The sequence below is a fragment of the Oxyura jamaicensis genome, chromosome 2 (genome assembly GCF_011077185.1).
Source record: "Oxyura jamaicensis isolate SHBP4307 breed ruddy duck chromosome 2, BPBGC_Ojam_1.0, whole genome shotgun sequence".
NCBI classification, from domain to species: domain Eukaryota; kingdom Metazoa; phylum Chordata; class Aves; order Anseriformes; family Anatidae; genus Oxyura; species Oxyura jamaicensis.
This window is the reverse complement of record NC_048894.1, coordinates 22,314,298-22,385,026: the sequence shown is the minus strand read 5'-3', so window position 1 is coordinate 22,385,026 and position 70,729 is coordinate 22,314,298. Positions and strand designations below refer to the sequence as shown.

General features: G+C 41.3%; 5 protein-coding genes across 7 annotated transcripts in view; 2 read left to right on the top strand and 3 right to left on the bottom strand.

The window, feature by feature from the left end:
• Positions 1 to 1,874, bottom strand: part of CROT (carnitine O-octanoyltransferase) — a 21,353-nt gene extending 19,479 nt beyond the window's left edge. Inside the window, exons 1-2 of one of the 3 annotated variants that reach the window (XM_035318930.1) lie at positions 1,761 to 1,874; positions 1,336 to 1,490 (exon numbers count right to left, since the gene is read on the bottom strand). In XM_035318930.1, coding sequence (XP_035174821.1) covers positions 1,336 to 1,450 — 115 coding nt within the window. In that variant the 5' untranslated portion in view covers positions 1,451 to 1,490; positions 1,761 to 1,874. The remainder of the gene's footprint in view (positions 1 to 1,335; positions 1,491 to 1,760) is intronic. The other 2 variants (XM_035318932.1, XM_035318931.1) reach the window with 2 other exon arrangements.
• An 8,799-nt stretch (positions 1,875 to 10,673) lies between these two features.
• Positions 10,674 to 17,846, top strand: OLAH (oleoyl-ACP hydrolase). Its single transcript, XM_035318937.1, has 7 exons — positions 10,674 to 10,853; positions 12,918 to 13,049; positions 14,390 to 14,528; positions 15,120 to 15,219; positions 16,236 to 16,405; positions 17,307 to 17,389; positions 17,624 to 17,846. The coding sequence occupies exons 2-7, from the start codon at positions 12,920 to 12,922 to the stop codon at positions 17,755 to 17,757; spliced, it is 756 nt and encodes a 251-aa protein (XP_035174828.1). The 5' UTR covers positions 10,674 to 10,853; positions 12,918 to 12,919; the 3' UTR covers positions 17,758 to 17,846.
• Positions 17,847 to 18,118: 272 nt separating this feature from the next.
• Positions 18,119 to 26,866, bottom strand: ACBD7 (acyl-CoA binding domain containing 7). Its single transcript, XM_035318936.1, has 4 exons — positions 26,690 to 26,866; positions 18,663 to 18,780; positions 18,490 to 18,552; positions 18,119 to 18,402 (listed from the first exon to the last, which is right to left on the bottom strand). The coding sequence occupies exons 1-4, from the start codon at positions 26,849 to 26,851 to the stop codon at positions 18,329 to 18,331; spliced, it is 417 nt and encodes a 138-aa protein (XP_035174827.1). The 5' UTR covers positions 26,852 to 26,866; the 3' UTR covers positions 18,119 to 18,328.
• A 1,216-nt stretch (positions 26,867 to 28,082) lies between these two features.
• On the top strand, positions 28,083 to 30,658 carry RPP38 (ribonuclease P/MRP subunit p38). The gene is made up of 3 exons (XM_035317733.1): positions 28,083 to 28,099; positions 28,261 to 28,326; positions 29,669 to 30,658. Exon 3 carries the CDS (start codon positions 29,699 to 29,701, stop codon positions 30,551 to 30,553), a length of 855 nt encoding a protein of 284 aa, XP_035173624.1. The 5' UTR covers positions 28,083 to 28,099; positions 28,261 to 28,326; positions 29,669 to 29,698; the 3' UTR covers positions 30,554 to 30,658.
• Positions 30,659 to 34,097: 3,439 nt separating this feature from the next.
• On the bottom strand, positions 34,098 to 64,446 carry NMT2 (N-myristoyltransferase 2). The gene is made up of 12 exons (XM_035317732.1): positions 64,289 to 64,446; positions 56,334 to 56,469; positions 50,661 to 50,805; positions 47,123 to 47,241; positions 46,927 to 47,018; positions 46,704 to 46,820; positions 45,829 to 45,999; positions 43,909 to 44,017; positions 40,110 to 40,280; positions 37,833 to 38,000; positions 35,281 to 35,418; positions 34,098 to 35,069 (listed from the first exon to the last, which is right to left on the bottom strand). Exons 1-12 carry the CDS (start codon positions 64,396 to 64,398, stop codon positions 35,049 to 35,051), a joined length of 1,497 nt encoding a protein of 498 aa, XP_035173623.1. The 5' UTR covers positions 64,399 to 64,446; the 3' UTR covers positions 34,098 to 35,048.
• Between the last annotated feature and the right edge of the window lie 6,283 nt (positions 64,447 to 70,729).

Here is a 70,729-nt window from a genome sequence, read left to right as displayed (position 1 = left end):
GGGTGGTCAGGCACTTGGACAGGCTCCCCAGGGCAGTGGTCATGGCACTGAGCCTGCTGGAGTTCAAGAAGCATAGCCCCCCTGTCATTTGGACAACACTCTCAGATATACGGTCTGATTTTTCAGTGGCCCTTTGGGGACCCAGGAGTTGGATTCGATGATCCTGGTGGGGCCCTTCCAACTCAGGATATTCTACGATTCTGTGCATTACAATAAAGCAAAAGAATTTCATTGAGACACACATGCACCCCTCTGAAAACACTTCCTTCCCCTCCCTGCTCCAAAACCACCATTTCAACATTCTCCATCAAAAAGTGATATGACAAACAACAAACAAAACCTATCACTATTGCAACGTGATACGGGACCATTTCCAAAACACACAGGATAACAGGGAACTCAGTGAATTTCAGGATTTGATTTTGGGAAAGGGAAATCACAGTGTAACATATTTCTGCTAAGGACAGAACTCAGGTTTTATTCTGTTACCATTCCCGTATTACAGGTAGGACGGTAAGACACAAAGCAGACATTCGAGAGAAAATCTCAATGTCTCTGAGCTCTGAAACTGGTTAAAGAAGCACAGAAAGAAACCTCAAGATACTGGGTAATGTATCTTTGTCCTCCCTGATGTATCAAAGTCTGGTATGATAACAAAGAACTCACCAGTCAGCCCTGCGTAGGGGCCTTTTGCCTAGCCTTCAACAGGGCTAGGCACATTTGCACTTTTGTTTTCGAAGCTTCCCTTATAGGATTGTCTTTAGACAGCTCACATTTCAAGGTGGAAACCTCCCCAAGGTAAACTACCAAAAAGATGCCCACCGCTGGCTTTTCCTACTGCTGTATAATTAATAATGTTAATGAGAAAAGAAAAAAAATAAGTAAGTTTGAAATCACTTTTTTTCACAAAGGTCCTGGGTAAACACAGTCATGGACAAGCAAAGTAGTAATTATGCAAAACACACTTGTAGAGGGAGGAACATCTTCTATTAGACCAACTGATACAGCTAAAAAAAAAAAAAAAAAAAGGGAAAGAAAGCCCTCAAGGGAAAAAAACAAACCTAAGAAATTAACCTTCCCATATATCTGATTTCCTTTCATGCTCAAAAAAGACAAGTGGTGTAAGGCACCAAGTTTTACTCACGTTGCTCTGGGCATTTAGTTTCCTGTTCTGGAACTGAAAAAAAGAGCTTTTGTGCCCTAGCCTTGGCTGGATTCCTCAGCTCTCCAGACTGATTCAGGCTGTCTGTACGAGCACTGCTTCCAAGGGTTCTCAGATCAGCCTGGCCACAAGAGCACACACCACGCTGCTGTTAAATTAGCGAAAGCCCTTACCTGACTCGAGGTATTTACTCAAAGATTCGTCCAGAGGAGGCACCGGCAGCGAAGGCAGCGAATTTTGGTACTGAAACGTCCGCTCCTCGGTGGATTCCTGCACTTGTTTCTCCATGCCGCAGGCCTGCAGCACAACGCCAGGGCTCTCGATGAAGTTGAAAGCGGATGATTTATTTACCTACCCCGCTCCTTCCCCCCACCCATCCCTTCCGCAGGGAAATATCACGGAAGCACAACGCCAGAGAGGAGGATGTGGGGGCCTGTCACCCCAGAGCCATGCTCACAACGGGCCAGCACCCACCGAGGGGCTACCGACCGCTTCTCCCCGGGTTAAGCGCCCAAACCAGGCCGCGCCCGGCAGGGCCCGGAGCCAGCGGCGGCCCGAGCCGAGCCGCCCGGAGCCAGCCGGGCCGGGCAGCGCTCACCTCGCCCCGCGCGTCCCTGTCGTTGTTGTTGTCGTTGTCGCTGTCGCCGACCGGCCTCTTAGCGCCGAGGCAGCGTCACCTCTGCCCCACTTCCCAGCGGGCCCGGGAGGCGGAGCGGGGCAGCGGGCGGGGTCGGGGCGGAGGCGGAGGGGAGGGAGAAGGGAAGGGCAAGGACGGGAGAAGGGGGGCTGGGGGCCCGCAGAGGGGGTGGGCTGGAGTTAAAGGACAAAGGGAGAAAGTTCTGCTGCTGGCGTGGGGGCGGGTCCGGGCGCCTTGTCTGCGTGCGTGCAGGGCACTCGCTGAGGGGCCCTTCCCACCTGGTGTCCCCCCGCATGTCCCTTGCTTTGGGGTTTCCACTGGGGAAGGGTCGGGGACCAGATGAGGGTGCTTCTGCAACACTGGGTGTAGCAGGGCCACGGGTTTGAGGGGGTGTGGTGAGAGGCTCGTAGGGTAGAGTGTTGGTGAGCAGCCCCACCACGGGAGGGTAAGAGCGGGGTTTCGAGCAGTCCTCGCTTCTGGAGCAAGTGCTCTGCCACACCTGTGCAAGCACCACAAGGCCTACCCTGTCTGACTTGCCATGGTTAACCAGGTTTCTGCATTCAGAGACACCTGGCACACTGGAAGGGTTGCTGCCACCCACACACATTGGGTGCTTTGCAGCCGGGAGCTATGGCCCAACCCAGAGACATCCTCCTCTCCCCGTCCTTTGGGGGACCTGGTTGCTTGGAAGAGCTTCCAAGACCCTCAGTCCGTAAGGATGAGCTTTCAGCCAGTGATACAAAGCTGTCGGACATGACTTAGTCATCGTGGGCAGGATAGGGTGGTGCATGTCAGGCTGTCTGCATTGTGCAAGAGGTAGGAGGTATAATCTGATTTGAAATAAATAAATACTGTTTAACAAGGGATTTGTAGTGTGCAATAGTTATTTTTAAGTAGACTTAAGGTTTAATTCAGGTTTCAGCTCACAGCTATAAATCTAGTTTTGGACAAGCGTAACAAAGGCAGAAAACTGCAAATTATTTTTGCAGTCCTTGGTAATTATACCATTTCTTGATCATTCTTCCCACCGAAGCTTTAGTAATTGTGAATTGGAGAAGACCGCTGTTAAGTAAACGGAATCACAAATAGCAAACTTTTGAAATACTACCTTGTAGTCTTTAGTTTTAGAAATGGGAATTACTATGATGCTATGTGAATTGGGACCTAGCCAACAATTTTCCATCCACACGTTTTAAATAACACCAAGACATGCTAATGCCCTACTCAGACTGTAAAGGTGAAAGCAGAAGAATTTTTTTTTCTTTTTTTTTCTTTTTTTTTTTGCATTGTTCTTCAATATTGTACTTGCATAGGAGCACATCTAGCATAGATGCAGTGAAAGCAAAGTAGGGAAAATAATTGTTCATCTGCTGAATTGCTCCTTAATCCTGCTCTTCTGTTGTTGCTCAAAAGAAGGATTATTGTCTAAATCTTTACGTTTCTAGAGCTGGAAGATTAAGGACAGAAAACGACATAATGGGGATCACATCTTCTTTCTCTGCCCCCCCCAACCCCCCTTTTTTTTTTTCCTATGGCCTTAGCATCAGTTTTAAAACCTGCCACACTCAGAGTGAAATTTCAGCACTGCTGTATGTTATCACTCACAGCTTATCTGAACAGACCTTTGTTCCTGGACTTCTTTCCTTCTATGCATCATACTTCCAGTTACAGCAGTGGCACTTTCTGGCCACTTCCCTGTTGCTATATGCCCTTGCTGCCAGCATGGCTTCCATGTTGCCAGTCTTGCTATCCCTCCTTTGAGTCACCTTGTTCAATCACCTCTTGCTTTGTGCAGTTACCTGTAAAGCAGCTACTTGTTACTTAACACACAGAAAAATAGCTAAGATTAGTGACGTACTAAAGTAGCGTTGGTACACTGAACATCCCCGGAAAGTCATCTGTAGCATCTTTGTAAGTCAGATGGAAGAGTCAGCTTTTATTGCCCCTTGTGACAAGTGCTTGCTGTTGCAATCTTCCACTTCCTTTTTTCATTTTAGATTTTATCCTTCTGTCTTAATGTCTTGAATCCTTGAGCCACTGCCTGTCCCATTTTAGCAGCCTTGCCTTTATCTACAATTTCACTTTTCATGTACGTAATGGCTCTACTCTGTGGAATTCCTCACCTCTCTCAAGTTAACAATTTCCTCAAAAAGTTGAACAAAGGTTACGTAGCTCTACCACATCAGAACTGACAGCTGGAACTGTAGGGAAGGTTGTATTACTCCTTTTTGTGTTTATCTTTGAAGCACGCACATGGGTGCAAGTCTTCCACAAGAAAAATTATATTTTCCTACGTTTTTTTTTCAAGTCTTAGTAAAGGGATGAGTAGATAGCTTTCCGGAGAACAGAGGTATATATGTATTTTTTGTCATCTGCCTTTGGATGTTAGCAACTGCATTAACCTTCTATTTGGAATATGATCTGCTAAAAGTGTAGCTCAGAATGATAATTTGCTGGGAAGAATGACCAATGTAGCAAAAAAGTTGAGTATACTGCACAGTTTTCTCCATTAGTTCATAGTGTCTAGATATAATGATGAAAGATTACCATAGTCTTAATTTTTCAGGAAGACCAGCAGTTTCCTGTGCTCAGGAGCTACTGAGAAGTAGTTTCCTACAGAATTCTGTCTCATAGTTTATTCATTTTGCTACCCCCTAAATGCAAGATCACACCATTGTTTTTACCTGAATAGGAAAAATTATATGGATATGAGTCCATAGTCCTACAAACCCTGTAATGGATAACTGTGCCTGTTACAGATGTGCTTTCTCTCTAGTTGGACATCTTTTTTTATGACTCTTATTTTCTAAAAAGCTGAAGTACCCTGGAAAATACATAATTTTTACTTTATTAAAGATGATGTGTTTGTGCACAAGCTTGCATGTGATGTAGTAATGTGTAAAGTAGTGATACAGCCTCAGAAATAAGAAATTAACTGGATGACAGTATTTAGGATATCGAAGCATGCTGGATGACAGTATTTAGGATATCAAAGCATGCTGGTATCCATAGGCTGCACAGACTACATTTCTGTTGTGAAGATGAAGTCGGTAGAGAACCACATTGCCTACCTGTCCTAGAGCTCGCCTGCTCATTTACTACGGATTTGCGGATCTCATGCTGATGTCTTTACTTGTTAGGGCCATCGTGTTCCCAGCCAGGTGTCTCAGATGCCTGCCTGGCTTTAAGCAGCCCCTTGGCTTTGATAGTGGACTCCATACCTGCCAGCTAAGTGGATCATTTGACTCACAGGCACTGAAGTCCAATTCTGTTCTTAACAGTGCACTGGTGATTAGACTACGTTAAATCTAAAATCAATGAATAGACAGCCCACTTGGATGTGGGATCACTTTTTGCCTGGCTTCCAGAATCTGCAGGCAACCAGTTAAACCATGGATGCATGTATATGACGTGTCTAGTACCTAAGTTTTACAACACCTAGATATCTGAGAAGCCTCTGCGCTCCTGGACTACCCAACAGACGAGTTCCATGCTCTTGCAGTTCACAAGTACTCATTTCATAGATTGTGTCCCATAAAAATATTTTCATTTGGGAAATACCAAAACAGCCCTGTGCTGCAAGCACTCAGTCACTCAATGCTTCTCTACTAGTGGCTTTATGTTCTCCACAGGGTGGGGTTGTTGGATCTGTCTCTGTTTGTCCTAGTGTTTGGTCAATGCACATGTTTTGTTATTGCGTGTGTATTCCAGGGCATTTTTCAGTTTGTATTTGTCCAGCTGTCACAAGGTGATGCCATAAAAACAAGTAAAGCAGATGTAAAATCTCATAATGCCTTGAAAGCTCCCCCATACAAGAAGGATATGGTCATACCGGAGCGAGTCTTTCCAGCTGGTTTAAGTGGATCAAACCTTGCAAAAAATGTCACAAATCCTTGTCCCTTTCCTTGTATCAACAGGACAATAGTGAAACTGTGTGGAATCAGCTGACTAACTTAGCTGAAAACTAAACTACAAGACAAGTGTTAGTTTTCAGCCTGATAAACTGCTCTTACTACTTGGCTTTGTGGTTGTTAGTGTTGACAGAAAGATTGGGGTAGAAAACTATGCTCTGGGAAGCTATGAAGGGCAGGATTACCTCTGTCATTGTCAGCATTGTCAGCAAGGTCAAGTAAAACTGAGGAAAAGCCTGCATCTCAGTTACCGTCTTTTCCCTGGGTTGCTCCCTGTACCTCAGTTCCACTGTTCCCCATCCTTGCTTTTCCTACAGACTTGCCCACTGTTGCAGCAGGACCTGCCTTACTACTTCTATTAGCTTCAGACTTCATAAGCATCCTAACTATGGTGATAGGCAGCTGGCGGTCCCTCTGGTCTGTGTGCCAGGCCTTGGTACCCTCTCCGGTTGTTTTTTTTTTGTGTGTAGATTATCTGCTAGTCACCAAAACAAAGTGGTAGCTGAGTCCCAGCTCTACAGAAGGAGGAAATACAGACTTCTTTGCCTCCATTCATACAGAGCCGTAAAATGTTTTAATAAATAAGAACTTTGCAGCAAAGACAATTTCAATTTTGAATAGTGTTATAATAGCATTGTCACCAAACTGTAGCTAATCCTGTTTCTAATAAATCTTGCCCCATTACTGACTTTTTGACAGGAATCTCCTCTTTGTTTCCGTACCTTAATAGCGTATTTTTGCTTATGTGAATGAGTTGAGTTGGTCACAGTTTGAGGCCTGCTTTGTTACATGCATGAGCAGGGAGGAGTCTATATGAGCAATTCACAGACATGAGTGAACTTTACAATCCCTGAATTCTTGCCTTTTTAAGGAGGGGGTGTCTACCCATCTTTCCTCGAAAATATAAAATATAGGCCAGAGATGGCATGAGGGATCGGACTCTGCTTTATGGCCTTCTTGTCACATCCATCCATCAGTGAATTCATGCCTACAGTTCTTTTGGATAAATGTTTGGGTAAATATATTTTTTAACCAAATTCTCCTTTTGTCCCATAAGGTTAATCTAGTGACATCAGAGTTGGGAGGTGAGACGACCAGGCCTATTTGTGATGCTGGGAAAGCTGTAGGTGGTGCTACGGAGCAATACCTACTAACAGCAGCTGGTGATAAAGGTAACAGCTGAATGAATAAACAACACTTTTACAAAAAGAAAAGTATCGTGTACCAAAGAAAAATATCCAAAATTCTTAGCAGAAACCCCTCAGCATATTTGCTCTCATGCATCCTACTTGTGGGTGGTTAGTGCAACAGGAGTGCCTGAAGGAAGCCAGATGAGATACTTGTAAGCTGTCACTGTCTAAACTGAGCTGAGCCCAGCAAACAGGAAAGTTGTGCTTAGTTAACTCTACTGGCAGCCAGCTGCAGATGGCAATTGCTATGCTGCCCGGTCAATATTTATTTTTTATTTGTTGTGTGATTGTTCATGCACTATATGCTAACTCTGCCATAACTCTGCTAATTATGTATCTTTTCTCTCCCATCAACAAATTATCATGGGATATAAGTTTTTCATCTATAATTTTTCCTTGATAATCCATATGCTGCATATCTGTCCTTACGCTATGATAAATATAAATTATTATAAATCAATTTAAACCTTTTTTGGTGAACTAAGTCCCAATCTTTTCACTATTTCTTTTGGCCAGAATGGTCTCCCCATGACATTTCCTAATGATTTGTGATCAGATTGCATATTTACTCCATGCACTGGTGGAATTACTACCTTCGGGGGTGTGCAGTCTCTTCATTTTCTGTAAGAGCTCAGCTTTTTATGTCTGGAAGGGCTATCATAGCTGAGACTTTGTATGGTACTACTCCTGGGCATCTGTTGCAAGCCTCTCCCTGTAACTTTAGTTGCTTTATATGCTTACTGCATGTTAGACCTAATGCCTTACTTTTTTATGTGTTCAGATCAGGTCTGCCCTTTTCACACTTTGGTTATCTCCATCAGTCACTTAGTTAATTCATACACTTTGGCCTTGACATTTCTTTAATTGCCCTCAGATTTTCAGGGCCCAATTGTAATCCCTCAGAGCTCAGCAGATGCCTGGCATAGTTGTTGATAGGTTTCTTCTGCTTCAGTTACTTTCTGTCCATCCTAAAATATTGTCTTCAATACTTCTTAGGAGTTTCTGGATTGCTGGATTCGTAGCAGTTGTTTTTCTCATGCCATCTCCTGCTGCTGCTGCTATAAACTTCAACTTAAGGCCTGGAAGTCTTCACTTCTCCCATTGTCATTTTCTTGTGCATTTGCAGAACATAATATATACTCTCTCATAAACTCTCTCTCCCAGCCATGCCCTGCATCTAATCCGGTGGAATAAGCAGCAATCCGAGTGAGAGTATTCGGTACTCTGATGGCATTCATCTGTCCCAGTCTCTCCAGGAGATCCTGCCAATTGATCTCTAAAGTCTTCCATTCTGCAAATTTTACTTTTCACTCCATATTTCATCTGCATGACTCATATTTTATTCTGTATAATTCTCTGAGGCCATTCTTAAGAGTAAAAACAAGTTGAGGTGTGTGATACTTTTTATTTCGTTAAGACTGCCTCTGTCTCAAGACTGTCCTGGAGGGGAGGCTTACTATGGCTCTCCTTCAGATAGAATGAGAACTGCTTAACCGCAGGTCTCTCCAGGCATACTTTTAAAAGGGAAATATTTAAGTTTATCCTTTGAAACAGAGTGACAAGGAAATAATGTATAGTTGCAGTAAAGGTGCTAAAAATGGTAAAGATTTGTTAAAATAATAAATTATATATTTTAAAAATAATAAATTATTGACAATTCAGTGATGGTTGACAGTTGAGAAAGCAAACTAAATAGTTCACAGTGTATATAATCCAATGTATTTCACAATGGGCAATATTAAAAGTCAACATTTAATAAGCAACATACATGAACAGTTCTTTAAATCTTAATGAGTGCCAACTGATAAACAATGCTTCTTTGTTTCTTCAGAGACCTGTATGTGTTCACTTTACTTTTCAAAATGGGTCACATTAGATTACTGTTAGTGAATTGCAACTGCCCCAGCAATGTTTTTATTCTTAGACAAAGATTACATCAATTGGTTTCCAGTATTATAACTACTGCATAAAATATTACTCTTGCTTGCATTGCCATTTCTGGTAGAATCACACTTACTAGTTATCTTGTAAGTTCTTTACCCAGCTACAATCTTCCTGACTTACTGTTGTGTCCATTTGTGTTACTGTTATGGTCCAAAGAGACTGAAAATTGCCATAAAGCAGCAGCTAAGAAATCTTGAAGGAGAAGGAACTTCTGGACTGATACTGAGTTGGCAAATTTGGTTCTGTAAAGCCCTCTTTTATCTTCATCCCTGGAAATGGGAATGATAAGTTTGGTTGTGACTGACCTCTCTTGAATCTAATTAATTTGTAAAAACATCAATTTTCGTTTGAAAAACAAAAATGTCTAGTCCTTTGGTACTGAAAAAGAAATTTAGAAGGCAAGCAAAAACAACCAGTATATACTGGTACATATATAATACATAATTTCATAATTTTTAATACATAATTTAATTATTTTAAGGAAATACCATGCTGTTTGATTAATAGTGTATTTTCAGAACCTTATTCTTAACATATTTTATTTTCAGCCTTAGTAAATACTCATTTCTAATTGTATTTTATTACTTCTAGAAAAATTATTAATTGGCCTGATTTTTTAACAGCTGGCTTTCATCACATTAACATACTGTGTCAGATTTTATAATTGCCACAATTTGAGGTGGGAATAAATAAAGCATATTAGTTCCCTTATTACAAATTGTATGTTACAGACAGATGCATCTATTAGCAGATCCATCATCTGCAGAAGCTGTATTGGGCACAACGGCATAGCTCAGGACTAGTTAGTCAGTGTAAGTGTCCTTAAGTTGTGCACCTTCCAAATGTAGGTGTGCCTCATTTTACCTCACGATAGTTGCAACATAAAAGTGCCATGAAAGAAGTGTTCACATTTTAACTTTGCCATTTGGAAGTTTGCAGAGCCTGTGGCCAGCACTCTCTGCCTTCCCCACGCCTGTTCCTATGGAAACTGCTGCAGCCAGAAGGGGCAGGATGAGGAAGGTTTCCAATAAACATTTAAATTTGGCTTTTTTGTCATGCTGATTTAGGGTTACCCCAGAAAGCAGGAATGGCAGTAAATAGAAAAATGCATTTTTCTACTGGGAAAGGCAGCAGTGCTTACAGACCAGCTAGGTCAACAGACACCTTTCTCTTAACACCAGATTTTTCACTTTCCTAGGGAAACATAGAAACAATGAAGAATTTATTATTATTATTATTATTATTATTTGTAGAGTAACTTTAAAATAAAAATCTTGCTAGTACTACAAATGCAGTTGTTTGTGTTTTTTTTTAGGTTGCTGATAGCATCTGATCCCCAGGGGCACAATGTCCTAGACAATACAAAGTCATCACGTTGTGACCACAGCGTGTTGTTCACGTGCCACTGCCTTCAAGCTTGCAGAAATTGTAACTGGCCTATTGAACAAATGCAGTGCTTTATTGAAATCAGGCACTGGTCTTCTACATTTACATTTTCAGCCCCCTACAAAACTGTCCAGCAGTGGTGTGAGTGCTGTTATTCTGAACATGGCTCTTCTAAATGGCTGGGTTTTCTTCTTTCCTTTATAAAGGCTTTTTCTTCAGGTAGGCTGTGGCCCTCCGGTCTTAAAACTGCTCCAGCTTCTGTGCTGTCACTGACATGCTGACATGTGCTGCTTACAGCCCTGGGGTTGATGCGGAGCACCCTTCTGAAATTGCTTTATGTCACACCTAACACGTGGTGTTCCTGTCTCCTTTGGGGACTCGTGTATTTCAGTCCCTGCCTTTTTTCTGGTGCCTAGACTCCTCCCCTTAAACCTGAAAAAATACTTAAAGCAAGCGCCTGTGCCACCTGGGTGCATATCCCTTCCTCACTTGCAAGACGGGCTTTGCCCTGTATCTGCTAATACGTAAATTTCTGGGTCTTGCTTCTTGTTACGCGGTACTGATAAGTGGATCAACCCGTGGGCTGTTGTTTCCTGGCACTTGTGTCCTTCGTGATTAATCAGGTATTTTGCATCTAAAGTGGTGGTGATGGAATAAACCTGCATGAGTGGCAAGTGTGAAAGGTTCTCAATGACTGGTGATATATCTTTAAATAGTTTAAGGACTTTGACTAAATGTGCTTCTTCATACCTGAAATTCTTGTGTCATCTTTGGAATCAGTTTGAGAAGATATTTTTCTTAATTTTCCATCAAGTTAAAAGGTTTCCAAAATGTTTGTGTGTGTGTGTCTTTTTGTGGAAAAAGTGACTGTGTAACTGGGAGTAATGGTCCTGACACTAAATGAACCTACCTGAGGAATTACATCTCCCACAGCGCTGGTTCCACCATCCCTCACTAATTTCAAAGCTCGCGGGCTTTTGCCTGTTGACTTTTGATCCAAGTTTGTTCATCTTGCTTTTCTTGCAGTTCCTTTGATGTGATTCTTAACAGATGCTGACACACTTCCCAGTTTAAACTTACATGAAATTTAAGAAAACTTCAGCCACAGCAACATCACAGTAGATTTTCTTCTCTGTTGGTTGCATTAAAATGGGTATGAATTGCTACTTATTCTGATCCAGTTGCATTTCTCACACTTCTTGTGCAGGTAAAAAGGACTGCATGTAGATACATAGGTGTATTTATGATTAATCTGCCCTTGCATATACTGAACTATGTTCACAGGGAAAAATAATATCTGCAAGGATTTTCAGCATCTTGGAAATGTGTTTTGTTATTTTTTTTCTGCTTATTTTTATCTAGTAAATACTATTTTTTCAGTCTTTTTCACAGGAACATGTGATTTTATTTTAATGGTTGCAGGTTTTTTATTATTTTGTTTCTCTGTTGCTTCCAAGTAATTTATTTTTTACTAGGTTTTTGTGTTGTTCATGGTGGTTTTTTGACAGAAAACGGCCTAGTACATGGTAAGTAGTAGGATATCACCTCAGTGCTCATGTCAGCAAATCTAATCAGCAATAAAGAAGAGGAAAGGAAAGGAAAATAAATCAGGAAAGAAAAAGAATGGTTGAGAATCACTTTTCTGATCGTGAAGACAGAATCTGGTGCTAATGACAATGTACTTGGCATATTTGATGCTATTTTTCTTCTCAGTATGAAGGAAGAAGTAGTTATAAGCCTTGCTTCAGCTGTCACTTCTGTCTGTCATCAAACAAAAGTACTAAAGCTGCTGTGATAAAACTGAATGTGGTTCTGGTACCTACACCATCTCAAAAAGGATACAACAAAATCAGACACCAGAGAAGCGTAATGATCATGGTCATGAGTATGGAAGCACTGCCGTACAAAGAAAACCAAAGTAAACCAGGCCTTTTCACTCAGGAAAAAGAACTGACAAAAGAACTGGTGGAGGGAACATGACAGAAAATCTCAAAAATACTTAGAAGCAAATGCTGAGAGATGCACCATTCACTTTCTTTACTACTCTGAGGGCACCAAATTCAGTTGTAGGAGTCCTATTCAATACAGAAAAGGAGCTCTTTCTTCATGCAGAGGATAGATCATTGCAAGAGGATGTTGTGGATGTTAACCACACTTAAGGGGAGTGTGGATAAATGCATGAAAGATAAATTCATATGTGTTTCCCATATATGAAGAAACTGAATCCAGTTATTCCCCGGACATCCATTTTTACTGCTGTTGTAGATAGAAAAATGAACCAGGTGGTCTTTATGTTTTCTACATCTTCTGTTTGGGTATGCTCTAAAAGCCCATGTTTTTAAAGGGTCACCTTGAAAACCCACATTGATATGTTTTGCTGCTTGTTCTTTGTCGTCAGTGACTCAAATAGAAGAAAATATTGCAAAAGATATTGCCCAATGCTATTTCATCACCATTTATAAAAGCAGATCCTGGTTTCCACAGTCGCATAAAGATTATCTGTCTGTCTATTGTCATAGCACAAGCAGTTCTAATGACAGAAAATATTAGCCCATTGTTTTAAATCTTACTTCATTCATTTTAATTTTCCTGTACCTGAAGAGTCTTGTTCTAGAGTAATGCGATGTTTTCTTGTTTCATGTGTTGTTGTTGTAGGGATTTTGTTTGCTTGTTTGTTTTCCCCCTAGGAATGGATAAGTTGGTTTTCCGTCCATACAAAAGGCCAAATGCTCTCTATAGGCTGATTTGCTTTCCCTGGGCTGGAGGTAACAGTTCTTTCTTTGTTCGATGGGGCGAAGCCTTCAGCAGCACAATTGAAGGTTGGTCATTTGTGTAGTTAAAGAATTTAAGAAATCTGTGCTCTTTGAAATGCACAGTTGCAGAATATAATGCTCTTGACAGCTGTGCAGTCTTTCTCCAGTGGATATTATATTCAGAAAGGAAGTCTACTAGGATTCCACATTTCCATTAGGATGCTGGGTGTACCAAGCTTCTGTACCACTTTGGATCAAATTATATTTGACAAAGTTAAAAAGTGACATCCTCAGAGATAAATTTCACAGGACTACAGTGTGCTTGACTGCCTTGGAAAATGCTGGTTTGATTCAAGAAAGGGCAGTGCAGTAAAAATATGCAACTACATATTCCAAAGGCCTCAGCAGTGCCTTATATCCTTATATAAGAACAGTGAAGGCATGAGAATTGTTTTTTAATGTTGAGAGGCTGCATAGAATGAAATTCAGTTTATCAAGATAAACTTGATATTTTGTGGACACTTCTAACAAAGTTACAAAGAAGATAGCCTAGGAATGACTGCAGAGCCAGAGGAATAAAGTCAGGGAGCAGCATGCTCTTTCAGATGCTTTAATTGTGCTGAAATAAAGTATAAAAGACATGAATATTTTTGCACTAATGTCTGTGGTATTATGTGGTGGCTTATTCTGTCTCTTGTAAAATACTTCACGTTTCCCCTATTACTTCCATACTAGTTTGGCAGTGTGTTCAATGTCAAGGAAATTTCAGAAAATCAACATTTTTACTGATCTATTGGTTACTTATTTTCTCTAAACAGTGAGAGGAAAAACTCCTAATTTTGAAAGGGGTGTAAAAAGATAAGATATGCCCTTTTGTGTAGCTATTAAATCCCATCAGTTTATACGATTCTGCTTTTACTGTATGCAGCACTGAAGAGCCTTCAAAGAGGAAAATGTGAACTATATGATCCTAATACAGTTTGTTAACATTCTAATGTTGCCTTTGAAATTATATTTTTTTACACAACCCTCAGAGTTGCTTTTATTGAAATCGTTATTTTTAATAATGCTCACAGCAATAAAATTGTTTCGAAACCTCAGCTGAGATCATGACCTTGTTATCATTTTAAGTGGATTTCTGACTCGAGGCATTTATAAATTTGATCAGTGGGAGAGGCAACATTTGTGAGTTAAGGAAGGAATAGAGACCTGATTTTTCTTTAGTCACAGGATTAAAATATAGCAGTAGCAATAGCAAATACACTGTATCAACTGCAAAAAGGATTAATTTAAATAATCTGTGTACTCCACAGAATAGATTAGAAAACTTAGTAAAAATGATTTTACTGTTTTTTTCTTGAAATGACTGTAATTCTTTTTCCTCCCTTCCTCCATCTCTTCTGTAGTGTCCATTATAAGGCTTCCTGGAAGAGAATGTCGTGATAAGGAGCCTTTTGCAAAAGACATGGCAGAAATAGTTAATGAAATTACAAGTGTTTTGTTAAAAGATCTGCAAGAAAAACCGTTTGCATTTTTTGGCCACAGGTAAAGATGTACACGTTTTAGATACCCTGGTGAAGGAACTTTAGGAGTAGATAGTTACTTGTCTTTGCAAAAACCCTAGGCAGATACACTTCTGCAAAGGTCTTTCATCAAGCCATGGTAAAACATGCTGCTAATCTCAAAGACTCTGGTTATTTATTCTTTAATTACTTCAGGCACGATGTCTTCTAAAAATGGCAGTGATTTATTTTTACACTAATAAATTATAATTGTTTACTGGTAATATTTGTGTCAGTGCTTACTCTAAAGGGTGAACAAATGCATAGATTTTGAAGATCACTTAGTCCCAAGTATTCAAAATAACTGTCCTTACTGGAATTCAGGAAACTACTAGAATAAATGGGGGCGAAAAAGGTCTAATTTGTAAAAACTAGTCTGTGTTGGAAGGTACTTTGTGTGAGTTAGCTAATATGTCATATTTACAGAACCATAAAATTCACTATATTTACAGTTTCAATAAACGTTCAAGGTAGCCAGTTAGCACTAAAATTCAAATTATGTTCATGCTTTCTAGTTTTTACTTAATTTTACTTAATTTTTATTATTTTGTTTTAATTTCTCTTTTTGCTGCAGTTTTGGATCTTATGTTAGTTATGCACTTGCAGTACACTTGAAAGAGGAGTATGGACTAGAGCCGGCCCATCTTTTTCTCTCAGGGGCATATGGCCCACATGTAAGTTACAAATTCGTAACAACAACTACAACAACAAACAGTGTATTAGATGGCATGAGTGTCCTTTTTACAGTACCGTATGCCCAGTGGCTTTAACACAAAGCAAACTTCAGACTGCATGCAGAAAAACATTGTTCTCTTGCAGGCCGTTAATTCTGAGGTGGCTGGAGAATTTCACATTGCAGAGGATTTACTGTGGCTATTCTTAGCCTAAGGAGAACAGTATCCTCGAGCTAATGCTATTTTTTCTGAATGCTCTATTATTGACTCTGGTCTTTGGCTGAAAAAAGCAATGAAAACAAAACATAAAGTGATGCTCCCTGCTCTATAACATGTGAAATAACTGTCTAGTTAGTCTAGTGTTTTATAAATCTCCTGCACCACCCCTCGGTACATTTGACTTTTCTTTCATATCTTTCCCTCCTCATTCTTTGTTGCCTTTGTAATCTGTTCTCAGTTCCCTCAGTTCTGAGTTTCCGGTGACTCTGTTAGTCTTTCTCAGTAAAACAAATGACCTGGCTTTTTCCTAGCCCTCTTGTCCTAAGTCATCATTTGCTCTTTCCATTCTTCTGTTCATGGTGTTTCTTATCAATGTTGTTCATTGAGCTAATACTTCATGGAAGACATTATGATTCCTGAAAATTTCCATAATCTGTGGGTCTCTCCAGTCCTACATTAGTTGGCAAGGTTTTTCTTTCTATTATAGGTTTTATTACTTTTCTTTCAATATTGATTCAAACTTTGAACAAAAAACACATTAGATGTTACGTGTCTGGAAGTCTCAAAACATAGTATTTGTCTCAGTTATAATCAGTTAGAAACCAGTCTACTAACCCTATCCTATACCTGTAAATGTTAAGCTAATCAGCCATTGCGTAGTGGCAATAGAGAATCTTCATACTTTTTTTTACTAAAGCAATTATTGGTGAAAATACTATTTAAAGTGGTGTATGTCAGGGTGTATTATTTAATATGGTGTATATTATATATGTCACCCTATCTGTTTTGTCCGACAGACTGAATATTTTCATCTGATGAAAAAAATCGATGAAATAGAAGATAGTCACATTCTTCAATATTTAGAAAAGTTAGGAGGAACTTCTCCTGAGCTTCTGCAAAATGAACAAATCAGCAAACGTTTGCTACTTACTTTAAAAGAAGACCTGAAAATTATTCAGACGTATCCGTAAGTTTTGTAATTTTGTATTACATTTATATTTTAAAGCTTTACTTATGTCTGGTCATTTCAGGTTTGTTTTTTTTTTTTCTTTCTCTGCAATTTGTTCTAGATTTTGTTATGTATATAAAAAAAATAAACAGTAATCATAGTTTCCTCCTTTATGTGCTTTTATATTCTAGTGTTTATACCACAGATGAAAACACTGCTTACAGTAGTGGACACTACTGTTGTTACAGTAGTGAATATGTCACTGTAGAATTGCTGTTCTACTTAGGATCCAAAAATAGTAGCCACTACAAGGAAGAGTCTCACACCTTTTATTGTTTTCTGAGAGTAGTAAGGTCAGCTAATCATGCTTCAAGATCATGCTTCTGATCCTGATCAGCCTCCTGATCCAGGGCCCCTAACCTATCTGGAAGCAAAGAATCCCTTTGTTCGAGGAATCGAGAGGGTGACCAGCTTCTTCTGTCCCGCTTACTGTCTCCACTGGATCTTATACAACAGCTTATGTAGCTGAGTGGTTACGGTTTCTCGTCCTGGCAAAGAGAAGGACCCATTTCGGCCCTTGGAACCTGACATTAATAAGGGCCTGAAACATCAGAACTTGGATATAAGCAGACAACATAATTGTTTATTATCAGTGAGAATTTTTAATGCAGGTTGAACTTCTTTTTTTTCCTAACTGCTGGGTCATGTTTTCTTTAAAACTTGAGACGTAAGTGCAGTAAGGTAAGGAGCTAAGAATCTTACAGATACAGGAAGTCCTTTTCCTGATGTTCTGCACAATTTAATCTGTAATATTTCTGTTATGTTTTTGAGTAGAAAGAAAAAGCTTTTTCATATGTGGAGGCAAAACCCAAACATAGGTATCCTATGGTAAATTTTATAACTTTTTTTGTGTTCACAGTTTGCATGATATAAGAAGGAAATACTTCACTTGCGATGTTAGCTGCTTTAACGGGTCTGATGAAACAAATCATGGTTCAGAAGGTACTTTGCTTAAATGGTTTTACTCTTATACTTAGGCATTTTCCTGATGTAACAAATCATTTAATGAATGAAGTTATTCTGAATCTTCTATCACCTTCTTAAATGAAATAGAAATATATAGAAATGCAGAGAAAAACAGTTGATATGTGATTTAAAATAAATAATAAAATTGAAATACTTATGTAAAATGACCACAATAGTTAACATTTCTTTTATATTTTAAATCTTTTTCAGCCTGGCTTGCTCTAACCAGTGGAGATGCTTCCATTTACAATCTTCCTGGAACTCACTTTTATCTCATGGAGCCTTCTAATGAAAATTTCTTGATAAAACACATAACCAAATGTATAGAAAATACTGGCATATGAGTATTTCCCTCTATTTTAATAATAGAAGGTGTAAGATAACTCCACAGAACTTAATAATTAAGTCATTCTTTCTGTTAAATTGCATTCAGTTATGCCTAAAAGTAACTCTGTTCCTCCAGAACATTTTTATTGTAATCATTTAAAAGAAGTTGTTCTGTTACAAAAATAAACATTGTCTTCATGTCTTAAAAGTAAAAACTTTTCATCTTTTTCTTCTTTTCATCTCACACATGCACAAACCCTTCACTGTATTCAATAACATCATTTGCAAAAACAAACAGCTGTTGTTTTACTTTTAGAGCTTCTCTGTATGCTACTGTAAAAATGCTAAACGTAATTTAACATTCACAAAAATCCACAATTCTTAAATAAATATTTATTTAATAGGTTCAAATTTATTTAGAATAAGATGTAGTCCAAAAATACAGTATGTGTGTAAACACCCTTTACCGTGCAATGGTTCACACTTAAAAGATTTTACTGTCAGACTACACAACAAACAGTTATTTTTCTCAGCAGAGTTAGTTCATTAGCTACTGAAGAGTTAGTAGTGGGAATTACTCTGAATATTCTAAATACCATATTTTTCTACCATTGCTTTTGCTTTAGAAATATAAGCATTCATGGCATCCTCCTTTGATATACCTGCAAAGGAAAGTAGGAGTCATTATTGGCTTGTATTTGCAGTTCTATTTAAGTGATTATGTGAGGTAAATTTAATTGCTTTAACACCTTTTTTCAGGTTCCATGCCTCCCATTTGGCTTTGCCTTTCAAATCTAGCATTCCTGGGCATTCTGCCAAAATAAATGCAAACCTTTATTGATTATCATGCAGGTTTATATAACATTTGCTTGATTTCAAGGTATGGGTGTAAATTTGCTGTTATATATAGTAACAGGAATACCAATATTAATATCTCCAACAGTAGCCTGTTTGTAGAATCCATACAGTTCCTTCAGTTCTTCATCAGTTGGCCTTGTTTTTAATTTTTTTACATCTTCTGCAGCCCCATGAAAGTCAGCCTGATGCAAGAAAAATAAAGTGTTAGTTTGCCTCTCAAGAGGTGTGCTTGAAACATTAATTTTAACGTTTGCTGTAGTTCATTAGATAGGCTCCATTACTCACATGGTTTTAGTGGTAAATCTACGTATTTTCCCCACGAAAGATGCTTAATAAAACTGTGAATTATGAGAAAGGGAACTTGGCCTACTCATTTAATAGGATCAGCATAGCTAAAATAAGTAAATCTCTTTTTTCCAAAATTTCTATCTAAACTCTTGGAACCATTACAGACTGTCTAGTGTCAGAATAGTCACAGATTGTAGTGGGTTTACATGGCAAGGTTTTAGTAGTGGAGGGCTGCAGGGGTGGCTTCCTTCAGTACGTTTGCAGACAACACCAAGTCAGGGGGAAGTGATGATCTGCCGGAGGATAGGAAGGCCCTGCAGAGGGACCTGGACAGGATGGGTCAATGGGCAGAGGCCAATGGGATGAGGTTCAACATGGCTCAGTGCCAGGTCCTGCACTTTGGCCACAACAACCCCATGCAGCGCTACAGGCTGGGGTGAGAGGGGCTGGAAAGCTGTGCAGAGGAAAAGGACCTGGGGGTGCTGGTCAATGCTTGCCTGAACATGAGCCGGCAGTGTGCCCAGGTGGCCAAGAAGGCCAATGGCATCCTGGCTTGTATCAGGCATAGTGCAGCCAGCAGGAGCAGGGAGGTGATCGTCCCCCTGTACTCAGCTCTGGTGAGGCCGCACCTTGAGTGCTGTGTTCAGCTTATGGGCCCCTCACTACAAGAAGGACATTGAGGCCCTGGAGCATGTCCAGAGAAGGGCTGTGGAGCTGGTGAAGGGCCTGGAGCACCTGGAGGTTCAGCTCTGTATCCAGAATCACCTTATTTCAAGGTGAAGTTTTGTTTAAATACCCAAGACCCTGGTGGTATCTCAGCTGACTGTACCATGCTCCTTTAGACTACTTTTTCTTTCCTCTAGTTAGAGGAAAGGGTTTTTTGGTTTTGTTCTAAATAAGAAAACCTATCCTGTATTTGTCTTCTTAATTGATGCTGTTCTGCTTGGCAAATGACTGTGCTGGGTGGAGCAGGTGAAGGACATAAAGTAAGCATGAGACCTGCGCCCATTATAGCATTCTTTATTTTAACAGATTGAAAGTACAAGACAGGTACTTCTGTTTTAAAATAACTAAAGAATGAAAATAATTTAATTAGTGACTGATGCTCAAGCATATTTCCTCAAAGAAAGGCCCCTTCACGGAGTCACAAACTATACGTTCATCGATTTAATGGCACATCAGCTGCTTTAAGGCACCAGCAGCAAGTGAGAGGTTAAGAACAGGTAGCTGGGGACATTGATCACAGTGATCTTACACAGAAACCTGGCCACTATCCTATCATTATTGTTATTATGGAAATTCAGTTTGTCTAGTGAGTAAAGTTCCCAGCCGCAATGTTTGGAGAAATTTCTAATTTTTGTAAAACTATCAATTGCTATTGAAATCAACAAGGAGAAAGCAGAAGTCTTTTAAGAACAACACTCTGTGAATTTAGATCCTGAGGCCTGCTTACATCTACAGTTTGCCAATGTGTTTTCTTCCCTCCTTTGGCACAGAGAGAGTTCTTAGCGAGTCAAGGCCTTAAATTTAAAAGAAAAGCAAGAATTCCTTGGTGAAGAAGGTTTTTATGTTTGGAAGGCAATCCTCTGTTAGAACGCAGCTGCTTTTTTCTCACCTATCCAGCTGGAGACGATAGTGTCACCACTGGTGGCTGTGTCACCAGTTTTAAGAACAGAACTTACATTGCTTCTGGGCAGAAGATTAGAGATGAGGGATTATCTATGTGGTGCTTAGAACAAGACTGTCTAGAGCAATCTGTAAACTATATGAAATATATAAACAAGAAAAGGAGGACTAAGGAGAATCTCTGTCCTTATTAGATGTGGAGGTAAGCACAGTGACAAGAGATGAAGAGGTACTTAAGGTACTTGAGGTACTTAATGCTTTCTTTGCCTCAGTCTTTAGTAGCAAGACTAGTTATCTCTGGATACCCTGCCCTGAGCTGGTAGATAGGGATGGGAAGCAGAATGAAGCCCTCATAAACCACGATGAAATGATTAATGACCTGCTACACCACTTAGAGGTACACAAGTCTGTAGGGCCAGATGGGATCCAGCCAAGGGCTGGAAAGAGCTGATGGAAGTGCTCTCCAAGCCACTTTCTGTCATTTAGCAGCAGTCCAGGCTATGAGGAAGGTCCCAGTCAACTGGTGGCTAGCAAATGTGACACCCATCTACAAGAAGGGTTGGAAGGTGGACCCGGGGAACTACAGGCCTGTCAGTCTGACTTTGGTGCCGGGGAAGCTCATGGAGCAGATTGAGTGCCATCACACAGCACCTACAGGACAACCCGGTGATCAGTCCCAGCCAGCACGGGTTCACAAAAGCCAGGTTCTGCTTGACAATCTGATCTCCTTCTATGACAAGGTGACCCACTCAGTGGATGAGGGAAAGGCTGTGAATGTTGTCTTCCTCAGCTTCAGTGAGGCTTTTGACACAGTTTTCCATCGCATTCTTCTGGAAAGACTGATTGCTCATGGTTTGAATAGCAAACACTTCGCCAGGTAAAAATCTGGCTGGGGGGCCAGGCCCAAAAAATTGTGGTGAATGGAGTGAAATCCAGTCGGAGGCCAGTCACTAGTGATCACCAGGCTGCCCAGGGAAGCACGCGAGTCACTGTCCCTGGAGGTATTCAAAATGGTATGCAAGGTGGTGCTTGGGGACACGGTTCAGAGGTAGATTTGGCAGTGCTGGGTTAATGGTTGGAACATTTTGATCTCAGAGGTCTTTTCCAACATAAATGGTTCTATGACTGTATGAAAAACAAAACAAAAACCAAGCCAACAACTTGCTTGCCATTAGAAATAAGGAATAGCTGGGGACAGAGTTTTGCAAGCTCACTCTCAGAAGTGGTAACATTGACTTCCTTGTCAAATATTGCTTCAGTGATCAATTCCCTAAGAACAGCCAGGAAGATAAATTGTTCTTACACGTCCTTTAACATTGAACATCAAGTTCTGTTCATTAAGTTGGACTAATGGACTAAACTCATAAAGACAAAGCTTCCACAGGTCGTTTCCTCCTTTGAATGACTGCATGCAACAAGGTCAGGTGAAGAACAACTTTTCTACAACTTGTCATTTTAGGAAGAAAGTGAAAAGCCAAAAAAAATTGCTCAAAATCAATGAGGCAAATGCAAGAATCAAGCAGGAAACACTATCAGGCCTGGTGCTTTATAGGTTTCTACAATTAGTCATAATGCAATGGCTAAACGGTGGCTGGACCCCAGAAGGGTAGTGTGCTTTTCACCATTTGCTTCAACAGCATTAACTGCATCTACACTCACTTGATCTTTATATTGTCTCATTCCTGTGGCAGAGAAGTGTATGACAGTGTCATCCTGACCACCATATGGTAGCAAGGAGACTTGATTCTCATCAATAAAAGACAGTAACAATTATCTCAGTCCCAGTTGTACTGGACTCCCATACGTCAGAACAACAGCTACAGATGTGAACAAGGCAAAAAGCTGAGTACAGGCAGATGACAGCAGCTGCATGTGGGAGAAACTAGTCAAGACACAAAAGAAGCTCCATTTGTACACACACAGATTTGTGTGTAGAAACTCTTGAAACTCTTGACTAGGGCTCTGGGGCTTGACTAGTCATACTTTAATGATACAGACCGTTCCCCTTTGAAGCCTGACAAAGTAGAAATCCCATTGGTGGCACCTTACAACTAGGCTACCTGGTATAAGCAAGCATATCTTGGCAAGTCTATGCAGGGTCCTGTTTAAAACTAGTGACGTAATGATTTAAATAGAATAACAAGGAAAACATTTCCCCAAAAGCACGTCAAGCATCATTAAAGCATCTAATTGTTACCAACTAACTAAAACTAAGGATTTCTTCTGTTCTTTCCCTGCTCATCTTTTACTTATTAATGGGAGAGACCCGACCACAGGAAAGAAACTTAGGAGGAGGAGAGGACACTTCATAGCAAACGCTTCTCGGGACTGTATGAGGGTTAACAGGCATACAAGAGCATGCAGGAAGCCCTACACCTTCACAGTATGTAGTGACCTTTTAATAAATTTATCTAACATTGAGAGTTTTCTTCTAACCTGTATATGGTGGCAGTCCGTAGTTTGTCTCCTCAGTGCCAGACAACATTTTGAAATTGCCTTAAAGTAATAAGCTATTGCTTATTATGCTATGGGGCAAGAGTTATCTTCTGACAGGTGGGAACAACAAATATTTCTGTCAATTTAGCTAAACAAATAATTTTAGTTTGACTTTATGTTTAAAATGGCATCAGTGGCATTAATATGGGTGTAGATTCAGTCCTTATCAGTAAGAATTTCAGATATGTAAGCTCATCAATGAACGGATAGTTTTGCTGTCTTCATGGTGGTGAAATATCACAATGTATAGGTCACGAGAAACAGTTTAGTTGGTTGACACAAAGTGCAAGTTAATTTCTGTTCCTCTAAAACTCCTTTAGATTGCTGACATTAAAAGGAAATGGTTAACTATGAACACATTTTATGAATGTAATTGAGTAAGAATGAAAAATCTTTCTATTCTAGGTCAAATCATTAAATGATAAATTTTTAACATCGGTTATCAGCCAGCCAAGTTTTAACTAGGCAAACAATGGAACAATCTGATCCCAAAGGAATTCTTAGTGTACAATCTTTGTCACCATGTCTGTACTGCCACACTTGTAATATATAGATGTGGCTACAGACCAGTATTTTAGATTATTTATTTTCCCTTTTAAATACTGGATCTGGTGAACAGCAGTTAAGTAAAGGGCAGCACAAAGAAACTCCCACTCTGTAAGCTTTTCTGGAATTTCATTGCACTTGAGAAAGCCTACAGCACCAGCTGCAATGGTACTTGCCCTAGGGTAAGTCGTTAGGTCAACAGGAAAATTATCTTCTACATCTACTTGTTCTTGATGCCATAGAAGAAAAATCCATACGATCAAGAAGATACTACTCTCAAATTTCATTAGAGAAATTGATTCTTTCTCCAGAAATGACAGCTTTGATAGTTTCCAGCTTCAGTGCAAACAAAACCATTCTGAGTTATGCATCATTCAAACACTTGCTTATCCTAGAGGTTCAAAAGAAACAAGTCTTCGGTCATAAAAGAAAAGAAGGAAACATTGCTTTAGTTGTTAATCATAGTTCACATGTGCTTTTTGTAAGCAATATAGTGAAGTCTTCCCTATGAGGAATTCCTAATATTTGTAATATCAACACTTTCTTTCTTGCTAACTTTATTTTTCTTCATTTGCAATCTTTTTTTTTTCTTGTTCTCCTTTTGTAGTGTCACTGCACTGGGATTTCCTACAGCCACCAGAAATGCTTCAGCAAGTTCTGATGGTAAGCCCATTCTTAATTTTTCAGCAAAGAAAAATGGGTCTGTAGTCTAACTGTGGAGAAACACGTGTCTGCATATGACTGATGGAAATACTTTCAATGGACATGTATTATGCAGATGGGCTCAGTGAGGGAAAACAAAATCATTACTGCAACCTACGTATCACTAAATTAAGGAAGAAACTGGAACAGTGCATCTTTGGCACACCTAGAAACAAAACATTTCCCTTACACTGTTGGCACAGACGCATAAAAGGAACCTACGTTTACTTAGAAAAACATTTGATGGCCCACCACCTTTAAGATTACTTTTCTAGGTAAAAGTTTATTAAACACAAGGGAATGGCACAAAGCTGTGCCAGGGGAGGTTCAGACTAGATAAAAGGAAACATTTCTTCACCATGAGGGTGGTCAAACACTGGAAGAGGCTTCCTAGTGAAGTGGTTGATGTGCTGTGCCTGTCAGCATTCAAGAGACATTTGGACAATGCCCTCAGAATACACTTTGACTTTTTGCACTGAAGTGGTCAGGCAGTTGGACTCGATGATCTTTGTAGTCTCTTCCAGCTGAACTATTCCATTCTATTCTGTTCTAAAACAAGTGTTTCATTCTTCATCCCAACACCAGTAGATGCGATGTACTTCACTACACGTAATCAGTGACTCTTACCCCATCTCATATTATCCATACATATACAAACAAAAGCAGCAGTCACACTTTGTTAACACTGAGACAAAGAAGTGGTATTGATATTAAAACACAACTGAGCTGCCGTAATTAACTGAAGATGAAATAAGTTTCATCTGCATCTTCATACTGTCACCACTACTGTGCTCAAGCCCCTGTCAGGACAGAGATCCAGGGACTACTCAGTCAGTGGAAACCTTCCAAATGTCTTGAATTATTTTCTGATCTAAACTTAACAAGAATGAACTAGAAGCATACTAGACTTGTACAGACAAAAGATAACTGAAAAAATAAAGTTGATATGCTTATCTCTATATACTTTTATTCTAACTGGATCTATATGAAGTATCTCAAGCTACTGTTTCAAAAATATGCAAGTGCATACCTTAAGCAGCAAGAAATGCACAGAAATGAAATTCAAATGTTTAACATTTTTTTCGTCATCTCCCTCTTTCCAATCATTGTGCCCAGACTGACAGACTTTTGCTTAGTATTTGCTTGCTTATACAACATGCTTAGGAACAGCCTATAATTTCTTTAATCGTGCAATGATAAAATTTCCCTTTAACACATCAAATTAAAAGCAGAAGTGCATATATATTTATATACATATATGCAGACATAAACATACACAGAGGCATTAAAGATAAACGCACAACTTATCTGACTACTATCACAGGCTTCCTTTGTGCAAAGACAAAATTAATTTATTTTCAGCAGAATATTTTAGCAGATTGCAAAACTTAGAGATCTCTTTAAATATATTTATTTTATATTTGAATTCAAGGCAGAAGAAAAGAAACTACAATTTCAATGATCACTAATCAAAGGTGGTGTTATGTTTGGGATTTGGCAGCTCTTACCCGTTTAAGCAGGATTCTACTTCTTAGCTGTAAAGCAACACAATGAAACCTCTGTGCCATTCCACATAACTGCAGCTCAGGAGAAAATTGCTGAGCTACTGACAATACACTCCCTGCATCTAGGTCAGAGCGTTGTGTTGCTTACTCTTTGCAACACACACACACACACCAAGCTGAGATGGACATTATAATGAGAGCAGGATAAAAAGGGCTTGCAAATCTTAAAGTGAAAGGGATAACAGAAAGCTCAATAACAAATTACAGCCTAATCCATCAGGACATGGGCAAGACAAGGAAAGTATTCACACTTCGCTACAATGGTACAATGTTAAAAGCCAGCAATAAAAATAATTTCATCAGGAACTATTTAAATGTAGCCAGTGAGAAAGCAGAAGGAAGAAGCTTTCCTACCAAAATGCATCTCAAAATGTACCACTCCAAAGACGTACACACCCGAAAACAAAAATGCATACTCTCTTAAACATTATTCATGTTTCCCAAATGCACATAAACCACTGATTCAGTGTTAGAAGTTTCCCTTTTTCTTCTATAGCTCTGAGTAAGTAGCTAGACCTAAAAATTAAATACATACCTACCACTCAGTGCGCAACCCAAACCCAGCAAATTCAGATGTGCACACAAAGAAAACAATTCACACACACTAAGAGTATTTGTGTCACCTACCTCCGCAAAGTTACACGAGCCAGGAATAGTTCAAAATAAGCTGCCTGTGTCTCAACCTCCACTTGCAAAAAGCAATGCACTATTTAACCTTCAGAGGCTTACGTGCGGCAAGGTAACCTTGATTTTGCAGTAGCAATCCTTACGTTGATGAAACATGTCTGTCTCGGACAAGGCTGTGCACAGATGGACCGTGCATTCCTCTTGCTCCTCTTCTGTCTGGCTGCGATGCAGAATTGCTTACCTGGAGAGTCATGGTGCTGTGTGGATGCCCAGGGACCAGCCTCGCTCCTTCTCCTGCGGGGACGCGCAGCTTCTCCCTCCCAGCTCTGCAGAAGCGTCCCGTGGGGCGGCGGGGGTCACACGTGATGGGGCTGGGCACCGAGTGGCCTCCTCTGGGGGCCATGCCGGGTGAGCTGGTCTGGCATCAGGGCTGGCGAAGGGATATTGGCTCGATTTGCTGTGTGCTGAGCCCACCGGGATGCCCACGCTCGTCTCCTTGGGAAGGCTGAGCTCGCTTCTGTACCACAGAGGGTTAGGCCGCCAGCCCGAGCGCAGAGATGCAGCAGGGCTTCCAAGGCGTTTGTTTGAAAAAGGGATTTCCTCAGGGTGAATGAATGCAAGCCTGATCTGAACTGCCACCAGCACCGTTACCATGAGCAGCCTCCACCACAGCCCTACCTGGTGATGGGTCCTGTGGGGATCTCCTGCCTGCCAAAATGGGGCTGCATCCCGCAGAAAGCCCCAGAGGCATGAGGGGCACCCTAGGGTGCACCTCCAGAGCACTGGGTGTTCTTTGTTCTGCTGTAATACAGAAGGAACAACAAACATTAAACGAGCGAGCCTACAATTCTACCTATTAAAGGAAAAAATATATCCCCACTTACCTATTATATCAATTCACTAGTTCTTCATGTTCATGCCTCTGTACATTTGTATTCATCATTCCTCGGGCATGGTTTTAATCACAACACCATACGCTTCAGCGCTTTTAATCCACCAGCTTCCATTAAGCTCACATAAAAGGGGCGTTTTCTCAAAAATCAAGCCTGGATTAAATTAAACTGAGGCTTGCAGAGAAAACATAAGTATTAAATCTCAGTAAGAGGAGATAAAAACACAAGGAAAACAACTCCCTGATCTCCATCCACCACGGCGAGGCACAGAGGCCACCATTTAGTGAGGGGAGCGCCGTCCCCGCGGCGCTGTGTGCTGGGACACACGTGGGGAGTGAAGGAGCTTCTGGGACACACGCTGATGGTTTGTGACACTGCAGAAAGCCTTCAGCTTTGTTCTTACCCCTCATCTCCTCACCAGTGTTAGAATATGATACGTGCACACAATGCCTCACGCAGTAGAAGCACCAAGAGGCGCAATGAAGTCACTACAAAACCCCCACTAAGTCACCGCGATTTCATCACCTGGCATATAACAAAGCCTATCTATTGCTACCCACTAAAAACACGCTGCAAGAAACGTAGAGCTGCACGAAAACCACCAAACACCAGCTCCAGGCACGGCGGGGCCGGCGGCGGGCAGCGCTGCGGCACCGCCCCATGGCGCCGCCTCTCGCTGCCGGCCCCACCGCCCACCACGGGGCGGGACGAGGCGGGGCGGGGGCCGCCGCCGTGCTGGGGCCGAGCGGGGCCGGGAGGTGCGGGCTGGGACCGGGACCGGTCCGGGGACTTGTGGCCGCGGGGCTCGGGCACGGCTCCGGGGCTGAGGGGAGGGCGGCCCCGCTCTCGGCCCCCTCGCGTTGCGTCCCGGCAGGCCCGCGCGGTAACCCGCGTTTCCTTGCTTGTATTTTCACCTCAGGAGCTGGAGGAAGGCTTTCGCTGAGCGATCGGACTGTGTGGAAACGTGGTTTTTTTTCGGCCGGAGGTAGGTGGAGGAAGGCCCCGCTTTGCCCGTCCCCTCTGCAGGAAGCGAGGGGCCCTGAGCCTGGCACCGCGTGGAAGGAGCTAGCTTTCCATTTTCTCTTGTCGCTTTAATTCCTGTCCCTACGTACTCGTTATCCTCGGTAGCGTCCATTTTGAAAAGAAAAATGCAGTCTTTCAGCTGTGAAATCTGCCATGTTTTTCCCTTCCCGTACACAAGTCTAGTGCTGCCTTTACTTGATACCGCTGTAGGCCATCAGAGTCATCACTGAAAGTCTTTAAAAGCAATAATACCTATTTTTATTTTATTTTTTTTCTTCACTATTGTAAGAGTTTCCTCTTTCCTCTGCCACACATACAAAACGCGTAAGATGCTTTAGTTGTTTAGTTGTTCTACTACCAGTACATAGAGAACTGATGTACTGACAAGATGGTATCTTGTAAGGTCGTCACTCAAGCCACATATTTCTGCTTGGGTAAAGAGGATACCTAAGGGCACAGTCATGTCTTCTTTCTCCTGAGTTGCTCCTACTGCGTGAGCTGGGCCGTACAACAATAAAGGCCGACTAGTTTGGCAAGATGATTGAGCAGTCACCCATGCATGAGTGTGGGGACTCAAGGAGTTAACAGGGCCTGCAGTCAGACCTGCAGTCGTGTCTTCACTCTTCATCTGGACTAGGTAGATCAGGGCTAGAACAACTATTCTTTCTTTGCACCAGTTTGGTTTTTCACAAAAAGACATGGTCTAGGTGACATAAGAGGGAAAGGCCCTTTTTGAACTTCCTGGAGGCCTGCAGAGGATTGTTTCCCGTCACCAAAAGCATGATTAAGACTCTGCAGCCTTCTATCATACCTTCTAAATGCAGGTACGATCTAAATGCAGGTATGCTGATGTAAGATTAAAGAATGAAAAGGCAAATTAAAGTTTATGAAATGCTAAATTAATTCAAGAATTTGGAGCTTGTTTCATGTTGTGATTCTGCGGCTTTTTTTCCACATCATAATAGCTCTGAAATGCAGCTGTGCAACAGTGAAAAGTGATCCTTCAACCGCTAGCTGCTTTCATTCAGGTTCAACTTCAGAAGGGTTTCTTGTCCCTGGTGTTACCTTGCTGTAGAGCCTGCTCTTTAAAAATAATAATAATAATAAAAAAGGAGCAACCTGTGCCTTGTGGAAGATTTGTTAAGGATTAGCACTGAGCTAGTGTGAAGAAGGTGACAGTTGCCAATACCATTTTGAGATGTGATGTGTCTCTTCTGCATTACCAAGAGAAGCCCCTGGTAATGAAGTCCCCAGCAAACAGCACAGTATTTGAACCACTGTTTACCTTTTTCTTCCCTTCACAGCTAGGGTGGCAAACAGGAAAGAACCTCAGGATGGCTATAATTCCGCAAGGGACGGCATCGCTTCGTAAAGCAAAGAAAAGCACAGTAAAAACGTGTCTAGATAACCCCTTTGTTATTCAGTGGAAAACCATAGATGGAGAGAGCATGCATTTTATATTACAGACTTTAGAAGAAAGGATTAAACAAATTGGACTTAAAAAGGTAGAGGCTCCAAGGAAGAAAAAGCGTTCCAGTACAAAAAAACAAATGGAAAGAAAGTGTGATGCAAAGTGTGATGCTAGCAACGAGCTCCCTACAGGAGAGGAAACAGAAGGGAATCGACAAGCACCAGGATGGACTGACGTAAGTATCAGAAGACAACTTGCAATTGGAGTTAATGAAGTTACAAAAGCATTGGAAAAAAATGAACTACTACTCCTGCTGGTTTGCAAATCTGCAAAGCCTGCCATGATCACATCGCATCTTATCCAGCTGAGTGCAAGTCAAGACACACCAGCAGGCCAGGTTCCCCGACTCAGTGAAACGATAGCACCACTTCTTGGCTTAACATCTGTTTTAGCACTAGGCTTTAAAAGGCAGTCTGATAAATTTACTGATGTAGTAGAAGCAATAATTCCAAAGATACCAGCTTTGGAAGTGCCATGGTTTCAGTATAGAACTGAAGGATCCGCAGCAAATGCAGATTCTTCAGAAATTCATGAACCTGAGCAGCTTGCGGAGACACTGGAAGATGAGCACACAAGCCAGAAGCGGAAACGTACAGAAAGCAATCAGCTTGATCTTTCAGATGTGATTTTACAGCCTTTGAAAATCAAGAAAGTTGTTCCAAATCCAAATAAGATAAAGAAACCACCTCGCAAAAAGAAAAAAGCCTTTTCAGCATAAATGACTTCAGTTCGGTTCTTCCAATTAAAGTGATTCGGCAAACTCATCTGTGTTGCATTCACACGACGTTCTCTCTGCTTTAATAAATAACATTGTTCAAACTTACGAGTCTCTATCTGGGGATAAATATTTAATTTGCAGTTGGAGATCACAGAGTTAAATTGGTAATGAATATCCTGAAGTAATAAGCACAGCTTTGGAATTAATGTAAAGCATTAAGCAAGCTTTGTATTTTCGTACAGATGAACATGCCTCAGATAAAACTGATTCAAATTAAGTGTAATTACTCAAAAAAATGATACCAAAATTGAAAGTTTATTTAAACAAAGGTCCATGCCAGTATAATTCTTAAAGCTGGTTCAATGCTTGTTTCAAGTAAATAGCTGTAACAGCACAGGCAGACTTTCGAACTTTCATCCTTTCTTCTGCTGAATCTTGGTTTGGTCAAGCACGTATGCAGGCTTGGATTCCAATTCTACCTGGTGGCCAATATGCTGAAGGAAAAATGTTATTTCCATACATAAAACAAAACAAAATTACTACTGCATTTGGAAAAAAAAAACACACTTCTGTATGTAAACTATTAACACACACGCCCTGTAAGAAAATGTAAACTGAACTCAGTTTCTAAATGGAGTCTAAAGTTATTCCCCAGGAAGTTCAGCCAAGCCCTGGCCTGTTGTTTGTAAAGTAGCAGATGACAGCTGTAGTCGCTACGCGAGTTTCCTTTTACTGAGGTCTACAAACAGTTTCCTAATGTGACAGTTGTAGGAAGGAAAGGAAATAGTGCTGCAATTCAAACTGCAATCAAAATCAGCAGCGCAGGAGTTTATTTGGCACTCTACAAGCAAAAGTGAATCTATGGTATTGTAAAAGCAAAATAGCTGAATTGATTTACCTTGTTTCGCAAAGATGGGTTTTATATGGTGCGGTTTTCAGAGCTCTGCAAGTCTAGCCTTCCAGTGCTATCGGCTAACTCATCTGTAGTTTGGATTTAGATAGAAGTGTCTTAAGCTCATGATACCAACTATGAAGGGAGGCAGCAGCAATGATGCCATAGCTACCATGCTCCCTGAAGTTTACACAAAACAAAGACATTCAATGCTAGAAATTTGCCCTCCCTTGCTGAGGGCGGCAAGGAAAGAGGTGATTTCATTTTGCCTTGCTTTATAGTCCTTCACAGAGGTCATTTGCTTTGGCTTTTTAGATGCATAAAATTTTGAAGGCATGCTAGAACCTAGTCTAATTAATTCCCATGCTAGCTAATTGTAATATTTAGCTCTTAGTCTTTAAAAAGAGCACAAGGATTAGCTTTGGTAAAGAATATAAGCACAGCAGTCATCTTTCAAGCACCTTGCTGCCTGCCCAGCTCTATAGCTCTCCCAAGGGATTTGTGTCCCCTCTGCAGATGCAGTTACCAAAGAAAATAAATTATACAAGATGTTTGAAAAGAGTTGTGGGAAAGGTGGTAGCGTGAGCCTTTAAGATGCTTCTAAATTTGCCAAGTTTTGTGAAGCCATCTATTAGCTTCTGAAGTCTTACCTGGTAGCTGTTCAAAGCCTAAAGCACATGCAGGTTCAACATCTCAAACAGCACAAGAGCCTCTGTCAGAGCTGCTGACAGCAGCACCCACGTGGATGCCCTTTAGTTAAGGCCCTGCTTAGGAAGCAAGGGCGGGCGGCCACAACTTCCACCTCCAAGTTAACCATCTGACTGCGTGGGTGCAGGCTGGGACACCTCCAAGACTCACAAAGCACTTGAGTTAAAGAGCACGTTCAGCCAAGAGGTTGAAGCACTCAGCAGGGACAGAAGAGACCGTTTTGGATTAATCAGCCATTAGGTAGCAGTTCCGTGCACAGGACTCCCCAGAGACTGCCTCAGCTTCGGCTCAGATGTGCCCTCATCCCTCGTCCTCTCTGGCCCTGTAACTTTTCAGTCAGCTACAGTGCTGCAAAGCTTCAGCAGGAGCACGACTCTGTCCCTTCCCTGCAGTTAACATCCAGCTAGTCAGAAAAAGACAAATTTGCACACTTCAAATTCACTGTTTTTTCCCCAGAATATGGCCCAAGCGAAGGATGACCACACTCCTCGTTTCACGTGCAGTCACCCCGAGATTTGGGCAGCGAGCCAGGCTGCGAGAAAACCAGGTTCAATTCTGCCTTCTGCCCAGGTGCATTTGGTCCCACCGTGGCCTAACCGCTTTTCATTTCAGAAAAGAGAAAAGAAAAAACACTGTCTAGCATTTCTTCCACTTGTATTTTTGAGGGAGGGCTGAGAAAATGAGCCTGTCTTTCACCTAGCACCCAAGGCCAGAGCAGGGGGAACTGGGCTGTGACCACTGCTGGGCACCAAGTACCGCAGCCACCGGGCAGAGCCACGCAGTCGCTCCCAGCGCTGGGAGCGGAGGGAGGATTGCCGAGGCTCTGCCCTTGGAAGCGAGGAGGCAGCAAACACCAAGGCCTGGTGTCAGCCTCCGCCATGGCCCAGCGTGCTCTGACGTGAATTCCTCTCAGGCACGGCCGCTTCCCGCCTTCTGGGAGGTAAGAGCTCAAGTCCTGGATGGAGCTGGGATTAAATCCCCGTTGCTGCCTCACGTATCTATGCTGTCGGTTACATGTTCAGGCACTTAGTTCTGCTCAGGCCTCACACAGGGTGTCAAAGCTCCATCTACGCAGTCTCTTGTGGCTGCTGCTAGCAGACAGGTGTAAGAGTGGGCAGAGTTGTTGAGCCAGACTTCACTGCCAGAAGCCTGGAGATCCCCTTTAAAGCCCTTGTTTTCCCCAGGCCCCTAGCACGCCTGGAGGGCAGAAACACCTTCAGTCCCCTCCTTTGTGTGAAGGAAGTCGCATGCTTTAAGCACAGAGCTGTAATGCAGCAAGCCAAACTATTTATCAGTGTCTCTAGGGCAGAATCCTCTCACTGTTCAACAAGAAAAAGAAACCAAACCACAAACAACTGACACACAGGAAAAGGAAGGGGAGAAAGAAAAGCCCCAGTGCTACAAGGAGGTGGGTAGGGCTAGCAGTTACGAAGAACAGACAAATTCATCACCATCTAAATTGATGTTTTCAGGTACAGAATTCAACTTTCAGCAAACCTTGCTGTCAGCGTTACAGGCATGTTTAAAAGGAAAGCTTAGACATTTGCATTTCATGAGATATTCAAGTCACATTCAAAATATGCTCACAGCACAGAGGCTTCACTACCACGATTTGGCACTTTCAGCTAGAACAGCTTCTTACTGCAGATTTTGTCGGTGCTCACATTACTGCAGCACCCGTGAACTGAAAGAACTGCTATCATATCTAACGATGACGCTATGCTGGAATGCATATAAAGTGCTTCAGAAGCCATTCTGGTTGCCGAGCATTCGAGAGGGCATTAAAACAGCTTACCCTACAACAAAGATCAGCCCTCTTACATTTCAGGAAGCGCAGTGCGCAGGCTTCCAAGGACTGAGGGTAGAGCATTTCTCTTCCACCTACCAGCCACGTACATAGCGAAAGTTCTTGTTCCAAAGTCAGGATAAAAACACTACCAGGAACAATTTATGAATACGTATTTACACAAGATACTTTTCATTAGAATTACAGACTTCATAGGAAATCAAAGTAGACAAAGGAATATGTGCAATTTTGCAGAAGCATCGAAAACATTCAAACTATAAATATCCTGATAGCACTACTAAAATTCTTAGTTTTACACACAGGCTGATGTTACTCTACTGAGGAAAAACTAAGGTTTTGTGCCACAACTGTAAATCAAGTACAGTAATGTATTAACATTCCGGCAACATAGATAACACCTGCACTGAACAGTGCGATACTGTTAAATCAATCCACTGATCTATTGAAGATCAAAGTACAAATCTGTATTTTTATTGATTTGGCAGCGTTGCTTATGGAGAAACAAATGCACTAGTTAAACCAGTACATTGTCATACTGCTCCAGTTACAAAAAACATCCAGGACTTTCATAGAGCTACAAACGCATCATAACTTCATGATTTTTCCCCAAATGATGATATCCACGTGAAGTAAATATAGCAAAGATACTCAAGTTTGTATCCTTCATTCTGTTACACTGACAAACATACACCACCACTTAATAAATAGAAATGCAGCAGTTCATCCACATAATAGCAAATATTTTTGTACCCTAATCCACCACTGAAGTTCAGTTTGTACAAAACAGTCTTTTCTACAGAGTGGAAAAAAAATACCTTCTTCTCATCAAGGTGCAAGCTAAGCTTTGAAACTTAAATGAATGTGCTTTTATTCTTTTCATGGACAATAAAAAGAGTTTCAAGGACCTTCTGATTTATCTGAAAATGCATAAATTTGGTCACATGTGGATTTCTTCATTGCTCAGGTTTAATGGACTATTCAGTATCACTGACGTTGTGCTTTTACTCCTCTTGAACAGTATAATTCCAAGAGTTATGGAGATCAAATTAACGCAAATGATGACCTCAGAGTTCTAGAAACACATGTCCTCATTGTAATACAAGACCAACCTAAAAGAAGAAGAAAAATGTTGTTTTTTAGTTCAAGTATAGCAATAAATCTAAACATTATTTTCTGGTTTTCTACACCTGCATCACAGATCTTAAACGCATCTTAAAAAAATAAAATAAAACTCCTCCCATTTTGGCCAGGATAAATTAAAGCATTGTTATACCTAACAAAGTTCAGAAACTTTTTTTTTTTTTTTAAAGAGTCCCTTACCTTTTCAGATTCCATGCCAGGACACCTCCAGTTGTACAAATAATACTGCAAATTTCCATCTCCAATCCCAAACTTGAGTTTTTCCAGGAATGTTTTGTTTTCCATTAAGTCTAGTGCATTGAACACATCAAATCCTTTCTGGCAATAGCAAAACATTTTTAAAATTTTACTTTTAAAGTTTCAAATGACACACAAATAATACTTTCCACAGTGGCATAGCAACATCTAAGGGACTAATCTAATTAAGCGGACAAGAAAAAAGATATGTGAATAAATTTTTCCATTTAATTAGATACACATACAAAGACAGTATCCCAAGGTCTGGAGTCCCTCAAACACTCCCCCCCCCCCCCCCCCCCTTTAATTTATCTTTATGGACATACATTTTTTGCACCTTGCCACATACAGGGCTTTGACACACATGGCCTATTCCAGATGAGGCTGCGTAAGTGCAGCTTACGTTGGCTTTCAGTCATTTGCACTTGTTACGATAAACATTTTTGTACCTTAATCTTTTTCTGAAATGGATTTTCCTTTAGAATTCAAACCTGACATGTCATGCTCCCTCCCCTATTCATGCACTATGCACTTTCTACTGCCTTCTCTTCTTCTACCTCCCAAATTCACTACTCTGAAAGAGCCAATTTGCTCTTCTTTGCATGCAGCCACATTGCTGATTTAGTTGTAGCACAGCGTATTGTGCTGCAACAAAAACATATCAAGCCCCGACTCACTCTGAACTCTTTAACAAGCAACTTAAAAATAAGGCCAGTAAAGCCATCACAGTGACAGCCATCACGTATGAACAGCTGAATTTGCCTGGGGGCTGGATATAACAGCCCATTTACTTGCAATTAACTGCAAGGCAGTCTGACCTAGGAACTTGGGAGTCTTAACAGCATGAAAGCAGAGCACCAGCAGGACTTTCTATATTCTAACACAAAAATAATAGAGTTACAAAACAGTAATGCTTAGTTACTTAAGCACAAGAACATTCTTTGCTCAGTATAAAAATTAGACTTTTTTTTTTCCAATAAGCACCCTTTGTTACAAAAAAAGGGGTTTTCATCTAGGATTATTTAAAAGTCACAAAACATAAACAGTGAATTTAGTAAGGTTCCTTACACAAAGATCATTCTGTGCACTGATGAAGCTATGCTAAGTTAAATGTGCTGTGAAAAACATGCAGAAACAAGACAAGGGGGTGATCATCTGACAGTTGGCATTTAAAGCAAATTTTTAATAGCCCAGGTTAGCCATTAACAGTAGCAGTGATCTCAGCAGAGAAGAAGAGAAGCAGGGAAGAACACAGATACACTGTATGTACAGACACACCGATGAAGCTTTGCAATTAAGCACTGAAAATTCAAATAAATGTTAAATTTTGCTGACGTAGCTTTAACTCACTATCTAAACATCAACACGTTAGGCTCAGGTTACTCTTTTCTGGGAGGTGTAAGGAATTGCTGTTCAAAGGTACGTGCTGCACCCCTCTGCCAGGCCAGTAGAGCTCTCAGAGATGAACTGTTCTACACCTCGAAACAGCGTCAGCTTTGACCACAAAGTAGGGTTTGGAGGGGACCATCATAACACTCTCTCCATGGAGTACTCACGGAGTGTAAGCGCATAGCTCCAAATTTGGGATTTCACTTTAGAGGTCAGGCATGTTGCCCAGTAATTACTAAGATTTTACCAGACTTAGTTCTAAGCTAGTTTTATATACTGTGATAAGAACATAAAACATCAACATTCAACTGACATGCAACTTGAAAACAATTTACTGAGTTTACTTTCTATCGTCAGAATATACTCTTTGGATATAACAGCGTAGAATGGTTTGTGGTAGGTTAACCCCAGCCCAAAGCCAAACACCCACCCAGCATCTTGCTCACCCCTCTCCTGTGGGATGGGGAGGAAGTGCTGGGACATGCGACACCTGCACAGCCCTGAATCACGGACTACACTGCCATGGTGTTGTACCACACCCCCATGAAAACCTGATGATTAAGGGCTGAGCATTAGCTTTTAGACAGCACTAAACCCTTCCAATTCCTGTGGAACAGCTCTTTTAGTCGCTTCCCTTCCATTTAACTAAATCATGTCTCAGTGTTATTCCACACACAAAGCAGTGCTTAAAAATTAAAACATGATGTTGCCTATGTAACTTTACAGACAGCAGTTAGTAACAAGACAGTTTATTTAATATTTTTAATAGAACTTATTAACTCAAAGGGAAAATACTTTAGTGATACTTTCCATTCTTCTGATACTGAGTGAATATGGTTGCAGTGTGCTGTTGGATATATGAACAGTTCAAGCTATTACAACTGTTTTGATCTTTATGCACTTGTCATTCACTAATCGCTCAAAGCAAAGAGGAAAATCAAACGCAGCATCTTATATTTCAATATATATTGTATATGTCTCATCAAATACACTCTGCTGTAGACAGTAAAACAAAACAGAATGCAACGCAATGTATAAATTACTGTCAGCTCTTACCTTGCCATTACTTCTTTCATGAAAGTATTCTTAGAAGAAAAAATACTTACCAACTTAGCTATTATGAGCGCATCATTCATTAAGTCCAAGAGGGGGGTCTCTGTATGAATATTGTAAAAGGAATAGGCAGCTTTCAGGCTTTTATGAACAGGATGGTGCATCACTGTCGAAGGTAATGTGTAGAAACTCAGGAAGTCTGTTAAAATACCATTTGAGCCCTACAAAAGAAAAAGACAATTAATAAATAACCACTCAGTTATTGGTTAGGCTACCACAGAGGTTCTAGAGCAAGTAAGTAATAAATGCAGCAGTTTTGCACACCGTAACTATTACAGAGTAACAGGTAATGTTGGCTAAGAATCAAAGAAACTGAACTCATGACAAGGATGTATATATATGTCAAAGTGAGACGGAAGCCTGAAGCGGTCAATTCAGAAAAGGAAACAAATATTTAGATTCTTCCAGTCTATTACACTAATAGCATTTTGACAACCAATTGTCAAAGAACTTCACAGAATCATCTAGGTTGGAAGAGACCTCCAAGATCACCTAGTCCAACCTCTGACCTAACACTAACAAGTCCTCCACATTTATTTCCCAATCTTATACTGCTATAAACAAAGCATACTTAAAAAAAAAAAAGAGAAAAATTCTTCTAACTGAACATATTTTAGCAGATTTTTTTTTTTTTAATCTGACAAAGTTCACATTGAGCAATCATTTTCTCAACTTTCTAAAAATAGAAAAAATTACTCTGCTTATATACAAAGCATATTTAGATCAGCTCTGGTGATTATTAATCAACAAGCCCAATTCATTTGCCAGACAACACTGCTAAATAACACTGAAAATCTAGTAAGACCAGTAGTCATCAAAAATGGTACTTATACAAAAATCCAAAACTCTACAGAAACTCTCCTAAGCGGAATAGTTATCACGTTGGTTGTAGCTGACATGCTGAGCACAAAAAAGCTACCCAGATTTTCACTCTTCCCATTCTGGTTTGGTCTCATGATCCCTCCAAGAAGACAAGGCAACACAGAAATACTTTTTTTCCTTGTTCTTGCGCTCACTCTTTTGAGCCCAATGAAGGACCTCAGATGGGTAAGTTAATAGTATTTATACAGTAAAAAGTAAAAGAACTGAACACATCACATGCAAAAAAGCAATTGTCGTGGAGTACAGGTTCTGTAGTACAGATGAACTAACAACAAATAAAAGAAAAGTTACTAAGTCACTCACTAAATTCACTAAGGACGATGAATATATTAAATGCAGGAATTGGGTCTAATAATACAAGGTGATGTGTGGAATCAAAATTCTGAACTTCTTGCAAAACAAGATGTTTTAACTCTGCATACTACAAAAAAAGATTTGAAAACTTGACAGTAATTTCTCCAAGTCACGTAAATGTTTAAAAGATTTTAAGCACTAACAAACCTACATGTGGTAGAGCAAAAACTAGCCTGAAACTATGTAAAACAAACAAGTAGGCGCTGTTTTGTTCAGTTCAAATCATGCTGTCAAAATGAAACTGTCCCATCCATCATGCCAATTCTGGTGCTTGTAGACTCTTCTGTAGGTTTCTGGGATTGAATTCACAGAAGACAAAAAACAACCCCAACTTTATTTTTCCAACTGGGGAAAAGAAGAGGAAGGTGGGAAGGAGAGCGGCAATAAATTAAGTTAGACTACGGAAGAGTCCATTGAACATTAGATCCACTGCAGAGGAAGTAGGAAAAAAATATTTTACTGAATCAGACTATAAGAAAAAAACAAAACAAAACAACAACAACAAGAAAAAAAAACACACACACAATTCCCACAAATTAGCAGATGCCCCCAAAAAATGGTTTTAAAGAATATGGCAGAAACTTATCCAACAGCTTAGGGAATGATACTGAATTCAAACCAAATCCTTTCATCAGTTGTTGAGTATATTTGATTTTTTAGAAAAGCAGATTTGAAGACTGTTACTTATTACCATGTCACATCTCCAGAGAAGCAAAGGGGAGCAGGGGGGCATGGTGTGGGAAGATTGCTTTTAAAACGTGGAAATATTACAGCAAAGACCCTTACAAGACAGTGACATTTTGAGATTTGAAAATTCTTCTATAAAATATCCTGTTGTAAGAGAGCTGTAGTTTACCACATCCAAACAAGCGTTTTCTCACTATGAGAATGCAATAGAAAGAACAAAATTTGGAATCGTGACAGCAAATCCCAACTACAGCATGTTTTTCATTCTGTCTGCATTTCATAAACTTGATGCTGATGTGAATTTTCACAAATGTTTACATTCCTGAGGTAGTTAGAGAGTGCTTTACCTCTACTACAAAAGTGTCAATAATATGATCCCGAGGCAGGAACCAGTGGGCCACCTCTTCTTCATCCATCACAGGAGCAAGATTAAACTGCTTCAAGTAAGTGTTGATTAATTCTTGTACTGCTTTAGTATCTTTTTGTTCCATTGGTCTCAAACCTGAAGTCTTTGTGGCCTTATTGTAACAAAGAAAAATAAACGTTAAGATGTTAAAAGGAAAATTGCACACACAGCAAAGGCTGGAAATAGGTTGCAGAGTCATTCCACTTGCTATAATGCATTCATTATTAGCCTACTTTACCCCAGCCGCCTAATTCATTACACTATTTTACAAAACTGCTTTCAATCAGAATTCCCCCTCTTCTAATTATTGAGACAGTCAGGGGCAGTTCAATCTTTATATTCCATTATTGAAACAATTTCATTTCTCCAGAGAAGGAGATTCTACTGCCAACAGCCTAGACTTCATACACTTTGTATTCCATTTATTTATTTATTTTTGCAGGTCAGTCTTATTTCTCATCTTCTTCTAGCTACCTATACCCCAGATACAGAAACAGAACATAAAGCAACTTGCATATCAGAAGCTAATCTGAAGACAAGAACACTTGTAATTCAAGTTCACAAAAATTAGTCAAGCTATAAACCAAAGTCAACTGATAATGTTTAATTAGAAATCTTTTAACACAAAATTCCACCTTTTCTTAATGCTTGCAAACTCACTTGCCAACTCAAGTTTCTACACAGGCTCAGCTGCAGTTATGTTAACAAGAAAGCTCCTCCTAACTTCTAGTTTCTGAAATTAAAAAAGTTCCTGTATTTCAACAAATACTGCAGTTCACTTGATTGTAAACATCAGAGGAGGGAAAAAATGCTGCAGAATTAAGGTTTAAACAAACAGGTGGCTAAAGTTTTCTCCCCAATTTTTATAAGCTTTCCTAAATATTTCCTTGGAGGGAGAGAATGCTCATTCTCTTTCAGAGCTCATTTATCCTGCTTCCTCTGAGCCACATACTTGGGCATGTACCACATTAATCACAGCAAAGTCAATTGCAAGAACAGCCAGGTAGTGGCTTGATTACTGGAAGCCTGAAATTAGTGTAACTGATTATGCCCTGCTCCAAGGGAGTTGTTGTGGGGGAGGTCTTTATTCACACTCTGGAATTCAAATGCCAATGAAAAATCAAGGGATGTTTTGCCACCTCTGTGTGCTGGGTCTAATCTTCCTGCTCACCTGCACAGCCTGCAACTATGGTTTGTTTCCACAACAGCACATCTTCTAGTATTTGAAATGCCCTGAATCCCTAAGGGTATTCACTTGATTTGTCAGCATGGCTCTTCCTATGTTGTATTTTGTTCATAACCTCCCTATGAATGACAATATGAAACATTAATTTGTTCCCTTTGAACCTTCCTCTCTCTTCTAAAGCTAAATACAGGAGCACAAAGGGAGGAAAAGCGGCTGGGCTGGAACATCTTTATTCTCCACCAACAGTCAGAATGGCCACACCTAAATGATTATTTGTAGTCCCAGAAGTGAAGAAAAGTGCACAGAACTGGGCTAAATTTTGTTTCTCCACTCCACATACCAAGCAGCACAGGGCACGTACCCATGTGAGTATCCTAGCTCAGGAGCGCAGTCAGCAAAAGACATACAAAGACAACATGTCCCTGCCCTTATTCTAAACCTATCCAAATTTTATCCCCCCTCACTGCTCAAGAGATTAAACACTTAAACCCTCCCAACATTTTTTTAACTAATGTATCTACTGATACGTACACAAACACAGCCTTCAGTGAGGGTGATATTTTACTAACGTAATTCCTGCATTTCCTTTATTATTTCTGAAAACTATTCAGTTCATACTGTTTGCGTGATGAGGATTGATTAATTCCTCTTAAAGGGAGATGAGTTTCCACTGGCAATGAAATTCCAAGGACTCTAAGAAAAGAGGTCAGAATGCCAGAAACAGTGTTTGGTGCTGAGGGACATTAAGGTGGTGGTAAAGAATTCAAAAAGCTTTTGTTTTAGGACAGTTTAGCCTGAATGAACCAGTTTGTCTGACATAACTGATAACAGCCTGAGACTGAGGATAAATATTCACAAAAGCACTCAAACCTTTCCACATAAAAAGAAACTCCAAAAAATTTAAAGCACAAAAACTAAACAGAAGACATAAACAAAAAGATTGTATCTTTACTTTCCACGGAAGAACCTCCCAAGGCCCATCTAAAAGTAAACGGACAACTGAGGTGTATGGAGTCCTAAGGCACTTGTTTTCAAGTTGATTTTCAAAGCACTTACCTTCTATTTGGACATCTCTCTATAATATATAAGAGCTGTATTTTCTGAATAAGATAGTGTATTCTTAAGTTTTCCCATAATTTGTTTTTCTGCTGCAATTTGGGTTTTATGCTAAACAAAGATGATCAAGGTACAGCTGCTCTGGTTTCTAATGACTCTCTGTAGTTACACTTTTTTGTTCTGTACCTAAGATCCTTATCCTACTCTTTAAACTATTCTTGTCCTGCATTGTTTCCATGAGAAACAGTACTGGACTTGCCAGTGAAACCTGTATTTGAAATTGTCCACTGGACATTTTAAAATGTCTTCAGATTTGATTAAACCTATATTTAGTTCTCCAAGATTAAAACCTAATTAATTTGGTTATTAATGCTTAAGCTCTGAAAACTGCTGCCTTGCACACAAGGGAGAAGCTGTATGTGCAGACACAGGGAGCACGCAGGCAGCACAGGAAACAAGTCTCACTGACAGCAGAAGTTGAGATGAAGACATGGCAGGGGCTTTACACTGAGGAGTGCTTAAAGTGTTACTCAGATGTACCTGTAACAACAGAGCCTGCAGCATCACGTTAAGTATAACCAACGGAAATAATTCCCCAAAGTCAGATAAATCATTACAAAGTACATTATATTAAAAAAAAGTATTTTTTTTAGCCCAAAGGGAGGGTTTGTTTACATAAAACGGTTTACTGATGTGGCGCTGGTCCAAAGGATAGCCTGCAGTCCCTCCAAATAGAAAGGTTGCATTTACAAGCAAAGAAATTGCTTTCAATCATATAGCTTAGACCGCCTTCTATAGCCTGTTACACCAATGAGGTTTTTGATAGTGCATCTCAGACTACTTACAGTGACTTGCCCTGTCAAGGAAATGCATCCTAAGGCTTTTTGCCAGCCTAGCTATTAGCTGCAAATATGGAAGAAATATTTTTAACTAACCTTGCTATGCCAGAACGTTTTTTCGGCCAGACCATGCAAATAACAGCACACAACATTCTGAGGCAGCTTTTGCTGAGCCTACTCATTGCAGAAGAACAATGTTCTCTGACATACAAGAAAAAGCTTGAAGAAAAAAAGAAATATCAACCAATTCCACTGTACTCAACCAACTTTCAAACAGACTTTTCCAAGAATTTTAAGATGTGAGCTGTTAATTTTCTACTCCAGTAATTTTCTGTCAGATTAATCAAACTTAGAATAACCTTATGCATCTTCGACTCAGTCTCACACATTAATGAAGTCAAGGTTTCTGAATTTATTTACTTTTCTAAAGGCTTTTGAACCACTTCTATTTTCTCTGTACACAAACCCACAATTCCAGCAATAGTCTCTGCTGTCTAGTGTGGCCCTTATTTCTGGTTGGTGAAAAAGGCCGTATTTTCCTGTGCCCTGCATGCACTGCCTGCCTTTCCACACCAAAGCCTGCGCTGTCAGAAACAGATGGAAGGTTATTTCGAGCCTCACAATAACCGTGGGGATTCTCTAGAAGACATACTGCTTACATCAGGAAGTCTGTAGAGCTTCATTGTTCTTTGTAGAGTCATGTTTCTACTCAAATGTGAAAATTTCACCTCCACCAATTTTCTGGGATTCAGTGATCGATGCCAATACCTGGAAGTAAAATTCATGAGATTAGGTAGTGTTTTAAGTGTCAGATTTACTTGTATCCATTTCTTTAATTTCTTGCACTGCTCCTCCTCTCCAGATTTGTTTCCTAGCAAGCCTGTACCAAAGTCTGTAAGAGGTTTGAGCAAATAAACAAACCCCACCAAAAACAAAACAAAACTAAAAAAATGAAAACTACATTTAAACAATAACTTTTAAACAAGCCTACAATCACTGTATTTTGGATCCAAGCAAATTATGGAACAAGTAAGCACAGGGCTAAACATTTCAGTACCTGCCACAGCCCTGACAATCTCACCATACTTACATCATAACATTTATTTTTTTAACAGACAGATCCCTCTCTGCTCGTATCTCTAAGTAGCTTCTTGAAGAGCCTCTTCTAGATGATTGTGCAACAGCACATCCCTGGTTACACTAGCACAGCATGGCTTTTTATCCATCCTTACCTACAGAAACTTGTAGGATCTTTAGTGTTGCTACGTACAAACACAATTTCAAATCAAAAGGCTCATAATTGAGCACTCTGTTTTCAGAAGGATACTGTTGAAACTGAACTTCTCCCCGCACAAATAAAATCCACTCCAAACAAATGAACTTATAGTTCATTACATACAACACTTTCCACACGATAGTTTTCCTATCTTTATCAAATGCCGATCAAGTCCTCCTTTCTCCAGGAAAGACGAAAGCACTTCAAAAAAGAAAATCATACAATTCCCAGAAACCTTCTGCCATCTTTGGCAAGCAACCAGGTCAACAGGGAAGTGTCCCAGCTGGGAAGCAGGCCACTTGAAAAACACAGGTATACAATGCTGCCATTGCTAGGATGGCTTCCACCAGAAGGTCAACAGAGGTATCTATTAATCTATTTGAGGTACAATAAACAAACCCAAAATTAGATTTTAGTCTGAGAAGATGTTTTATCCAAGGCACTGAGGGAAAAAAAAGAAATCAAGAAAACCTCACATGCACTTGGGCTTTTAGGTTAGATTCAACTCCGCAACATTCGATTTCTTTTAATTTTATGCTCTTATAAGTGGTCTATGTGGCAAGGTTTTGGTACTGAGGAGCTGCAGTGGTGGCCTTTATGAGAGAAGCCCAGAAGCTGCCCCATGCCAGAGCTCCAAAAGGGACCTGCCACTGGCTAAAGCTGAGCCAGTGAGCAATGCTGGTTGCACCTCTGTGAGAGCAGATTTAAGAAAGGAAAAAAAAACTGCTGTGCAACAGCAGCTGGGAGAGTGAGGAGTGAGAACCAGCCATACAGTCCCCAAGGTCAGTGCAGCAGGAGGACAGGTGCTCCAGGCACGCAGAAGTTCCACTACGGCCAGTGGAGAGGCCCCTGGTGGAGCAGGCTGTCCCCCTGCGACGCATGGGTCCCACATGGAGCAAATCTCCACACTGCAGCCCATGGAGGAGCCCCCAGTGGAGCAGGCGGATGTGGCCTGGAAGAGGTTGTGGCCCATGGAGAGCCCCTGCAGGAGCAGGCCCCGGGCCGGAGCTGCAGCCCGTGGAGAGGAGAAGTGGGTGGATGGCGGAGAAGGTGTCTTCAGTTTGCTTTTAGTTCTCACTGCTCTTGTCTGCAAACAGTAGGCAATAGACTACATTCATCTCCCTTGTGCTGAGTCTTTTGCCCACAACAATAATTGGTGAGTAATCTCCCTGTCCTTGTCTTGTAGCATGGTGGAGCTGAACTACCTACGTGTGTGAAACCACCACAATAGCCAATTACACAGAATGCTCTTGAAAATGACTGCTACAGGAACCGACGTTATTATGAACATCACCTACGTTACCTGCAAGTAGCCACAGGTTTGGGGAGTACCACTCCAGCAGTGTAAACAGCCTGAAAAATTCCTTCCAGGTTTACTCTTCTGGTTATTTCCCGAATCAGTACAGGTGCTACCCGTTTAGATCTCAGTTTCTTATGGACACAGAGAAAATTGATTTCTACCATTTTCTTCACACTAAAAAAGAAATTAAATAGTGAAAAACAAAACAAAACAAAACAAAAAAACAGTACCAAACAACTGCCCCTGCATATTGCATATTTTTAAATGCATTATTTAAGTTTTCCATGTTGTAACAGAAGGATTTGAGGTAAAAATATATCAGCCTGTGACAAACTACGTCACAGCAAATACTAATCTATGATACTGTGACATTGGTGGCAAACCATACAATATACAAGCAGTGTCTAAGGTGTTTGTGATACTCCACTTTCAGAGCTTTATCAAGACTTAACCAATTACCTAAGATCCTGAAATACATCCAAGAACATGCTAAGTGGTATCATCATATGCTTCATGATTGTCAGCATATGACTATCTGGCCAAGGAAGGTCATCTGACTAGGTACCCTTTAAATAAATAAAATGGCATAGAAAATTCATCTGTATCATCCATCAGCAAGAAAATTCCTTAAATATTTATTGCTGGTTTTCACTGTAAGGATGCCAGAAGCTTTTTGAAAACAAGCAAACAAACAAACCAAAAAAAGACCCCACAACCCCATTTTAAAATCTCTGCTATATGCAAAGGATTTTTCTTTCTCTCCATCGTCAGTGAACCTCTTTCTTTCTTTGCAAGTTCTCCATAGCAATGGATGCCATTTTAAGCTTTGTTTCATGGTGTTATTCTTTTACAAATAAAAAAGTAATGGTGCATTTTACCTGTCATAAATACGAATATTTGCAGGGATGGCACTTATGAATCCTACCAGTTTTTTGTTTGAAGACACTCTAACACCACAGTGCCATTGGGGTAACCAGCCCGGAGGACGTAGCGCCCTAGAATTGATGACAGAAATAATTACAAATTACTGCCTAAGAAGATGTAATAAAAACAATCTTCTTTGCACTCCAGCCAGAACAGAACATGAAACTTTCTACTCACCACAGAAGAAATTCAGGTGAATAATCAAACCTAAACATATTATCATCATCTTCTACGTAATTCTCATTTAACAGTGTGTATAATTCCTTTAGCTGAAAACACACGTAGGAAGAAAAAAAATCAAAGATTTATCCACACACATCAGTGAGAACATACTTGAGTGATTTTAAGGTACGTATCAAATTGTTTTACTTACAACTTCAGCATTGCTAAGATCCAACGTGTCCCACATAAAACCCTGTGGCAAAGAATATGGCTCTAGGCGGACATTGTCCTTATCTGGTTCAATTGCACCATGTGAAGTTATAACTTCATCTTTTCGGGAAGGAGGAAAAGCAAGAGGGGAGAAAAAGAAAGAAAGAAAGGAAGAAAAAATAGTTACACTGCTAGCTTCCCAATTAGTTCTCAAAAACTTCATTTAACTCACATCATATTTTTTCTCAGAATTATGTGACAGTAACACAAAGCTTTTAAAAATGCTTAAAAGTTACATTATTAGCTTATACTACTTCTCAGTTCTTACAGATTGCATTCAGACTAACTACTACCTCATCAGAACACCTATAGCCAAGCACAGAACTACTCTACCTCAACTGATGCCCAGTATTTCAAAACACAGGGCATTAAATTTATCAGCACATGCACAGCACTTAACCAGCTATGAAATCCCAGGTCTTATCAAGAGAAATGTGTTGTATTGACAGCCAACAAACTATGGCTTGGATCCTCTTTTCAGATGACTTGAATAGACCCGAGCTCAACTACTACTCAGGAGCAGCAACACAGCAAAGGCAGGGCGTTTAAAGAATGCTGGATAAATATGAAATTTATTCCTGAAATCCTACATGAAAATGTGCTTTCTCCTCTTCCCTTAATTTACAACTCTAGCGATTCAGTATATAATAACCAGCTCTAAACAGAAACTGCTCCTCTTCTTTGGAGCAGCACCCGCCCAACATAGTACATACTTCACCCAAGTGATGCGCAGTCCTGACAAACAGCTAAGGCCCACTGTCCAGTTTGGAAGGTTATCATTACACAAACTCTGGAAGTATCAACAACCTAAATGCTACTGCCACTACATGGCAGACTTGACCTAATATTATACACCAAAGGATCTATCACTAACAACCTTAACTATAAGGCAGACAGATTCTGAATCCAAAGATCCCTACAGCTACTTCTTGTATTAACAGATTTTTTCCACCTGACCATATCCAAATGGTGAAGACTTGTACTAGGGCCAGTCCTCTTTAACATCTTCATTGATGATCTGGACGAGGGGATTGAGTGCGCCCTCAGCAAGTTTGCAGATGACACCAAGTTAGGTGCGTGTGTCGATCTGCTTGAGGGTAGGAAGGCTCTGCAGGAGGATCTGGATAGGCTGGACCGATGGGCCGAGGCCAACGGTATGAAGTTCAACAAGGCCAAGTGCCGGGTCCTGCACCTGGGGCACAACAACCCCAAGCAGAGCTACAGGCTGGGAGATGAGTGGTTAGAAAGCTGCCTGGCAGAGAAGGACCTGGGAGTATTGGTTGACAGTCAGCTGAATATGAGCCAGCAGTGTGCTCAGGCAGCCAGGAAGGCCCGCAGCATCCTGGCCTGTATAAGAAACAGTGTGGCCAGCAGGTCCAGGGAAGTGATCGTCCCCCTGTACTCGGCTCTGGTGAGGCCACACCTCGAGTACTGCGTTCAGTTTTGGGCCCCTCGCAACAAGAAGGACATGGAGGTGCTCAAGCGAGTCCAGAGAAGGGCTACGAAGCTGGTGAAGGGTCTGGAGAACAAGGCTTACGAGGAGCGGCTGAGGGAGCTGGGCTTGTTCAGCCTGGAGAAGAGGAGGCTCAGAGGTGACCTTATCACTCTCTACAGGTACCTGAAGGGAGGCTGTAGCGAGGTGGGGGTTGGTCTGTTCTCCCACGTGCCTGGTGACAGGACGAGGGGGAATGGGTTAAAGTTGCGCCAGGGGAGGTTTAGGTTGGATGTTAGGAAGAACTTCTTTACTGAAAGGGTTGTTAGTCACTGGAATAGGCTGCCCAGGGAAGTGGTTGAGTCACCATCCCTGGAGGTCTTTAAAAGACGTTTAGATGTAGAGCTTAGGGATATGGTTTAGTGGAGGACTTGTTAGTGTTAGGTCAGAGGTTGGACTCAGTGATCTTGGAGGTCTCTTCCAACCTAGACTATTCGGTGATTCTGTGACTTCCCATTATACTCATTCAGCAGATAAAGCTAAAATAATTAGAAAAAAAAAGAGATTCAACAACAATCAAGAAGCAATTCACAAAGACCGCTGAACAGAACCTCTGCCAGCCAACTTCAAAGTGTATTTCTACTGAAGAGCCCTAACCAACCACTTTTAGAGCCAATTTCTTGGTCCTTTTAGGCTGGCAAGGGACAGACTCATCTCTAGAGAGCTGCTTCAGGATATAATGACCACCCTGAACTGAAGCCCTGGAAACACTGCGCACACACTTAAACTGGCTCTGAAAAAAAACTTAGTTATGGCAGGAGTATTTCTTGATTTATGCATCAACTTTTTTTGGCTAGGCTCTTCTGCCGAGGCAAGGCTACTGTCACAATTACTATCGTTAGTTTAAAGAGATGTTTGTCTATAGAAGAACCAAGGCAGGTCAGTTCAATCCAGTGGAAAGCACTGCAGCAGGGATGCTGCTCTCAACTTCTCTGTGCAAGGAAGTCAGGGGAAATAAGATCACTGTGGATTAAGCTACAGAAATGGATTAATTTGAAATGCTGCCTGTGGAGATAGAGAGCAGAGTGCTCCTGTGCTTTATACTTTACCTTATTTCTGCTTATTCTACACCAGTCTCCAATGCCATGGAGACAAACCTTCAGAACAGAACAGACAGCTGTTCTGTGGCTGACAGCTTCTGTGCTGAGACTGTTTTATTTGTGGGTCCCCAAACCCGGGGGGTTGGGCACTGCAAAGCTGGAACAGCTTAACTTAAAGATAGTGAAGAGGGAAGGTGCAAAAAATTGGAATAAACAAGAGTCAGCAGCTGTCTTCTCCAGTACAGACTAAGATTTACCCACTGTGTGTAAACAGGAGATCAGACCAGTACAGAAGTGATCTGATAAATTCCTCCCAAAGTTAAAGGCAAGGAGAGGTCACATCACAATCTCACTTGGCACCATGAACAAAGAAGGGATGCAGAACTTAGGCCTTCAAGGTAGCGTACATTGTGGAAGAAACAGGTGAACAAAGAGCAGTAGAAAATTTCATGCATGAGAGAGTGTCATTATCCACTTAAATCCGCAGGAAAACACTGTAACCTGCATCAGGAGAGTCACTATCTCCTGTAAAAACAAAACATATCTATAGATATTTTCTATAGAAAAAAAAAAAGAGAAAAGCAAAGTTTACTCTCATCATCAGCTGACTGATTTCTCATCTTCCCTGAAGTGGAAAAGACTTCCATGTTCTGTTGTTTGACAGTTCAGACCTAAAATATATAAAGGAATGCTACTGCAACAGCATTTCCCATTTTAATAGAGAACATCAGAATAAGATTCATTAACACTGCGTTCTGTTGCGTATTTCTTTAGGGGCAAGCACTCTCCTAGAGAACTCAGGAATTCCATATAAACAACACAAAAGATGAAGGAACTCTACTGCATGCACTTCAACTTAATACCCATTTTAGAGAAGGTGCCACATAGCTGGTACAGGTTCTGTTAGCGATCAGTAAGATTGCATGCCCAGGCCCAGTTCAACTTACTAAGTTTAGGTACAGGTTGCGTATCCCAAAACTGGTATTTACGTTTGGTAGCCTCATCAATGTTCTTTGCTGGACCTTGGCATGCAGAGAGCAGCTCCATTGCTCTCTGGATGTCTTGAAGTTTCTGCATTGGAATGGCTGGATTCTGCAGAGAGACAATCAGAAGAGGAAACTTACTGGGTATGTTTACTTTGAACAAGCTGAACAAATGTGTTCGTTTAGTTTATTCTTAGGTATTCTTTCACATACTCTTCTCATCACAGTTAGCTTCAGTATAATCTTCAGTGGCAGGACAGAAGGATAGGTGGGAAACAGACAGGCAGCTTCACAAAATCCTTAACAGCTTTTAGTGGTATTTGCCTTTAACCATCAAACCTCAGTGTTTATAATACAAACACTGCAGCATTAAGGTAGGGTAGCAGTATAATAATAAAATGCTTTTTATATTCCCCTCCCAATGGTAAAATAGAATAAACAACATAAAGCAGATCAGCTTCGGTATCTAACAATCTTAATATACTACACAGGTATTTGAAGTTGTACTATACATATACACTATAAAACTTTACTTAACCAAAATATTGAGCCATATTGAATTTATGTTGTTGCTGCAAATATCCACTTTTTAACCTTAGTTATATTCTGTATACCTTCTATTAACTCACTAATTTTATCCTGGGTAGCATACTGTATTGTATGATATGTAAGAATTAACTATCTTCCCATTAATGCCAACCATGCCAACACTCAGAGCAAAATACTTTAATTTATGGAAGCAGACTTAAAATAAACCAACCTTCTATTTAAAGGCAGAATAATCTTCCTGGAGAAGTTATCTGAAAAGCATAAAAGCTCAGGCTAAACGTTTCTGAACTAAGCTCCTAAATCCTTACTTTTGAGCATTCTGACTCAGTACAACTGGAATGAGAATTTTACCTGTGTATGAAATTGCAGAGGAATCATGGTAATAGATTTCTAAATGTAAGGGTTTTCTCTCTCTCACTCCCTTCATCCTTCCCTGGCACTCATTTAAAAATCATCTCCCAAGCGGTAAGTCCTGTTCTGAGGCATACTAACAGCATGCTTATGCTCAGGTTTTCCCAGACTTTGCAGTGGAATAAATATATTTGATGGAATAGTCTCAAATGGATTGGAAAATGTTAAGTATTTCTGGACAGAGATTTCAAGCCAGATTTTTTATTTATTTTTTTTGCTGAGTATCAACGGATCACTGCTTCAGTATTTCGCTTTCTATCTAGGATTTGTGTGTTGAAAATCCACCATAAACCACGTATAATAATGGCATTAAAGCTTCATTTGGATGGGCAGCTGCCTTCAGCGTCCTCAGTCAAAGACAGAGTGACTCCCTGCCTGTACACCAACCAGGCCATCATTTTCTGTTTTTAATAACTACTTGTACTCTCTAAACATAATGCAGTATCTTTCACTAATTTAAGTACAGCTAAATTTGACACGCGAGCATGCTTTAAACACCCATCATTGAGTAGTTGTGAACTAACACTTACACACTTTCAAGTAGTTCAACAAACTAGATCAGTGCTATTGCAGCATAAAGAAAACACTCTAAGATCCAAGTTACAGTGACATTGGATACTAAACTCAACTCAATTCTAGTCTAAAAATCAATTTGCTGTTACCCACTGGCCTGATAAAATACTTCTAATACTGCTAGATACATTCTGAACTCTTACCAGTAAGGCAGCAAGATTATTTTTCTTGACGTACTAGAAATTATTTTGTGTTTTAGATTTTTTTTAAGTCTAATATTTTTTCTACATTAAGAAGAAAACAGAAGATCTAAAAAAGATACTAAGTTCTAAAAGGATCTTACTCGCATATGTAAAGTACAAGTTCATGTTTTGGTACTGAACATGACATGGTTAGGGACATCTGGAGAAATCCCCTTTCCTCTCAGCTTCTTGAGAAAAGTAACCTTTATCACTGTAACTTGGATCTTAGAACTTTTTTTTTTTTTTTTTTTTTTTTTTAAAAAAAAGAGAAGTTTCTTGAGAAGTTGAGAGGAAACCCTTTTGGTCTCTTTCAATGGAAAGCAAAAAACACCTACATGAACTTCAACATGAATGAAAAAGAATCATGATCTTGTTTAGTCCAGTGTAAAGGAAACAAATCCCCACACCACAGGAACTCCCTGTAAGGCACTGTTGTATAACAGGGCTGAGGTCTGCCTTGTGGCACAGCCTTTGAGGCTCCCATTACCCACAGCAGTAGGAAGAGTTAGGGACCACTCAGCAAAATGGATGTGCACAAGCCGTTAAGAATAGGCAGGATGCACTTGAGGGTGCTGAGTGTGCCAGCTGATGTTACTGCAAGGCCACTCTCTATCAAGCTTGAAAGGTTAAAGCAACTGGTGGATGTGTCTTATGACTGGAAGAAGGGAAATATCACTGTCATCTTCAAGAGGACTTTGAGAACTCAAGGGCCAGTCTTGTTTACGATGTGCATGGAGTGCTTTCTCTGCAAGCTCACAGGCGATACCTAACTGGGAAGAATGGTTGATGTGCTGGCCTCCAGAGCTGCCATTCCAAGCAACCTCGACAGACTCAACACAGGAACTTCATGAAATGCATCTGGAATGGAAAAAGCCCATGCAATGGCAGAGGGCAGTGCTGACTTGCCAGGACACAGCTTTGCTGAAGAAAACTTGGGAGGCCCTGGTGGGCAGAACTGAACATGAGCCAACAGTCTACTCTCACAGCAAAGAAAGCCAGCTGCACACTCGATTTTATCAGCAAGACTGGCCAGCAAATCTTCCCCTGTACCTGGCACCCTCAGATCACACCACACAGCTTTGGGTTCCCCACTACAGGAAAATTATTGACATAGTGGAGTGAGTTCAATGGAAGGCCACCAAGACGGTTAGGGGGCTGAAGCACACAACACGCAGGGAGATGCTTTGAGCCCCTGCTTTGTTCAGCATGAAAAAGGTGGCTGAGCAAATACTAAAGGAGCAGAGAGATCTTATGGCTGCCTAATGGGAGGATGTAAAGACAATTGAGCCAAGTCTTTTTGAAGTGGCATAATGATAGAACAAGAAACAATGGACACAAGTTGAAAAAGAGAAAGTTCCATTTAAATATAAGAATTTATTATTATTATTTTAACCACAGTGATCAAACACTGGAATAGCTGGCCCACAGAGGTTGTGGAGTCTCCAGCTCTGGAGACCTAACAAACCCATCTAGGCCTGAGCAACCTGATCTAACTGGATCTAATCGAAGCAGGAGGTTGGTCTACAGAACTCCTGAGGTCCCTTCGAAGCAGTTATTTTATGACTATATATTGTGCGGGCCACTGGTGAGTACAATAATCACTCATAGTATCAGAGATCTGGCAAATTTATTTGTGCCAATGTAGAAAATCTACATCCCTGAGGCTTGTAATGAGGGGAGAGCTCAAAAGGTCTTGTGGGATGGGCGGTGAAGTGTCCTAAAGGTCAACCGAAGCTCATAATGCTAACAAGCATTTATTGCTGTAGTTATACTCATGCCAGTGTAAAAAAAGTCCAGTGTCATAAATGAGAGAGGGAGAAGAGACTCACTGTTCTGTTTTTCTCATCTGCTGACTGGGACACCAGTTTACAAACTCAGCTCACCTCAAAATCATTTTCAGTGAGTTCAGAAGCCCCACTGCGTATTACCTGATGATCCTGCATATATTCTCCTAGAGACAAAGCATACAATGTCATTTTCCTCTGAAGTATTTTGCAGTCCTTCTTTCAACCAACAGCAAGCAAACGCTTAATGTTTTTTACGCTTCACATAGTATAAGGAACAAAAATCTAAATATCACTTGAGTAGTGCAGAAAACAAATATACTTCTACACACCAATGCAGATCAGCAGTCTCCAAAAACCTAAAACAGAAAAGTTGTCCAAGACAGAGAAACTTGTCTACTAATCAGTGTGTACACCCGGAACACTGAATGAAGTGGGAAATAAATCAGCGCTGGTTTGTTTGCAACTACAGAAAAGAAGCCGTGTAAGGACAGTAAAACAGCTTAGTTGTCTACAGCATGAAAGACTTAAAGCATCCCTTGTATGCCTGTAGAAAAGAAAACTAACATTGCTAACGAACTGACTAACCTTCTTGTGCTAGTAAAATACTCACTCAATGCACCACTCTGAGTACGCAACTTAGAACAAGGATAGGTTTCCGCACTTGCAAAATGCAGTACATGCTAGAGAAGTGGTGTGCAAGATTGCAAGGCATTGACAACTCAAGTGTTGCACATTAAATCAAAAACGTGCAGTAGCTTCATTTTAACGCAGTTAGAGGTAACAACAAATTGGGAATCAAGGGACTCCCAAGACAAGAAGGGAATCAAGGAACTCCCAAGATACTGCAAAAATGTACTATATCTTAATATTAAAACTGACCTTGCTCCAACTATAAAATAGTGCAATATTACTCGGCTATTGCTTGCAAATAATCTTGCATTAGCAATTCATGCCGTGTACTTTATAGAAAAACAGTATCTAAATGCGTAGTGAGATCAGAAAGCATGTGAGATCTCCATGTATTTCAAAATGTCCCCTGGGGCAAGTGTGCCCATTCAAAGTAATGGGTGTGACACAGAGAAGATCCAGAGGGACAACACGAAACCTATCAGTACATTAACAAAACAGAACACAGCTGCTTCCTGAAAATTAGTTGGTAACACCAATGTTCTTGACAAATCTTGTAGGATTAACAGCACTACTGGTACAACAGCATAACTTTCTCCACATTAATCTGATAAAGCAAACACAACTACTTCAACATGCTCAGTGGTCCATGAACTTTCCTATCACCATGTTATAAGGCTCTGTTCTCAGGCTCAGATTTCTCTGGAGATAAAAGCTGTATGTTAAAAAAAAGCCATCAGGGCATGTTACTCACCATTTAGTTCGGACCTGGTAGTCAAAAGCACGCAAAGCCCACAAAGGTTGCACATCCCGTTACGCAATTTGCGTTCTTATTTAGAGCAGAGACATTTCAGATGGCAAAAAGATTCTTCAGCCTGTATCTCCATGATAAATATTACTGCATTTTGTGTAAGAAGACATATTGCTTGCTTGCCCAAGTAAGCCTGGTTAACAAAGCAGGTACACCTCAGATAAGAATTCCCCTAAAGACTCAACTGTGGGTTTGACTGGGCATTGGATTTTATGTATGTATGTATGTATGTGTGTATATGTGTGTATGTAAAATGCTAGAAACTGGTGTACATAGAATACAGTTGCCCTCACTTACTTGCCCTTCCCTCCTCCTGCTGATGCCTGCCACATAATAGCATTACGCTGTACAAGTGAAACAGCACTAAGCCATGCTAGGTGGTGGCTAAACTAAAGGCAACTCGTCAAACACAAACTGTACTTAAAAGCATTACCACTGCAGATTAAGGTTCTCTTCTACAAAGCCTGAATTCAAACTGCTGTTACAGAATGCTGTGGTTACAAGGACTCTCCAGCTAACTTTGTACAGCTGGCCAACACCAGGACTTACCCCTTGCTTCTGTCTCTATTCAGGACAGAGTTGCCTAATTCAGACGTATGTTAAGGTAGCACTTCCAACTCACTTTGACAAAAAACAACACACAAACTAAAATCAAAACGGAAAGCACGCACAAACTGAAACAGAACAAGGCTCTCACTTTCGAAGGCTGTTGAATTTTAATCTCCTGGGAGTCAGATGCAGAATCTGATTTGGTGCCTCCAGAATTTGGTTTCTCCTTTTTTCTCTTCTGTTTCTTTTTCTTTTTCTTCGCTCCCAAATCCCCTCCAGGACTCCTGCCAGAAATTCAGAGAATGTGCAGTGAGAAAAATCAATACCACCAAGCTTAAAATTCATAAAGACTAAATATGGAAAAACCAGCAGTGTTATGTGAAAAATCTAACAGCAGTTTGAATCTGAAGAGAAGGCAGGGCAAAGGAAGAAGGGGGGGCGTGGGAGGGGGGGAACTGAGAGTGCACTGACAAAACGCTTCCTGCAAGTGCCTTCTAAGTTGTTTTATAGTCAGAGCCCTGCACAACCAGGCATTTTGACACAGAGGTATGAAATTGTGGTATATTGTAATAGCCAACACTCTCCGTGATGTTATTACTCAGCTCAAACAAGAAATGGCCATTCCCATATATAAGGAGGAGGTTCATCAGCCTAATGAGGCGTTGTATTTAGCAAGAACCATTTTGCACAGAAAATGGGGCCAAAGACTTCAATCAAGAAAGGTGCATTATGGTGCTGTATACAGCAGAGTAAGAATTCCCTTACACTTCCAAAAGTGATCACTTGCTTAAATTTCACAGTGTAGGGACAGGTAAAAACTCCATGCCTCTGTGACCGTGAACACCAGCTGCCCCGTTCCCCCCTACAGTCTGCTCCAAGTCAGGGTGCGATTCCCCAGTGAGACGGTATTTAGAAACACAAATTCAGCTGAGCTTGAAGGAACTCAAGAAAGTGCTGGAACCAAGGGAAGCAACTTCCTCAGGAATTCAGTAACTATTAACAGCCTGATATTTATTCTCCTTGATGCTCAACCATCAGGGACATCTCAATCGGTTTTGACTGGATTCTTCTCATTCTGCTTTCAGGGAATTTTATTTCTAATTTAGGTAGTGATTAAAGTCTTGTGTGAAATCTCTGTAAGAAACACCACAAAGTGATCCAAACATCTGTACTTTAAAATGATTAGTACAATGGTGTCAACCTCAAAGAAAACAAACAAACAAAAAAAACAAGTGTACACTGCGCTTGTAGGTTCTGATATATTTGGGCTATTGATAATGAAACTCCTTTTTTTCTTTAAGAGATTCTAATTTAGCAAATAATCAAGATATGGAATCAAGATTAGATTAGAATTTGCAAAGTGTGGGAGGTGTTGGCAGCTCTCAGACGGAAGGCAAACACGGAGGGAATGACTCAGTTAACACCGAGTCCTCCTCAAGAGGCTTAGCGCCCAGCCACCATGCACACAGCCCGGAGCTCAGGGCAGATGTTAGGGCTTGGGGGGCCTGGACATTTCTGCAGGGGAAAAGAAAAAAAATTAAAGAAACAAAGCATTGCTTATTTTAATTTTGAAATGGCACTGGCAAATCAAAAGAAAGAATAACGTAGCAAAGTTACTACGATCGACATGCTTGCAAGGGCTGTGTTTTTTTTTTAGCCATGACACGCTCACTTTCATGACTACAGCAGCCTGTCTTAGCATCTATACCTAGTCAGCACTGAAGTCAGTGAAAAAATAACCAAATTTCCAACCTGGAAGCCAAAAGCCTGCAATTAATCAAACATTTAACTAAACAAAGACTCATTTTGTGGCATCATTACTGTTCTCTAAGAAAGATCAACCCTGACAAGAAGGTAATACTCACACCAGATTAAGTCATGTTCCCGCAGAGGTAAGAGTTATAAATTCGGGACCTCCTGGGATCAGACCCAAGGAGTTACTCAAAAGACAACAGTGTAGTAGTAGACCAAACACTTACATGGGAGAAAAGAAAATCTGGAGTATTTACTCTGCAGAAACAAAAGGTTGAATTGTCTAAGCGAGGCAGACAGAAAGCTGCCTGTTGTACGATGGCGGTACTGCTTCAACACAGAGATGACTGTTACAGCTTCTAAAGTCTCGGTTTGAAATAATCAAATTTTAATCTATTTGAAGGCCCGTATACCAAGCTGACACTTGTACAGAATCTGAACAAAGAACAGACCCAGATGTCTGACAAGAGGTTATAAATATAAATATGCGTATATTTATATTTACTTATATGTAAATATAAATAAAAAGATATTAATGAAAGAATATATGTGTATATATATATTTAAAAAAATAATTGCACAAAACCTAACTTTTCCAGGACTTCATCACTTCCAGCAAAACTGAAACAAAAACACTGGAGAAAGTGATTTCGTCTTAGCTAAGAATCGTTTGCTGGTATACCATTTAGTTTTCTTGAACTGTCCATAAATTTTCGCCTTTCCCTTCACTATCTCCCGTGCACTGCAGAGATGTTGCCACCAGCTGAATGTGCCCCAGGGGATCCACATGGGACTCAGTGCTGGGACGAGCTGCTGCAAACGCTGCTCCTCGCTCACCTCTCTGCAGGAGCCGGCCCCGCTCACATCGCCGGGGGAATTCTGCTCTCTGGGATTGCCTGGGGGTCAATGTCTTGTTTAGTTTGGTGAAATAACGAATGACTGTACTAAAAAGAAAAAAAAAAATACAAAATTTGGCGGCTACGGAGAAAAAGCAGCTTTGCCAAGCTGAACTAATGTTACCCCCAGTTAAACTGTACTTTTACCAGGATCATCTTAGTTTGTTCTTTGACGAGCTCAAGGCCTTTTTCATATAGAAATGCGAATTTTTTAGCTAAGAGAGAGAGAAGACAGGACTAAATTGTTATAAGAGATTAATGGTATTTAAAATTACTCATGGTTGAGGTTGGGGAGAGTAAACAGGTATTTCTTTATTTTTATTCGAGACTCCAGCTGTGAAATAAATAAAAGCAAATTACCTAAGTGTGTTTGAAACTTCCTTGAATAACCTCCCCTCATCTTTCTCTGACTCTTTATACACATGGTACCTTCCCAAACCCCAGACCTCGGCTTACGGCCTTCAGTTTTAGAGCTTCCACACCGCTTCTTACAAAATTAACACCTATATCTTCTGCCTGACAGGGTATCCAGGGACTGTTCAGAGCAATAATTCATAGGCAGTCTACTGCTTATGTCAGTCCTTTATTGCTGTTATAGTCCACAGAAAGTAAAAAGAGAACGTAAATGGAGATCCATTCGTCCTTTAGCTCTTTGGGCATGCCTGCAGCTGAGATCTGGCAGCGCAGAAACTCCGACTGAGCAAACAGGCTTGTCCAACACAAGTTACAACCAGAGACTCCAAGCAAATTAGGGCAAAAGCAAAAATGAAAGTTCTCAGTAGTTTTGCTCCGTCTCACACTCTGCCTTGAAAAGAGCCAAAAGGATTTAAAACCGGGAGCATGGCTGGGAAGGGAGGAAGCTTGTTGCTCAATATTTAGTAATTGCGCCGGGCGTGATGGCACAAAGGAGATGCAAAGGTAACAAGATTAGTAGCAAAGACTCCTATTAAAGCTCTTCTTTTAATTAAACATTCTTCTGTGCTGACTAAGATCTGAGTTATCCTTGTCAGTTTGTATACACTTACCTGACACGAAATATATCTCACTCTTAGAGGCTAGAAAAAAATTACTTTTGCAGCCTGACGAAAGCTGACCCTCAAGCACGAAATCGTGTTTTTAACCAGCCCACCACCGCAGAAGCGGTGCAGGTCCGCTGGGACAAGGGGCACCCTGCGGGGGAAGGAGGAAGGGGATACGCAACTCCCCGCGATGCTATCTCGAGCTGCCAGGCCAGGAAACACACATTTTCATACAGATGAACACACCTGCCCCAGCCCAGCCTGCCACGCGGCCCGCAGCTGGTTATGCTGAGAGAAACGCTCGGCAGCAGGCCCGGGGGAGATCTGTCAGCCTGGCAGAGACGCGCTCGTACCAGGAGCGTTTTACTGACAGGAGGCCGAGCCCACACACTGAGGCGTACCTAAGTACGGACATGGACTTGGGTATTTTTAACTGCATCCACGATGATGATTTTGTCATTCTGATGAATAAGAAAGCTGTGAGGCCTGCACGGAAGTAACGTGAAAATCAAACTGCAGCTGAAGCAGAGGAAGAGTCAGGAGAACTCCCTCTGTCCCAAAAAGGTTAAAAGGTTTAACCCCGCCACAGAAACAGGCCGTGGGTACATCTTTCAGAAAGTTACTCGGGCCCACATTTTGATGATCTTGTCTGCAAGTTACAAATATAAGCCCGTGATCCCACCCACATACCTTTCCACTTATGTACACACATCTGGTGTTTTGCATAAATGTGAAAAGACTTTCGCCTTTCCCAATATGTGCCTTTTTTTTTTTTTTTTTTTTTTAACTGAAAAATGGGGATACTACTGCATTTGAGGAGCATGCACAGGCCAAGACACAACCTGTGTGGAGCCCTGAACACAAGTATGGGAAGCTGAGACGGAAGAATCAGGGGAGCCTCAGAGGTACGCTGCCCAGGTGGCCACACTGCCTCAGCTCCCTCCCTGCTGATCTGGGACCATCTTTCCCTCAGCAGATCTTTCAGTGTTACTTTAATTGTCTTTTTGGAAACCAAATCCTGCTTTAGCAGAAACAGCTTTTTCGTAATGTCAACATCTGTTTTAAATTACACGGAGTGGCAATTTCAAGTTAGCAATTTCTCAAATTTAAAACCCAACACGTATTTCTGATGTTTATTTTAAAGCTGCAAAGCCCTAGGACTGTATGGTTAGGGTTTCTCTTTCCTTTACGGCATATTTTGCCTCTCTCTGAGTGAGCGAGTTTGCAAAACTACGTTTCTGAAGGTGCTATATAGATCTTTTTGATCATAAAAAGCATATCTCACATATTTGGGCAAGACTCCAACAAATTTCAAGGTGGTATTATTTATACTGGGGCTGTCCTTGGTTCATACTGAAAACGAAGGTTTAGATGCAAAGGGCTCTCCCACCCCTGTATTAGGTCACCAGCATTTCAAAAGAATAAGAAGGTCCCGACCCCAAAAGCTTATTATATGTCCTTTGAATTCCACTGTTAAAACTAGCATTACTAACAGCCTTTCTGGACTTCCTTCGCGTATATTTCAGTATGTGGAAGCACAAGCTTCTTCAGCATGAAGATCTAGTAGCAGTGCCTTAAAAGCAAACCCAGCAGATATTCCCCAAAGCTCTGCGTGTTTCCCCTGCCTCCTCCCTCAAGTTTGTAAGGCTGCACTCCAAGATTTCAATCTAGCATGTTAAAACTGAGCACTGCCTCCAGTACCTTAAAAATATATTAGCCGTATATATATATATAAAAGTAGTGCTGTTTAGAAAGCTGCAATGGAGTACGCTACTAACACGTTCAAAATAAAACATTGGGAGCAGGGGGAAGAATTGTTTAAAAGGTTTTCCTCATCTGTTTCCTCATCTTTTTACTAAATATTCTCTGCCCAAAGCCTTCCTGCAATAGAGCAGAAGGAGCTACTTAGAATGAATGGAAAAGCCTTACAAAACCAGGCTCAGGAGGGTAGGTTCAGGTGCAGTACGTATGTGTTTTTCTACATACATGCTAACTAAGCTATTTTGTAAACACTTTATTATGAAACAGAGCAAGTACAGCATAATGCATCAGGCAGGAGCAAACTGCAGACAGAACAGAACAGCAATATGAGTCACACAACATACATAATCCTGCATCTAAAAAACAGGACCAGAAACAGAGGACAAAGACATTTGCACAGTCGAGAGTTATAAGCTGGTACTTGCTGCTGCAGGCAATCAGTGCTCAAGCACCAAAACCAAAAAAGTCACACATATATATAGATACTTACCATATTGACTGTGTTCAGTATTTGAACACATTAAGAAACAGTTTGGAAGTAACTTCATTGACAAAGCAATCCTGTTAGAGACTGACACACAACACATACTCTACCTCCTTATAAAAAAGTACAGGTAAAGATAGCACAAGATTAAATATTGATCAGCATGAATGGAGACCATTCAGAATTTAGCAAGCCAGTTGGCACAGTCATAGTTTTAAGTCATAAAACTGCTTATAAATTGCTAAAGTGTATAAAACCAAATCTAAAAACTCAAACTTTAAAGCCACCTCCAAAATGAAGATACTACAACAGGGAGAAGAAGGGTATTAATATAGGCTCCTATTACTATGGGTTAGTTTCCCCTGATTGAGAGTAGGACTTAAGATAGCGTTGTGTTTGCTGTAGCGTAAGACTTGGCTTTTCCTTTGATGGAATTTGTTTGAATACTTCAGCCTGCAGACAAATCGTAGCAAACAAGATTCTCACAGACTACAAGAAAACAAAATACAGCAATTCATACGTCAATATTAGACTTCATGCATCAAAAGCATCACAGAGAACTGATGCTAATACTTAGAGGCTTTTCTCTAATGCAAAGGTCTGCCACTAATGTCATCAAATTTTGTATTACTTGGAAACATTCACTTCCTAATTCAAAGAAGAATAGAGCAGCTTCTTTGAAACACTCATTAAATCACACTTGGCACTTTCAATAAAAACAAGCTTTGCAGAGAGCAGCATACGGTCTGCGGCTCCAGGTGTCCCACAAAGCTCAGCGAGACCCCAGTCGGAGCGCAGCGGCAGCCTGAGAGCACGCAGGAGCGCAATTCTTTGTTCCACGGCCGCTGCCTGGGCGCTGTTTCTGCACCCGCCGTCCATAGCACAGGGCCACAGACCGGCTACGCTGCACAGGGCAACTACAGCTCAGTCACCAGAGCTGACAGAGGAAGAAACTGCAGCATGAATTAAATGGGAATGAATCCTAGACAGCCATTACCCAGCTACCAAACAGTCTGGCCTGGCACGTCTTCGTCTGCGAAGAGCGATGAATAATCATCCTCTGCTCTTAGTGGTGTTACTTTTATGTATTTGGGAATCATCGACCGTAGCGCATTCATGCAAACAAATATAACAAAACCACCATGACAATTAAACGCTACTTTGCTCCATTTTAATATTCAAGGATTCTATTAGAGCAACTATTTTGACAAGTATTTTCACGTGTGTGCCGTGAACGTGCTGACAGAGTGTCAGGCACAGAAGTTTTCCTTTTCCTGCCTTTTACAGAAGTCAGTCCCCCAGGTCTCTGGGATTTTCCTGCCACATTCAAGATGCAGTGCTGCTTGTTGCCAAGCAAATCCTAGGGGCAGGAGACGACAAATAGCTTACATCTTCAAACATCAATCACCTACAGAAACGCTCTCAACCAAATGAATCAGAAATTCATGAAGAAGGTATTTGTGTAGCGGTGTATAAATTAACCTATTTTGGGTACTCCAGCCACTCCTAGTTGAGACAACAAAGCGTTTCCTTCACCACCGTGTTTTCTACCCCGCAAAAAAAGGGGGAAAAGCGCATTGAAACGAAACCAATTTTTAATGTACGTTCCCTTCCCCAGAGCCCCGAGCTGCAGCAGTGCCAGACACACGGCAGCGAGTGTCCTGACGGAGCCACCCGGCCGGGAGCTGCGCCCGGTCCCCAGGCAGTGGGCACAGGCCCGGCCCGCTGCGGGGAGACGGGGCCGCAACGGGCCCGGCGGCGCCGGCTCCGCTCCGGTGCGGCACACGCTGTGCCCCCCGCGCCAGCGTTCCGCTTGGGACAATGGGGAGCTGAGGGGTGTCCATCCATCCATCCATCCATCCATCCGTCTGTCCGCCCACCCGCCCGGAGGCAGCGTGGCGGGGTACCCGGCAGGGCCCCGGGCCGGGGCAGACGCGGGGCTGCAGCGCACGTTTCGCCCTGGGGCTCCGCGGCCGAGCCGGGGGTGCCTCCTAAAAACCCCCAGACTCCAACGCACAGCCCCTAAATCCTAAAAAAATCGCCGTAAACAACAGCCGAGAGGGAGGGAGGGAGGGAAGGAGCGAGCGAGCGAGGGAGGGAGGGAGCGAGGGAGGGAGCCCCCGTGGCCGCTGCCGCCGCGTAGCCCTCGGCGGGGCGAGCTGTGCCCGGCCGGCCCCCGGCGCGCCCCTACCCCTTGGCGTGCTCGGCCTCCTCCTCATTGTCGCCGTCTATGCCGCAGGTGTCCTGGTCATCCAGCTCCAGGCTCTGCTGGCTGGCCGCAGACTCGCTGTCCTCCGCCATCACGGGGGAAGGAGGGAGGGGAGGAGGCGGGGAGCCTATGAAAGGAACCGGGGCGCACGGCGGAGGCGGCCCGGCCGAGCTCCCCCTAGCTGCCGTCCTCCCCGTGCTCCGCGGCGAGGCGGGGGCCACCGGGGCTGGGGGGTGCCCGGCCGCCCTGTGCCTGCCTCGTAGGAGGCTTCGGTCCCGGCCCGGAGCTGCCCGGGAGCTGGGGGCCTTGCCTGGCTCTGTCAGGATGGGGTCTGAGAAGACAGCGGGGCTGGAGGCAGCCGGCAGGCCTCAGAGGCAAGGGAGCGCCTTCTGCCAACACCCTATTTCTTACACTCCTTGAATTGTTAAGCTTGGAAAGACCTCCAAGATCATCTGGTCCAACCACCCCTCTACCACCAGTATCACCCACTAAATCATGTTCCCAAGCACCAGGTCCAACCTCTCCTTAAACCCCCCCACGGACGGTGACACCACCACCTCCCTGCACAACACATTCCAATGCCTGACTGCTCTTTCTGAGAAGAAATTTCACCTAATTTCCAACTAATATTTTACTGCTGGTAGGTACCAGCGTGGCTTGCCCCCCCTGCAGCTGTTGCCACCGTCTCTTGCAGCACTTGGTGTTTTTCTGAAGCCCATCCAGCCCCGCGATCTTGTCACTGCTGACGGTCAAGGACAGCGCTGGCAGGGGAACATGCTGGCGTAAACCCAGCACGAGTAGTTCAGGCTGGATATTAAGAGGTTTCACGCCTCGAACAGCAAGGTTCTGGGAATAGCTTCACAGCAGAAGCAGCAGAGGCCAAAACTGTGATGATTTTATCACAGAGCAGTGTCAGTTTGTCACAGGCACGGGAGGCTGGTCCCAGTCCCGGGTGTCTATTTGCAAAAGTCACATTTCTTAAGTAATTTTCCAAGGCTCTGCTCTCCTACAAACTCCATGCTAGGGAAATTGCAGCTGGAATCTTAACAACTTGAAACCAGGAAAACAAATAAATAGGATCTTACATTAATTATTTGAACTCTCATGATTTATAGGGTTGGATCAAGAATTCTGGATGAAGTTCAGAATTTCTGAGTGCTTGGTTTGGCAGTCTGCCAAAGAGTACATTAAAACCTAAGAATAATACGGACTAGTTGTAATTTCTCCTTATCTCTGCCAACCTCTTGAAAGTCATTTAATGTGAAGAAGATACTACTTCATTTTTGCCATTTCAATTTGAGATGGTGCAATGCTGTGCTCTATCAGATATTGCAGATGACGTGTTAAATAAAAGATCTCACTGGCCTAGCAGATGACAGCTAGATGTCCCGGCAGCTGCGCCTTCTCAGTTAATCTCTGAATCTGGGCATATCGAGTACCATTTCTGGGCCTCTCTTTCCCACTGCACTTGGTCCTTTACAATATGCAAGTTGCCACAGGAACTTGTAATTCAAACATAAAATTCTCAGAGTCAAAAGCAGATCATGTAATGGTATAAAAATCAAAAGCTTGGTTCATTCTGTCAGCTGTACTCCATCTATAAGGGTGCCTCCTAACTTCCCATGTTCTTACCCGTGTCATACAATAGTCAGTTGCAGAGAAAGTGCTGCCGCGGTGCTATCAGATAATCCCTGAGTATTTGTTTCCAACAACAGGTGGACTTGTGGGTGTTCCTTTTGCTTTGTTGTGCGAGGACAGAGGGAGCGACAATTCTGAATGGGTAATTCAGCAGCAGATGTGTGATTTATCACGCTAAATTCAGATGTCTCATTACCACATTCAAATCACCAGTGACTGCAATCTATGTTAGACTTCCATCACCTGACAGGCATTTTCTATCTTGATGGTATTCAAATACTAGCAGCAGTGACTGAAAAATTCAAGGGCATTAAAGCAGTAAGTCTACAAAATATTCAACCAGCAAATCCCAAATAAAATAAACTGTGACATGGCACATGCATCTTAAAAACAGCAGTAGTTCCTGAATATGGTTAAATTGGTAAGGTGGTGGTGATCTTCCACATGAGCAAAAGGTAGAGAGAAAAACGTATATGTAGGTGGCCTGCCCTCAACTACTAAATAATCTGATGGAGTCTGTTCGTGCACTTGGCAACGTACAGAGCCCGCACCGTAGTTCAGAGAGGAAATCTGTCTACCATGTTACCACAGTTTGAAATGACCTTTAGAAGTAAACCTTTTATCTTCAGTCAGTTGTACTGTATAGGAGGGAAAGGAAATCTCAGAAGCACAATTCCAAATATTTTTCTATAACAAAACCCAATTGTGGTGAACAGCTGCCCCATAGCATGGAGAGAATTTAACCCAGTGATTAATAATGATTTTTCCCCCTCCTAATAATGTGTAGGAGAAAGTGAAGAACAGTATGTCAGTGACTAAACAGCTATAGTGAATCACCGTGTTGGAGAAGCTGTGGTTTTAACATCTTCTGTTCTTTACCACACTTTTCCTCACTTCATTGAGAAGGAGGGAGTATGGGAAGCCCCGCAGTTAAAGGAAAAAAATGTAGGAGGCTATTGGAGACACTTAGGAAGCCTGGATTCTGACTCTTGGCAGTATGCAGATAAAAGAGGTAATATGAATCTCTCTGTTGCTCTCACTTGCTGTCACCCATTAGGAGGGGATCAGGAGGGGGATCAGGAGGAGCATAGCTGCAGAGCTGTGCTATTCCAGACTTTATAGCATCTGTGAAGAATGTCCTCGGGGATATTACAGCTTATCTCCTGAGAGGCACAGCTGAGGATATACTCCAGATTTGACTCTTACAAGGCCAAAATGACAACACCTAATTGTCTTTTCAGTTTCATGATTACATGACTTTTGCCACAAGTAGCGAAGTTGATCAGAAGTGAGAGGTATGCATCTGTCTTGCCCTGAGGACTTCGGATCTAGTTTCATGTTTCTGAAGTTACCAGACAGACTCCCAGAGTGCTTAAATTCACTCTGTAGACCTCACACTCTCCTCCGCAGTTGCTCCTAAGAGAAACACTTGAGTCCCTTCATCATCTTCATGGCCCTTCACTGGACTGTCTCCAGTATGTCCCATTCTCTCTTGTACTGGAGAGCTCAGGACTGGACCCACCACTCCAGGTGCAGCCTCATCAGTGCTGAGTAGAGTGGATCACCTTCCTCGACCTTCTGGTGACACTGTGCCTACTGCAGCCCAGGACACCATTTTTGCAGCCTTACCAGCAGTAAGCAGCATGCATGGCACCTGGTGTGTCCAAACAGGCTGTCTGTGGGCAACTGCACTTGCAAGAGCACGGCTGTCGCAGGTGGTATGTCTGGGAACACCCCAAACTGCTGAACGCGTGTGGTGTGGGCATAACCCCTACGCTTGCACCATGTGAAGCAGACCACCAAAGGTTATCAGGACTGTTTCATTTTAAACTTACCTGGTACAGAGACTCTGTGTGTTAGGATGTGAAGTTACTCTTTTTTTATTGATAAAAGATTGTACCAGGGAGTTAAAATCCTTCTATTTTATGAAGATTAATAAATAAATAAATAAATAAATAAATGCCCAAGAAGCACAGTCATTTTACACAAAAGCAAAAAATGAGTAACAAAGGAAAAGAGACATCCTAATCTTGTGGCCCCTAAAAAACAATCCTGAGCAAGTCAGGAGCTGTGGGCAATCATACACCTTTTTTATTGGTTTAGACTACCAGTAGCAGCACCCTGTGGCTACAAACCAACTCAGCATATCTCATGGACAACACATTGCTCATAATCTGTGAGAACTGATGGCCACTGACCTATCAATATAAAAAATCTACATTTTTTTTATCACTGTCCGTATGAGACACAAGAGGCATTTGTTCAGTATGTGTCCTGTGGCTGCTCCAGAAGAACTCTGGGATGGAGCAAATGTGTCCTAGCACCCCAGGTCAGGGGCATTCCCGTCTACCCCAAGCAACTAGGCATAATCCAGGCTCGTTTACCCATCCAGTGGTATGTATTAATTACAACTCAGTGAGCTAGTGATATATAATACAGCACTCAGAGTACTGGCATCATCTGATTACCCTGATGTATTCCGAGTATTAAACACTGCAGAAGGGAAAATCTGAAACTTTCATTGCAGTTGTTTCTTGCTCCCACCCTTACACAGCACACTGAAATATTCATTGCATTTAAAATTTGAAATGGATCTGGTATTATAGGTAATAATAAATAACTTGCCGTAAGCTTTTTGTAATCTTGTAAATTGGAAGCAAAACTGATCCAATTTGAAATTTCTTGTAGTTTAGTATTTCCTTTGTTTTAATAATAAATATTGGAAACATGTTATGCAGCAAACAAATATGTTTAAACTTTCATACATGTCTTCTAGTACTACCTTGTGAGTATTTTTTATTGGCTGCCCTTTATGCTAGGAACTTCAGTCCTGCCTTCTTCAGCCCTGAATGAGATGCAAGGGTAAGCGAACAGTTTCAAAATACACTTAACAAATGCACCCAAGGCACACAGTGAGATCACGTCTCCATTCGCTACGGCTGTTCTTGTAGCCTCTATCCTCTAACGATTAAACAAACAAACAAACAAACAATGACAACAAAAAAAAACAACTAACAATGGTTTGCATACAAAAAAAAAGTCACAGTTGGCTCTTAAATCTCACAAATTTATACGTACTACATATTTTGCACTTTTGTGTCTATTTTTTGGTCAAGCTCTTTCAGACCTTTCTCAAACTATCTATGTGAGTGCGAATTAGCAGTGACAGATTTATCGATAAAGATGGTGTCAACACTGGTGCTTCAGGAAGCCTGACCACTACTTAGCAATTACTTCTGCGCATCCAGTCTCCAAATTGATCCAATTTACTCCCATCAACTACTAAATCATCTGCTCCTCTGTTAGCTTCTTACAGTTCCCCTGTATCAAGGCACCTGCTGGTCCCTGTGCTTTGCAGGGAGGCTGCAGGTACAGCCAAGATGCTGTCCCCAGTTCTGAACTGGGAGTGATGGGTACACAAATTGCTCTTCATCCCTTGACCATTTCAGCATGAGATTTCCAAAATGAAAATCTTCAGATTTTTCTGTTTCTTTCTGGTGATTCCTTTTTCCCAAAGCAGAACGGGACTCTCCCATATGATAGATGTATTTTCCAATAGAGTGAGGAGGCCACAGCCTTACTGTAACTCTCAGATTGGAGCACATGTAAAAGACTAAAACTATCAGGATTCTCCTACATATCTGGTTTGCCCTAGAGTATTTAACACTCTAAGACACCCTGACATGAGATGGAAACCTTGAGAGAATCAGCTGGAATAGTTTTTTAAAGTTCAGGTCTAGAGAAGTAAACCTAAAAGTCTGCTATCCCCAACTCTCAAACAAAAGGTGTGTCTATCACATGCTTTAGTATTCAGCTACCTACTTCCATTAACATAGACCAAAGGACACTTTTGTTTGGAAAGGTGCTCTTCCAGTCTTGGGATGCTGCAGCCTCAAGACAAGCAGACCTCGGATGAGAGCAGTATTTAATGACAAACAGAAGGCTCCTGGGAGTGACAGTGTGCTCTTCTGGGTTGACTTCTATGTTGACTCTTCTGGGTAGATGCTGTATTTCTCAAATTTCTATGACAGCTGACAGAAAATCATTTCCCATATTCTTTAGGTTGCTCAGACCAGGAGTATCCTGTTAATTTACAAATCAGATAAACGGGTAGCGCTAATAAAGGTTCTTCATACCTTCCGGATGGTTAGCAGCAGATTAACAGCGTTGCTCAGGATGCACACCTACTGCTTGGAGAATTGCACTGACTTGAGAAGAGTCTCATGGACACAATATCTTTCCCACAAAGAAAACTGGAAATCAGGCTCTATTGTAACTCTTCCATTTCTATGCAATTTTTTGGAGGTTTTACAGTAATGTTTTACCCTTCAGAATTTTACAACTTTTACAACAACAACAAAAAAGCGTCTATCAAATGTTCTGACAATTCCAGAGTAAATTGCTTGAAGACATTAGGAAAGCTTTAATCACAAAGAAAATTTATGCATCAGGTCTAGGCTAGTAGGCAAATATGATTAAATTTCATGTAAGGCAGGGGCTTAAGCACAACAGAAACTCGGCATCAAGCATGGCTCTAACTCTGCAATGTCAGACCACAAGGGCAATTAAGTAAATTAACACAAACCTTTATGAGCTCTTGTGCCAGTTCTTCCAGTCAGCCTAGGCAAGCAACCTTGACTTTGGCATTGCTTGATGTCAGAATGCTTAAGCTAGCATTTAAGTCAACCTTTATATTAAATGCATTTATATACGTACACACGCATGTGCATGCAGGCACATGCGCGCACACATTTATATAAGCACACTGCTCGTTTCAAGGAATGG

Bases quoted from the DNA above. Each gene is read 5' to 3' on its own strand.
- OLAH (XM_035318937.1), top strand. From the start codon at position 12,920: ATGGATAAGTTGGTTTTCCGTCCATACAAAAGGCCAAATGCTCTCTAT. The intron at 13,050-14,389 runs GTTGGTCATTTG...TCTCTTCTGTAG, and splicing joins CTTCAGCAGCACAATTGAAG to TGTCCATTATAAGGCTTCCT. The intron at 14,529-15,119 runs GTAAAGATGTAC...TTTTTGCTGCAG, and splicing joins TTTGCATTTTTTGGCCACAG to TTTTGGATCTTATGTTAGTT.
- ACBD7 (XM_035318936.1), bottom strand. From the start codon at position 26,851: ATGGCCCCCAGAGGAGGCCACTCGGTGCCCAGCCCCATCACGTGTGAC. The intron at 18,553-18,662 runs GTATTCCTGTTA...TTATTTTGGCAG, and splicing joins TGTTGGAGATATTAATATTG to AATGCCCAGGAATGCTAGAT. The intron at 18,403-18,489 runs GTGTTAAAGCAA...TTTCCTTTGCAG, and splicing joins GGCATGGAACCTGAAAAAAG to GTATATCAAAGGAGGATGCC.
- RPP38 (XM_035317733.1), top strand. From the start codon at position 29,699: ATGGCTATAATTCCGCAAGGGACGGCATCGCTTCGTAAAGCAAAGAAA.
- NMT2 (XM_035317732.1), bottom strand. From the start codon at position 64,398: ATGGCGGAGGACAGCGAGTCTGCGGCCAGCCAGCAGAGCCTGGAGCTG. The intron at 50,806-56,333 runs GTGAGAGCCTTG...GTCTCTCTGCAG, and splicing joins AAATTCAACAGCCTTCGAAA to AATCCAGCCATTCCAATGCA. The intron at 35,070-35,280 runs GTAAGGGACTCT...TTCTTCTTTTAG, and splicing joins CTGGCATGGAATCTGAAAAG to GTTGGTCTTGTATTACAATG.